Source organism: Astyanax mexicanus, chromosome 11 (assembly GCF_023375975.1).
Source record: "Astyanax mexicanus isolate ESR-SI-001 chromosome 11, AstMex3_surface, whole genome shotgun sequence".
Classification (NCBI taxonomy): domain Eukaryota; kingdom Metazoa; phylum Chordata; class Actinopteri; order Characiformes; family Acestrorhamphidae; genus Astyanax; species Astyanax mexicanus.
In genome coordinates, this window is record NC_064418.1 from 28497647 (window position 1) to 28549420 (window position 51774).

Genomic DNA, 51774 nt, shown 5'->3' on the forward strand with positions numbered 1-51774 from the left:
GTGTGATCTATTTTACAGCTGATCAAAACCCAAAAATCAGTGTCTCAGAAAATTTGAATAGTATATAAGACCAACTGTGACTTTTAGCAGTGTGGGCAGTGATTTTGTACTAAAGTCAAAACATTTGTTTTTAAATGCTATTTTGATGAACACTCCCCAAATCTTTTTTTTTTTTTTTTTAATATTTGCAGAAATAGTACTAAATATTTTTTTTAATACTTTTTATGCTGCATGACTTTATTTCTCTAAAAGTAATTCAGATTACTTGTTGCATGTTCTCAGATTCAGTGGCAGATAGTTCCAGATAAAATATACTATTACAGTCTGAAAGGTATGGATGGATTATTTTATAATACAGACTGAGGATAACAGGCTCCATATCTATAATATAATTTAAAATGCATATTTTGTCATACTGCTCACCCTTTCTTATATTTCATACATTAAATTTGCCTGTTAATACAGTATATACACCATATGTGTGTGTGTGTGTTTTTTAATCTGTGCTTTACATATAAAATACCTTCATATTGTAGTTAATAAAAGAACAATCTCTCTCATGTTCACAGCATTTGGAGTCATTATATGTAGTTCTGCAGAGCTGCCGCTAGGTGGGGGTATAAGCTGCTCTCTGGCGCTTATAGCTGGTCCAGTGTTGGAGGTGAGAGGCAGCCATGTCTAATAAAGGCCAAGATATCGATTTAACAAGAGCCAAACAAAATACCGGCGTGTGGCTGGTAAAGGTTCGTAATATACTCGTGTACAAAGAGATTATTTGTTGGATAATTTAGATTTATTTGATATTTGACGGCTCGTGTAGTTAGTTATTCTAAATACAGCTACAAAAGGCTGTATCTTAAATATAACTACAGTGTGTAATATTTACTTTGGCCTTTTCATCTTTTACAAGGTTCCCAAGTATCTGTCTCAGCAATGGGGGAAAGCAAGCGGACGAGGAGAAGTTGGCAAACTTAAAATAGCTAAGTAATTCCAATCCCCACCATATCATGTCTACTGTACCCTTACCTTAATCACCTTAGAACATTTTTAAAGTCGTTTATCTAATTAGCTTTTGTGTCATTTCTCCTCAAGGAACCAAGGAAAAACAGTGGTAAGGCCTGCTGTTTAAAATAACATGTGGCACATACAATAGCTAAAGCCTGATTGTGTCACATTTTTTACAATTATTTCTGAGCTGTGTCCTGTGTATTTGTTTGTGTAAGTTTGAACGTTTTTTATAAACTGTGTAACTGAATGTTTTTTTCATGTACAAACACTGTAACTGCTATACTGTTTGTACTGAACTCACAGTAATTGTACTTATTTGCTATTTTTTGCACTTCACCTGTCAGACCTTCTGTCAGAAATTCTAATCTTCACTGCTGAAACTGGAATAAAGGCAGATGTTGCCATGTGGGTCAGCCAGACCTCCTTTTGTACCAGTTTTCTCCAGTTTCCAAGAGTCTTTTGAAGGTGTAGGAATACCTCACCATTCTCTGGCTTCATCTGTAATTTCTCTAAACAAAAGACTCCTAATTTTAGGATGTACAGAGCGAATGCACTGTGTGTTGTGTAAATGCTGCAGTAGAGAGTGCAGTAACATGACCTGTTCCAATATTGCTTTACTACACACAAAAGATGAACACAGTGATATTTGAGAAGTGAAATGAATTTTATAGTCTTTACAGAAAGTGTGCAATAATTCCTTACACACACAATTATGCAGGTGCACCCTAACAGAAAAATTACATCAGTATTTAGTAGCTCCTCCTTTTGGATAAATAACAGCATTTAAATGCTTCCTATAGCTCCCAATGAGAGTCTGGCTTCTGGTTGAAGGTATTTTGGACCATTCTTCTTTACAAAACATCTCCAGTTCAGTCAGGTTTGATGAACTGCCTGCTTTAAATCACACCACAGGTTTATTACATTATTTTTTTCAATAATATTCAGGTCTGTGGACTGAGATAACATTGTACCTCTCCATAAATGCGTTAGTAGATTTAGAGCAGTGTTTAGGGTCATTGTCTTGTTGAAGTATCCAGCCCTGGTGCAACTTCAACTTTCTCACTGATTCTTGAACATTGTTCTCATGAATCTGATGATATTGACTGGAATCCTGCGAACCTTTTAAGAACCATCTTGTGTTTCCACTGCTCAAAGGAGTCACTCACTATGTATGTAATTGTGGGCGTAAACAGAAGTCGAGGGACGAGTTTAAAAACACCTTTTGCTGTTGTCCTCAGTGGACCACTGTTGATTCATTTTCATTCATTTAGCTGCTTCTGCTGCTCTTAGCTGTGAATGGAGGTGAGGTTTGTAACCAAATTTGCCCCAGAGACGCTTCAGCGCCTCGCCCTCTGGCCGCTTGCATCACAGGTTTGCTGGTTCCAGACCAGCAAGATTGTGGGGCCAGAACGGAACTGGCTTTTCTGGCCCAGAACCTGTGATTTTGTGGTGGAAACACAAAGAACCGTTCGGGAACCTGTCACCAGCACCGGCACCATGCTGGTAGGAAAGCGTCTTATGACTGTTCTCACCATCCTTCTCCTTTGCTTATCTGAGATTCTTGTTGTTCTCCCACTTCAGGCCTAAACTAGAACTGTGCCTTTGGCCTTCTATTTCCTCACTATGTTCCTCACAGTGGAAACTGACAGCTGAAATCTCTGACATAGCTTTTTTTATCCTTTCCCTAAACCATAATATGAAACAATCTTTGTTTTCAGGTCATTTGAAAGTTGTTTTGAGGCTCCCATCTGACCACTCCTCAGAGAAGATGCAAACCCTTTCTTATAATTGGATTCACTTGTGTATGTAGGTCAAGGGTCAATGAGCTTACCAAACAAACCTAGCTAGTTACTTTTTGTAAATCCTATAAACTTAATTTTACTCCTCAAATATCACTGTGTTCGTCTGCAATATGTTTATATTTAACTGAAATTGCTGATCCGAACAACCAATGATTTTATGAAGGAAAATTGTGAAAATGATCAGGGGTGCCCAAACTTTTTCATACCACTGTATATATAAAAATATAGTTTTAGCTACCTATAAAACATTGTATTCATGAACAAGTGGGTTATATAACACAGCTGAGGTAAACTAAATGGCTTTAAAAAGAGGGAAAAAAATCCAGAGCATGGCTCTAGAGCACTCCAGTTTGCCACATGATGTCACCATTGATTTACAGCGTAGGAGTAGACTATTGAAACAATAATTTAACACGTTATGCTTTGTAAAATGTATTTGAGTGCACTGTAGCACAGACATCCCAAACTAGCTGAATAGCATTTGAAGAAGTTTTTTTTTTTCTTAAATTTTTTTCATTTTTTTTGTTTTTGTTTTAGGTATCGTTCAATCTGAATGAGGAGCTGACCTTGGTTGAGAGTTCTGGGGAGAAGGCCTCATCAGTGCGAGCCCCCCGAGAACATCCCTTCACCATGCAGTCTGTGGGGGGCCAGGTTTTGGCAGTCTTTACTGAGAGCTCCTCAAGTAAGTGTCGAGTTCAAACCTTTTGATAGAAGGAATGTGTTTCAGTCTGTTTTACTGCCAAAAAAAACAGATTTTATTTTATTAATTTTATATATATATATATATATATATATATATTTTTTTTTTTTTACTGTAACAAATAGTACACATAATAATACATAGATATATGACTATATCAGGTTGTAACAGTGTTTGCTTGTTTTCTTTCCCTGATTTTTCTTCATATCCCCCTGATATTACATACCTACCTTGTCAGAGGTGCCTACACAGTAGGTGAATCTTCTTGCTGGTTGGTCTTCTGCTCGTTGGCATTGTATTGAACAGCAGGGGAGCCTTGAAGGCACACTCGCATGTGTCAGAAGGCTGAGGTTCGACACAAAACATTGTTGGCCTCCATTGTTCTCAACTCCAAGGACTCCTAAAGCCTTAGGAATGCATCTCTCCATCTACAGTTTGCTGTTTCTGGTTAAAAGCACTGCTTTAACTTGCACAGAAAAGAAACTCCTTTTAGAAAATTGAACTTGCTTGAACCATTTGTTTACTGCCTAGTCTGTAGGGGATGGGGTTTGACGCAAGCCTGATCACTTCCTTTGTAGCCGGTTTTGTCCCTTTAATGGAAACAGGCGAGTTTGCGTGGTTAATGCACCACACTACGCACCACATTCCTGTTTTTGCTTTGGCAAAAATATCTTGGATATTGTAAAACACTGACGTATTAATGTGGGATTGAGAATTGGCGTGGGTCGCATTTTAAGCTTAAATATTAAATATCCCCATTAGTGCCTGAATTTAACGCCAACGAATTGTTGAATTTCTGTTGTACTTTTCGATGCTTTTGTTCCCATCGCATATGATATTTTTTTTTTTCCCGCTGTCTGCCTCGCTCTTGCAAGCCGCAGGTATTGATTAAGTGGTTGCTAAGCAACAGGTTGGCCACAGAAGTTGGCAATGAATAGAGGCTCTACAGTGCAGTTAAAAGCTTTCTCTGGGCGATGGGGGTGGAAAGGGAGGGGAAAATCTTTTCTAAGCAAGTTATGAATTGAGATAGTTCAAGGTGAAAAGCACTCCATCAAATGCTACAGCGTAAACACTCAGAGTCGCCAAACACTCTAAGAATTTCCCCCCAGAATCTGCAGATAAATGCTGCTTCACTGTAATGGAAGCAAACAGTTTGCCCAAGTTTTCTGGTACAAAATGGAAACTACACTGAAATCTAACGTCGAAAAATATAATCATTTTTTATTGTTGCAATACATGGAGCTCTTCCCTCAGGCTGCGGCACGATTGAATGAATACAATTGACTTAAATGGAGTCGAATGGAGTTAAAGCAGCATAAATGCAGCCTATTTTTCTACTATCGTGCTGATTTAGCCATCACCGTTTTACTGGCTCTGATGCATTAAAGTGGGTTCCATGGAGATGTGAAATGCCATGAATGTTAAATACTATCTCCCTGAAATGGTTGTCTAATAGCATCAGCATTTCTTTGGCAGGAGAAATGTTTCATTACTATGTCACCAGCTTGTACTGTTGCCATGCAGTCTCAGTTTACATAACCCCTTGGCCTCCACGTACTAAGTATTTCTATTTATTATGATCTCCTCTTATCATGTGGGTGTAAAAAGCTGAAACAGATGCTTGATTTAGAGACTTTACTCAAGATGTTGACCCATTGCCTTTCAAGGGCTGGAATACACTTTAAATAATGTTCTCATTTCAGTAAGAGTACATTCACATACACTACATAAACCATTAGTGTTGTCAGTAATCTGATCATCGTTACATGAACTTGGGTAATGAGATAATGGAAAGACTTTTAAGAATTTATAGTAGTAAAGTAGGTCAGTATTAGGATTTTTGCTTAGCAACCAGCCAATAATCTCACAGTGGCATAAACAATATGTAAAACCCAAACTTCACATCATGTTTGCTAAAGTGCCTAACTGCAGTTTGAGAAGATTATTAAAATCATTCTATTTTAGTGTATCGTTCCTAAAGTGATTTGTCGCTGTGGTAAATGCTGCTTGTGTTTCTGGGTACCATGATCTGTTTTCATGCATGCACTGAGAAATCCGAGAATACTTTGGTAAAGTGTATACATGAACTGAAATAACAAATTACCCAATCCCTGGTCATTTGAACACTTTTTACCACCAAAACTGGGAAGCTAAAAAAAAACTTGCATGCTCCCTCCGATACATATGAAGTCAGCCACCTCCTCTTTTCAAACTGCTGCTGATGCATCATCACTGGGCTTGCTGTGCACCCGGAGGAAAGAGCAGTGACCCAGCTTTAACATATTACTTCAACAGCTAACAGACGCCAACAGCGCTGACCAACGTCACGCTAGAAGTAATGAGGGGAGAGAGCGCCATCTACCCACCCTCCAGAGAGAGCAAAGCCAGTTCTGCTTCCTCGGACTCTGGCTGAACCTTTATGGTTTTCTTAAAGGTGTCCTTCTGCTAAAATCCACTTTTTCTTCTTCTTTTGTGAAATACAATAGGTCTCTCTGAATTGTATATGTATGCTGCATATGAAACTGTTCCTCAACCTCCATCGTCTGCATAGCCTCATAGCATTTCCCACCTTGGTTAACAGCGTTAGGAACAGCATGGCAGTTCTTTCCTGTGTTATTTGTGCAAATAACACATCAGTGTTATATGCCTTGCCCTGTAATTTAGAGCTAAGGAACAAATGGTAAGACTTTGTCTATGGAACACCACCAGTGAAGTACAATTCCGATAGTTAGGTGTGTATATTTAGAACAGTTCAGTTTACACTAGTTAAAAATAAAAATCCACCCCAGGGTTTTGTTCCAACTGCTCTCAGTGGATTTTTACTTTATGGATCTAGACTACCCATCTCTGTGTGAGTAACTAGGTTTACATAGGATCTCTGGTGGATTTCATGTTTTATAAAGACTCTTTAAGGCTTGAACTGCACTTAGCAGGGCATCGCACAGGTTGTAAAGCAGAGGTTGGCAATTAAGTTTGGCAGCGGGCCCGATATTTTTCAAGTCATTATGTGGTGGGCCACAAGTAAAATGAAGTGTAGTAGGATGGAGTGCTACAAACAAGTACGGTAGCTCTCCAGTCTAGAGGGTTGTTGAAAAACAGTTCATCTTAAAGTAGGTAAACCCAAAAGAAGGAAAAAAATAAGTAAATAGACACATCGCTCCTCACACGGGATTAAACCTGAGTCGTCAGAGTTGTGGTCCAATACACTACAGCTGCCCCAGCTAGTAAATTGGGACACTGCCAGGAAAACGTTATAAGGAGATTGGGAGCCCAAGAATGAGCGGAAAAACGAAAACGGGCGGACACTAAAGTCGAGCGCAACAGAGAGACAGGGGAGGAATATAAACAAATGCCAGAAAGACGTATTTTATGACATGACGTTACAAAGACATAAAACATTTCTAGATTTTGTCCGTCTCGCTGCCTCGCAGTGCTGTTAGCCAATCAGAGGCAATTTGTTTGCATGTATGAATATTCCCCCCTCCCACTTGTCCACCAGACTAAAGCAGTGTTATTCCAGATCAAGGGAGCACTTTTTTTCACAAAAAAAACAGCTCACATGGCATTCATTCATACTAGAGACCACAACTAGACATTTTAAAACGAATGGAAAAATGATGGAATGAGAACTTTAATCTTTGTTCTAAGAAATCATAATTGTTCCTGTTGTGTACATGATTAATGAAAAAATCTGATAACTTCAGAAATCAGTTTTTAATAGTCATATTATGAATTAAATATAAACGCACTCACTGTTTTTACAGTAAATTGTATACTATGTCTTGCTTGTTTTGTGGTAGTATTAAACGCAACACGTAGATGACAAACTATTTTAAAAGGGTATTTAGTTTTTTTTTTGTCAAAAAAAAAAAGGGTATTTAGTAATTGTAACCGTAGTTGCGATTGAAGCCTAAAAGACTTCCTGACAGATAAAGTCAACATTAAACAGAGTACAAACAAAGAAACTACTCTAACGTGTAACCTGGTAAATTATAATCAATTTCTATTGTTGAAATACACAAAGCTCTTGCTTTAGGCTACAGCGCAAATGATTGGCCTCAATGGAAAAATAGGCTGTATTTATGCTGCCATAATTATCATGCTGTTTTGGGATAAATTAAATTTAATGCCATTGTATACTCTTTTTCTGCCTGTTTTGTGGTTGTAGTAAATGCAACAGGTAGATGACAGGAACTGAATCAAATGGATGTTTTTTAACAGTGGTTGTGGTTGAAGTCTGACAGATTTGCTCATGGATAAATTCAGCATTAAACAGAGTGTGAACTAGGAAACAGGCAGGTGTAAATTTGGGAGGCCATTAAAAGAAGAGGCCAGAGAGAGCGAGCTTTTTCCTTCCTCTGAAGTGAGCAGGCTGTGTGGTTTAAGTGCGTGTGATAAGAGGGCGTTGGTGAATGGAAAGGCCGCAGAGACTTTAATAAGGTGTCAGTGTCAAAAGTGAGATTTGCCGCTTGTTAACAGCACAGGCTCTCTTGCAGTGACAGGTAGGCTGGAGAGTCAACTTACCTTGACTCACGTAGGCGCTTACAGCCTGTTGCTAGGTCAGACCGCAGAGAAAGCTGTATGCAGACACACACGCGCACACGCGCTTCCACATAGCCTTGGAATCACAATACTTATTTAAAAGGCCGGGTATTGAGAACGAGACCCAAGTCATAAATGATGCTGCGCACAGTAACACACATTTTCATCAGTGGCCTTAAATAGAACGTTGCTTTTCAGCTCATACAAAGGAGTCACGTGACCGTGATAATCATCGCTGAAGTTTTTTTTTTCCCTCACAGCAATATGTATTTTTTTTCCTCTCAATTATTCTGTGTTTGGAGAACAGCATGAGCCTGAAGCATGTTTAGAGAGGTAAACATGAGTCACAGTAGCTGATCAGAGACACTGTACCAGCATGTAGCCATTCTTAGTGGCAGCTCTGTGGCTCTGTTCATGCAGGTAGGGATAAAATCTTCCCATCGTGGTACAGTGCTCAGCCGTAAGTGCTTAAAAGTTAAGCTTCTTAACAATATGTTTCTTTAAATAACGTCATAAAACAATCTTTTTTTTTTGATGAGGAAAGTTTGGGACAATTGAAATGTAAATAACCTTTAACTCACTATTTTTGTTCTTGTCATATTTGATCAGTTAATACCAAAAAGGCTGAATAAATAACCATGAGCTTGTGTGACCTTGTCCACAGAGGGTATCCAGTCACACAAAATTATTTTTAATATTTTTTTCACTGAAAAGGTTTTTTTTTTTTTTTTTTTTTTTAAAGTGTACCTGGTCATTCTCAGAAACAACCTACAATTAAATATGAATGTGTGAAACTATAATTAATGTATAAAATGATAAAAGCAGGGGAAGTTATTTAACAGAAGATATACTTAGAACAAAATATAATCCTGCAGTTTTCATTCCATCGCCACATAGTTCAGTCTGATTGATAATGATTCATGATAACTTGCAACTTGCAAAAATGCATAACACAGTAAAAGATTCTGATAATTTTACAATATATGACTTTATTTTTAATTATTATTTATATACCATTTTGCACGACTGGGCTTTAATATAGGTTTGTAGACTTACTGTACTGCTAGGAGTACAAAGAATATAAAACACTACGGCTTTAAATTAAGGCTTTGATTATTATTTGGGTTTACTTTGTCACTTTTATATCTTCACTTCTATGTCTATTATTAAAAACACGAAACTTTATTCACCAACTGTTCTTAAGATGTTTCTAAAGAAATTTGTTAAAATCCACCTAGTTTTGTAGTTCTTACCAAAATTCTGACTTTCACCATTGTTTTCTATTTTGGATTCATTCAATGTATAAGCATAATGGGACTTATTAATATGAAAGAATGACTTCATATAAACTTTCTGACATTTCTTAAACACTAGTTTATAAAAAAAAATAATCTATTAAAGGTATTGGTGAATGAAGCTCTTGGTTCTTCAAGGAACCAAACGTGTTTTTTCTAGGGCATCTTTCAAAGAAGCATTTGAAGCTTGTGTATGTTTTTAGGAGTTGGGTAAGAAGAGCAGCAGTATCTTCAGCTTTCTGGCTGCTGAATCACTGAATGATATTATGGCTAGAACAGTCCGTCTCTGTGACTGCTGCGCTGCAATTAGGTTGAATCACTACAGGCGAGATTCAGGCGTTTTTGGATCACCTTGGTTGGATTTTTTTTTTTTTTTTTTTTTTTACAGCAGGCAGCATTTCATTTGCTTCTGTCTAAAAGTTTCTTCATTAACATCTCTGTGGAACAGCTATGGATTCCACTAAAACCAAGCAGAGCAAGGTTTAACAAGTGTGAAGTGGGTAGTTCGGTTGCTTTTGGAGTGCGTTCCATTATCTTTGAGGGCTTGCGTGTTTCACACCATTCTCTTCTCACCCATCTACCACTGCACATTATTAACGCAGAACACGGATTGTGGTGTCCGTTGCAGTCTCTTTCTTTGTTTTCTACATCTTGTTAACATCACGGCATGTGATCTGTTTAAGATTCTAATGCCTCTGGTGTTAACAGTGCTTAAAAATAATCAGCCTCTCTTGAGCTCTGAACCGTTTGAGAGTTTTGTGAGAATTCCAGCGTCAGTTTGTTTAGTACTGAGGCAAAAGAGAATTATCGTGATAGAAATCTGTCTCAACCATTCATAAAGACCAGGATATTGAATGTAATTCCTCTTCATAAAGGGATAATACACCACAGAATATAGTCATTCTTATCTATAGCAGGGATGGGTATCGCCACTGATTTACCCTGTTCAGGTTCGATTCCAATTCTTGAGGTCCCGATTTAATTCAATATTGATTAATTTAAGTAAATTTCAGTTATAATAAAAATTTTGTTTTAAATATAAAATGTTGAAATTTTACAAGGAACACTCAAACTTGCATTGTTAAAATATTATTGTTTATGTTATGAAGACTTAACATAAGTTTAGCTTAACCGGTGATTTGGCTAACTCGCTAAGCTAACTGTAACTTTACCCAGTCAGGTCTTACTTTCAATTAAGTACAGGTAAAAAAGACATCACTGTAAAACAACTTAAAACAGTGTTAAATGTACTTGTTTTATAAGCACATGCAGCAGTGAGTGGAAATACAGAAGAAAGTCATGCTTAACTGATCACCATGGTCTGAGGTCGGTGCTCGAAAAAAGGATGATTTTGCAAGATAAAATGTGAGACGTTAAAACCAAAAAACTACAAATATATGGGAAAAATTGACTTAATTCTAAGGATAGATCCTGGGTTTATATAAATCGATATCGCATGATTCAATTGAAGATAGAGTTAAATCGAAAAAAAAAAATTAAACACTCTTCTAATCTAATGTAATCTAGTATGTGGATAAAAGTATTGGGGCAGCTGCTCATTCATAGTTTTTTTTTTGGTGTGTGTTACAAGCGTGGTTGCATTACGCTATGTTGAATCCTGGAGGATCAAAACCCCCAACTCTTAAAAAAAAAAAAAATTACTGGATAAAACACTTTTCTACTGCTTCACACCTCAATGCTGGGGCAGCTTTATACCCCTTCAGCTCATGCCTCATGTGAATACAATAGGTTCATGTTTCTCTGCTCCAAAAAGTCCTATTCTATTGTCAATACTTTTCTACAGATACAAGATAATCAGTGTTTTGCACATATTGGTTAACAATGGGTGTAATTTAAAGAGGCTGAGTACATTTAACAGAGTGGTTGTCCACAAACATTTGGACAAGTAGTGTTTAATATGTATTACACTGTGTCTTTCTGAGCAGACTGCAGAGATTTATTCCTGGAAAAATCTCCCAGTAAGATATGATTGAAAAGTCTTAAGAGGCTTCAAATTAGAGTTAATTATAGAGAACTCTTAAACACTGCACATGCATTTCACCCGAGTGTCCTGTCAGCGTTTCCTGGAATGGAGCTTTAATTAAATTTGTTCTGACTCTGTGACTCCATGTCCCACACGTGTTGACGGTACAGCTGGCGATATGGTAAAATATAGTATCACAGCATTTAAAGACATTTTTTACACACATATACACGGGTGTTTTGACACACAAACAGAATGCATCAGCAGTTGCAGATTCTTAAATGTAATTCAAAAACAGTCTCATGCATAGCACAGTGATTTTCATTGATATTCAGATTTTTGCTGCACACCATCTAATTCCTCAAGATTTAAACACTAGGGGTGTTGATGTATCGAAGTATGACAATGTTTAATTTATTTTATTTTTGCATTTATGTCATACCTAATTTTTTACATTATCAAACGAACTTTAATATCAAACAAATATAATAAGCCCTTTTAAATTTTATATTTCTTTATTAGGGAAAGAAAGGGGGGAAAAACTATTGAAATCAATCTAGCTCTTTCGGAAAAAGTGTTGGTCCCCCCATTAAATTAACTGTGATTAATCACACTTTTTGGAAATCTAAGGTAAATTTTACTAGCCACAACCAAGCCTTATTACTAAAAAAACATTGCTGACCAAAAAGTACAGAAAAGGCCATCTCACATTTGCCAAAAAACATTTTGATGCTCCCCCCCAAAAAAGTAGAACTTTTTGAAAGGTTTGTGTCCCATTTCATCTGACGTTAAGCTAACGATTTCAGAAACAGAACATCATACTGAATGTAAAACATGGTGGTGGTAGTGTGATGGGCTGGGGCTGCTTTGCTGCGCATTTATATCGTCAGCTTGTTGAGATGCGTTTTAAAATCATCAGCGTCCTGTCATTACTTTCACCGCGCTCCGCAAATTTATTTGGCTTTGATTTGGCGCCCCCTCTAGTGCAGCGCCTCTATGCGTCGCATAGGCTGCATACCCCCTTTTTGCGCCACTGGTGGCAGACACTGGTTTATTTTGTGTTGTGTTTAAACTCTGACCACTAGAGAACAATGTTGTACTTTGTTGTTAGATCCCACTGCTCTGATTGCATAGTTTTTTTTTTTACTTTGAGAGATTTCCCAAATTTGGACGATTGCAATAAAATGCAGTACGTACTGCATCACAGTATATTGCAATGTATTGACTTGTACCTCCTGTATCGTGAAGTGTATTGCATCGCCAAGTTCTCGCCCATTCACAGCCCTGCTTAACAAGCTTTTTGTGACAGAACGGGGGCATACAGTGCAGTGTTTTCTATGCACTGATTATATTCTTGATATGCTTAAAAAATCATATTGTGAACACAATAAGAAAATTTATCACAATATGATAAAATATCATATGGCCCACCTCTAGTTGACTGGGTGGATTGCAGATTATGCTATCTCTGATTAATTGTGTGTGTGTGTGTGTGTGTGTTTGTGTGTGTGTGTGTGTGTGTGTGTGTGTGTGTGTGTGTGTGTGTGTGTGTGTGTGTGTGTGTGTGTGTGAGTGTGTGGGCAAGGTAAACTAAATAGGCATTCAACAATGATATAATATGATACAGCATACAATTCTGAGACAAATTAAAAAATTCTAAACTCTCTGAAACAAGAGCTACCTGTTGCCTGGATCTACGATTTTGCATTTTGTGAATGGCCTGTGCTTCAGATGTGGGCTGTTGAGTTTCTTTGTATTGATTAAAACGACATGAATGCAAGTGAATTAATGAATTTTACTTACCGTTCAGTTCAGGAACACGATGGCTAGCATTTACTTTATTTGGTAAAAGTGAATGAGCCAGGGTCTGATTTATTCTCGTTTCTCACTCTTTCTGAACAGTCAGAGCTGTAGTTGTGAAACTGGTCTATCGAGGGCATGTGCCATCTCGAATTCACATGTTAGCTTGACCAATTATGATATTGGAGAGGAGCAATATTAGTCATTCCTCCCCTGGAACACTTGATGAGCATCAGCAGGCTTTTGTTGTAATGTAGGAGTCTCGTTCGCTTGGCAGCAAATGGATGTGAGACCAAGCCATGAATATTTGAGCAGATAATGGGCTCTCCATTTGAAATAAATGCGTTCAACCCCCCCACACTCCACCCCACAAGGTGTTAGCTGCCCGCTGCCTGTGGGTTAGAGCTACATCATCAGTCACGGATAAGGGGCTAATAAGCCCCACAGTCTCTCATCAAAAATGAATGACCCTTATCTGCAATTAAAAATGGAACTCGGTTTGATGTTCTCACAACAAACTGTGGGGTTGGGACTGATTCCATTTCCTTGTGTCAAGTAATTATTATGAATCATTAGAGGGAGAAGGGAGCAGGACAGATTATATGGAAGCAGATGGATTGTTTTGTGTGGAGATGCTGTCTGCTCCATTTGTGGGTGTGATCATATGTCCAATGTTGCCTCATTTAAAAATGACTGACTTTGGGTGGTGGCTGAGTTTAGCTTTGTGTATAAAACTGAATCATCAGTGTGGCATTTAGTGTGGCATTTTTCAGTTTTCTTTTTTTTTTAGGTGAATGCTGAATACTGACAGTTTTTAAATTAATACATAAGAGAGATTTCATAAATTTTACTCTTTTCAGTAGCATTATCTCACAGCCTGTATTTCACAAGTTGGAGGGGAAATAAAAGGAGCCACCATAAATGATAGATGAGCCACATGTATCTGTGATGTACAACGTAGATTTTACCTTTACATGTTGCTTACATTTATAGTTAAAGTATTTATAATAAAAAAAAAAGAACTGAAAGCAGAGCACATGTGCCGAATGAAAGGCAAATCTTAATACATCTTAATGGGCTTCACACACTAACATCATCCCTGTTTTAAATTAGGATCAATGCTTGAGGAGATATTTAACAATTATTGAATTGTGGTTCTCTATTTTTAGGTCAGGCAGAATATTGCAAAGACTAATTTAGGGCACAATGTAGTTCCTGTTACAAGCTGCCTTCACTGTTACCAAGGAAATGAGTTGTAGCTGTGTGCACACTGGATTGAATCATGTTTCTTCATTAAAGTACATTACACAATCTTGCTAATGGCTGTTATGATCATTCTCATCACAGATAGACAATTGATCAGGTAATGTAACAAACCTACAGCTTTATGGAAATGTCTTTTAAATAAGTCATGTAGCAGAAGGTAGCTTTTATAATGTTTATTTTGTAAAACATTGACATATTTTACAATAACATTTTACTGTCAGCTTCACTTTTACACAAGACCAGCAATCACAACATTTGCTCCCAGAGGCGAACAGAATTTGCACATGCATTAGGTAGTATTTCAGCCTGTTGCTCAGAAATCACAGTAGTTGTATAAATGCACCTGTTGCCATTTCCACTTATCTGAAGAGATTCTGGGAAGAGGTCAGAGGGTAGAACACTCTGCAGTTCAGAGGCCATGTCCATGTGCTATTCCTCTTCCTTTTAAAAAAGCCAGCTTTTGTTAAAATGAGGGACTATGCATGGTATACCAAAAGAAAACACAATACATAACACCTCTTTTTCACTTGTAAAGGCAGTTGGTAGCTGGAGCTGGAGGAACGCAGAAGCAGTGTTACTTGTGGAATGTCCCTTTTGTGTTCCAGCGCAGGTCCTGTGCAGTATGTGCTGGTGGCAGGGGGACGTCAATATGGGATGGGAGGCAGTGGCAGCGGTGGTGGTGTTGGTGTTGGTAGGTCTCGGCGGGTCATGTGGTTCTCAGCATCAGTCCTGGTTGGGTCACTTGACAAAGTGCAGAGCCTCACACTGCACCACTGATCCCCGGCTGCTGTCCAGGCAGGTGAGCAGCCGGAAGCCTCCTCTCAGTGCCATCATCACCGTCTCCAGCTTGAGCGTCTCCAGCGTGCACAGGAATGTGCTGTCCTCCTTCAGCACCAGCCGGGAGCCCTGCTCTGACTTGATGAAGTGTCGGAACTGGATGACGTTGGACGACACCTCGAACTCCTCGGGGAAGCCGTCCAGCCGGCTTTTTGAGATCTGGACCAGGCGCCCCTTCACCTTCTCGATGAAGCCTGTGTCACTGCAGTAAACCTTGAGGCCCTGGGAGCGCTCGTGGCTGTCTGTCACCTCCAGAAAGGCGGGTTCGCGATGGGTGGCCTGTTGCTGCTCCCAGTCCTGCACGGCTTGGGACAGCTCGCTGAGTCGGTAAAAGTCAGCCTCGCGGCGCAGGAGCGCTACCTCCTTGAAGTCGTCCGGCAGGATGAGCTCACCTGTCCGCAGGAAGTTCAGCACGTGGCGAAAGATGGGGCCATCGCGGTCGATGAAGGTGTTCCCCATAGAGTCGATGTGCTGCACGGGTCTCTTGCCGGTGACCATCTCCTCCAGCAGGGAGCCTGGGTGCTTTGCCAGTGTTTGGCGCTGCGCAGCATACAGGTAGCCCCCCACGTTGATGGTGATTGTGCTCGAGGAAGGCTTCTTAAAGCTCTTGCTGGGCTGCAGCAAGTCCGGATTGATCTGCCTCAGTTCGCTCTCCATCCTTCTGAGATTCCATTCCATGCCGTTCCTCGAGCCCAGCCTGTCTGAGCGCGGGTGGGGGTGGGGGGGGATGTGATGGTGGGGAGGGGTGTGTGTATGTGTGCGGGCGAGTGAACGAATAGGAGCTCAGCTGAGCGGCGCTGGCATTGAGCACGGGAGCACTAAGCACTGCCAGCAGTGCTGGAGCCTTTCACAGCCCTACACACACACACACACACACACACACGAGCGCTCGCACGCTCACAGGAGGAGGAGGAGGAGGGGGCGGAGGAGGTGGAGGAGGGGTGTTAGGGGTGGGCTCGCCTGCGTCAGTGGAAGGGGGCTGGAGAAGGGGAGAGAGAGTGCATCGCTCGCTGCCCTCCACTTTAAAGGCTGGATTTAATCACCTCTCCACTCCAGCATGCTCCTCCGCTTTGCTTCAGCAATTAGCGCCGCTCTGCTCTGGTGAAAGGGCCTCATGAGCAGGGAGACAGCACGTGAGCTCACAGGAGTGGGCCAAATCACTGGGACCCCACTTAATGCACTCTGCCTAAACTGAGCCAGTGGGATGCATTAGTGTTAATGTGAAAAGTCTACACATGTTAAAGTTCTCTCTTGTCAAAATCTTTGCTTCAGAGGTCCATCTGCCACCATTGTGTGGCGTGGTGAGCGTTGGCAGGTTTATTAATAAACGAGAGCCAGAAAGAAGACGGCGAATTGATGGGTTTATGTAAATGACTTGTTTCTCATCTTTCAGAAGGCATGAATGCAGTCAGTGCTTCCCTCCCTTTGAAAGGCTTTAAAAGAGAAAGGCTGCCTTGTCTTTGTGATCTCTGCATCAATCTGTGGTAAGAAGTGACCTAATTACCAGCTGTGGGAGCATGAGTTAAGCCCGAGCTTTTGATTAGTGAGGATATGCTTGTGGTTTGTGCGTAATTGACCGCAGACCATCTCTGAATAACGGTATATAAAGGATAAACACAACACAGTACCGTGTGACCAGTATTAAACTCCCAGGAAAAAAAGACTTGGTATTCTTAATATAGTGCCTTGGGAATGTGGGCTGACAGTGACAGGCAGCCGATGCAGTGTTTCTAAGTGTCTTTGTCTCTGAGGAGACATGCCAGTGTGTACACTGTTGTGCTAATATGGCTTGGGCACTGTTGGTCAGACATCTGAGACATCACGGTGAGCTGTCAGCAATGACAACCTGTCAGTCGTCCAGCGTGATCTGCTTGCCCCAGGCCAGGAGAGCTGAGCTCATTGGTGTCAACATGGTGGCTGTTGTGTATCATCGCCTTATCTCCATTTTTGCTGTTTTTCTTTTTTTTTTTGGACATACTTTTAATCTGGCAGTTGGTTTTTACATTGTGGCAACATTTCCTGAAGAACAAATACAAATTGTTTAGAAAAAACTTTTATTTATCTTATGAACAAAATATAGCTGGGTATAATTTCAGTGGTTTAGCCAATGTTATTGTATTTTAAATACAAAGGGATTTTGTGCTCATTTGTAAATCAGCTGCGTACTCTTGCTTTCTTTACTGCTTTGTGCATCATAAACATTAAAAATTAGTTTTTTGTATATTTAACAGAGAGAATGCAGGAAGAACAGGTATTGTGTGCCTTTAAGCATCTTTACTTAAATTCTGAAAGTGATTTTTTTTGTACATTTTAATAGATGCTGTGGTGCAGTCATCCCATTCTAGTTTTCTAGTGTTTAAAATAAATAATTTTTTTTTTTTTTTTTAATTCAAGAATGGGATTGGAGATCTATCTATGTTACTAAAATGACTGATCCTAAGACCTGATCAGATGATTTTTGACTACAGCCGCTCTGTTTCATACTGCTCTTTCTTTTTTTTTTTTTTTTTATAATTTTACTTCAAAATTTTCCCCATTTTCTCCCCAATTTACACAGCCAATTGCCCAACCCACTCATTAGGACTCTCCCTAGCACTAAAAATGCCCCAACACCAGGAGGATGAAGACTAGCACATGCCTCCTCCGATACAGGTGAAGTCAACCACCGTCTCTTTTCGAACTGCTGCTGATGCAGCATTGCCGAGTAGCATCACAGCGTACTCGGAGGAAAGTGTAGCGACTCGATACATTACATTACATTTCATAACGATACATCAGCTCACAGACGCCCTGTGCTGCAGACATCACCCTTTGGAGTGATGTGAGGAGAGAGCGAGAGAGCGTCATCTACCCACCCGTGAGGGCAAGGCCAATCGTGCTCTCTCAGGGCTCCGGTAGCCAATGGCAAGCTACATGAACAAGATTCGAACCGGCAATCTCCTGATCATAGTGACAGCGCTTAGCCTGCTGACCCACTTGGAGTCATCCTACTCCTCTTTCAACAAGTAGTTCCTTGTTCTATCACTAGATGGAATTATGGCACACACACACACACACACACACGCACACACAACTCTGCAGGATCCCATTCAAGTCTGAAAGCCAGTGTTGTATTGTGCTCCATATTGTAAATCCATTAGTCTGATGGTTTTACTGTATCTGACTAAAACTCACATATTTGTACATTGTATGAAATGTCTCATGGAGGGAACGGAGTAAAATTCTTAGCATTATTTGACTGATCCACAAGTTCAAGATGTTCAGAAATGAGTGATGGCACATTGAACATGTTTGCTGAGTCTAGAGGATCAGATCTTGCACTAAATTATGATTCTTAAATAACAAACCACTTAAAAACCTTGTCCCACGGAATATGACCATTAAACTGAATTCTAGGTCATCTAAATGCACAACCAAAGGGTGACTGTATAATGTGAGCATGGTCTGAAATCTAAAATATTACTAAACTAGTATTACTTCATATTGTGAAAAGTCTGAATAGGAAGATTAAACAATTAATTTTGTTCTGTGTTTATCTGTTTATCAGCTTGCTAACACACAAAATAAGCTAAATCTGACGTTGCCAGCCAGTCACGATTAAGTGTCAGAAGTGTTGAACTTGCTGTGACCTATAGCTAGTGACACTAACACCAACCATTGACCTTCCGATAATTGCTTGATAACATTGCTTCAGAGTCATTCTCATTCATACATGAATACAGGAATCTAAATGATCTGCAGAAAGCACAGTTTTACTTTTAAAGGTCTAGTTCCATCGTTTTTTTTTTCATTCATTTTAAAATGTCTAGTTGTGGTCGCTAGTATGAATGAATGCCATGTGAGCTGTTCTTTGCAAGATGGTCTTCTGTGCAGTGTAGCCACTGACGTAATCTTAGAGTCTGTATAAAAAGCAAAATCTACCGGAGATCCTATGTAAACCTAGTTACTTATACAGAGGTGGGCCCAGGTCCAGAAAGAAAGAAAATCTGTGGATTTTTACTTTTAACTATTGTAATAAGAACTGTTCTAAACATATTCAGCTGCCTGTGGGCGGTCGCAAGCAGAGGTGGGCGAGGCCATGGATACTAATTCACGGGTTGAAGTAGACACAATGCTTTTCCTGATTGACTCGTTTTTCTAAACGTTTTCTTTTATTAGCTACTGCAGCCAATGGAGTTTGAGGATGAGACTCAGAGAAACCTATAGTATTTCACAAAGAACAAGAAAAAGTGGATTTTATGAAGGATGCCTTTAAAAAAAGAATGGTTACAAAGGATTACAGCTGCTGGTATCACTGGCTTTTTAAATTCCATCTTGAGATACAATGTATTGGAATGTGAGCGAAGCCATGTGTAATGGCAGTAGAGCAACACCAAGTTTCCCTGGAATGATTAATATGGCATTCAGCCCAGCTTTTGATTAAATTTTGACGTATGGTGTTCAATATAGCCCTCAAAAGCACTGATTGGTCCATCTCTTACTTTATGATTTATGTTAAATGAGCTTATTTACATTAAATAAGGCAGTGAATAAACTGGCTCATATGTTTGGATGAGTGAATATTCGTGTGTCTATGTACTAAATGTGTCCGTTTTCTTTTTTTATTCACTAGTATGAGAGGCACGTACTGCTTTTTCATTAGACTCATCTACTATCATTTATGTTTAAAATGGCTCTTTTTAGCATCAACATATATCACTGCTGTCTTAGAATTTATTAGCGTTGAATACTTATGAGTAATGGCTCATCAGGATGAATCATATTCGTCTACATCTGTCAAAAGGCACAATTTCTTAACAGCATGAATTTAATCCTGTTATTCAACTGCAGACGGAAATTTTAACTTAACATGGACAAATATGACTGAATACAAATTATTTCATCACTATTGTCATTTTAGTGAGAAAGTACATGTTTCTCACAATGCCAAAAGCCTCTTCCTTAAGTCTTTATTTGGGATTTGGATGATAATTATAGTGCACAGTTATTATGAGCTGTGTCGAGATTTTCTATAAATGGTAAATGCGTTAAATTATTCAGAGTTCGCTGAGGTGTTAGCTACATGATTTTGATCAACAGTTGTCATGGGAAAGTCTTTTAGATCAGACGTTTGCCATTTGGAAACTGCAAATTACAAGTGACCACCATTACATAACAGATGTGGGAGGAGGGGGCGATAAGAGTTCTGATGTGCTGAAAGAGACACAAACTGCCTTCAAAAACTTAGACTGCAGGTAGTCGGAGTAGGGCGGGTCCTTGGTCAGACTGTCCTATGAAGACTTCTTCCCAGGAGCCTTTTGGTCATACTTATGGAGCCATAGCAATAATATGCAGAGCAGGCCCAAAGTTTGGACACACCTTCTCATTCCATGCGTTTTCTTTATTTTGATGACTATTTAGATTGTAGATTCTTACTGAAGGCATCAAAACTATGAATGAACACATGTGGAGTTTTATGTACTGAACAAAAAAAGACCTGGCCTCCACAGTCACCGGACCTGAACCCAATCCAGATGGTTTGGGGTGAGCTGGACCACAGAGTGAAGAAGGCAAAGGACCAACAAGTGCTAAACACCTCTGGGAACTCCTTTCTTCAAGACTGTTGGAAAACCATTTCAGGTGACCACCTCTTAAAGCTCATTGAGAGAATGATGCCAAGAGTGTGCAAAGCAGTAATCAGAGCAAAGGGTGGCTATTTTGAAGAAACTAGAATATATATACAGGTGCTGGTCAACGAATTAGAATAATTTGAAATAGTGCAATCATGAAATTCTTTGAATGCATTTTTTGTGCAGAAAGCAAATCAGGTGTTCACCGCACCTGTCCTACTCGTTAGACTAATCACAGAACTTGTTACCTGGAAAATTTGCTCAGCTGAGCTTTCCAAAAGGCCCATTTAGGCCATTTAACTGTGACACTGTTGTTTTATTGAATTAAAATAATGGAGAAACCGTTTCATTGAATTAGAATAAATGCTCGAATTTTTGTTTTCTGTGAAGAGTGTTCACTGTGCAGTATAAAGTCAGGGTTGAGTAGAATTTCTAAGTTGTAAAATCAATCATGGGTAAGCAGCGTGACCTCTCAACCGGAATAGTGGCTCAAATTCAAGCCCTTCGCCAACAAGGCTTGACCCAAACTAAAATTGCTGAGCAGCTCGGCATCAGCCAGTCTTCTGTCTGCAAAGCTCTCAAGAAAAACTGCAGCAAGCGCACCAACTGTTCCGGCGTCCGAAAAACTTCTGCTCGCGACAACAAGCAGCTGAGAAAGATCGCAGTCAGCAACCGGTTCAAGTCCACTTCCGAGCTCACCGACTTGTGGAACAAGCAGACCGGCGCTGACGTCTCCAGATCAACCACTTACCGTCGTCTGCGCGAACTCGGCTTCAAATCTTGCGTTCCAGCAGTAAAACCGATGCTGAACAAGAAACAAATGGAGAAACGGTTGAAGTGGACCAAAGAACACGGCGAGTGGACTGCTGAAGACTGGCAGAAAGTGGTCTTCAGTGACGAATCACGCTTCTGCATCTCCTTCGGTGACCAAGGTCCTCGTGTCTGGCGTCGTGGTGGCGAAACCTACAACCACGAGTGCGTGAAAAGATCCGGCAAGTTTCCCCAGAGCGTTATGGTCTGGGGATGCATGTCCGCTCGAGGTGTAGGGAAACTCTGCTTCCTCAAGAAGACTGTCAATGCTGCCGTATATCAAGATGTTCTGGAAACGTTCCTGATTCCGACTGTTGAGGAACAGTTCGGCGAAGAAGACTTCATATTTCAACAGGATCTTGCACCGGCTCATGCGGCAAAGTCGACCAAAGATTGGTTCACTAAAAAACAGCTTGAAGTTTTGGCATGGCCGGCCAACTCGCCTGACCTCAATGTCATTGAAAACCTTTGGGCCATCGTCAAGCGGAAAATTTGCGACAGAAAGCCTACTACGCTGGACCAACTGAAGCAGAACATCGCCACTGCCTGGGAAGCTGTGAGTGCGGAAACTTGCGACAAGCTGGTCAAATCGATGCAGCGGAGACTTCAGGCAGTCATACAAGCCAAGGGGGAAGCCACAAAATACTGAGAAAGTGATGATTGTAATTATAATAAAAATTATTCTAATTCAATGAAACGGTTTCTCCATTATTTTAATTCAATAAAACAACAGTGTCACAGTTAAATGGCCTAAATGAGCCTTTTGGAAAGCTCAGCTGAGCAAATTATTTTCCAGGTAACGAGTTCTGTGATTAGTCTAACGAGTAGGACAGGTGCGGTGAACACCTGATTTGCTTTCTGCACAAAAAATGCATTCAAAGAATTTCATGATTGCACTATTTCAAATTATTCTAATTCGTTGACCAGCACCTGTATATATATATTTTTTAGTTATTTCACCCATTTTATTAAGTACATAAAACTCCACGTGTTCATTCATAGTTTTGATGCCTTCAGTGAGAATCTACAATGTAAATAGTCATGTAATATAAAGAAAACACATTAAAAAAGAGAAGACCTTTTGTCCAACCTTTTGGCCTGTACTGTACATAGACACCTCATTACAGGCTGGAGAATAATCCAGAGTTTCCACCATATTGGTGGCTAGCACCAGAGCTCGTTTCTTCATTAAAATATAAAATTAATTAATTAGCACAGTTATTTATAAGCCATACCATATGTCTGTCTTTGCTAAAAAGCATAATGAAAAGTATTTCATCATGAAAGCAGGTATTTATAATGTGTGACAGCATCCTGTATCATAATCATAATGTGAGAGGGCTGCGCGATCTTCTAGAAAAACTGACATTGTTCTGTAATAGTTATTGCAAAAAAATGAAAGGAATTTTCATCAGGTTTATTCAAAAGTCAAAAATCCAACATGTTTCATGATATTCATAATGCCCTTTGTGTGTTCAAAATAGGAGTGTGAAAAACCTTGACATTTACAATATCTTTTTATAAATTGATATGATATGATATCTGGAAAATTTGTCTTGTAAATGTTCTTTTTGTATCAAGCAAGTTGTAGCATGACGTGTTTGATTCAGTTTGCCTTGTGCCTGATACTGTTTTACAGTGCTCGCACTAGCCGTGAAATTACGACTGAAAACAGTGAGAAAACTGTAGAACTCTGTATGGGATTAGAATATGAGAGTGAGAGAGATAAATAAAACGTGTCCTGTAGTGAAACAGGTGATTCAGTACTCCACACAGTTATGAATCCGTTTAAGAAGTAGCATAAGAGCGCTAACTGTGAGGACCTTTACCAACCTGACTGTTTGAGTAGTTTATACACCAGAACACCCCAAGCTTCTCTCACTCACACACACTCTAAAAGAGCTGTTTTTCATACAGCTGTGTTCACTTTCTGATGTTCTGATTTATATATATATATATTTATATATATATATATATTTATATTATATTTATATATATATATATATATATATATATATATATATATATAAATGCTGTATCTGTTTCTAGTGCTGGGTGACCATGTCCGGCTTTATTTTTGAGTTGATTTCTGAGTTGATTCTCTGATGTGAGGTGTGTATCATTTTAATGTGTGTCCTATTGGCTTTTTAAAGCAGCAATATTTATACATTTATACACTTAAGGCTGCTAGCTTGTGCACAGTTTTTGTGGACCAAAACTTACTTACTGTGACTGTCAGTATTTGCATTTTATCCAGACTGTTTTTGAGTAGACATGTGAAGACAACGTTTCATTTTCAAACAATGTTTTTTATTCTCTCCTAAAGTGATGAAGATACTAATTGCGGTGTGTGAATCAATTATTTAGTCAATTCACCCCCCGAGCTCCACGTGAACCTTCTGCTATTGTGAAACTGTGGAATTTGTGCTTTAACAAGTGAATCACTGATGACACAATTCCTAAATCTTTCATTTGGAAATGTGTAGAGGCAGCATGGGGTGATGAGAAGAGGCACAGAGACGCTGTGAAGTGCTGATTATCCGCGGCCGTATGCAGATGAACTGAGACGTCTGGGGATTTGAGCTGCTGTTGTAAGTGGGATGGTGAGAGTGGGGGTTGAGAGAGAGAGTGTGTCCTGTGGATGGCCTCGGATGTTAACGCTGGCGCGTTTTAAGCCTAGGCAGAGCAGAGCGGATGGAAACCTGCGAGGGGGCGGATGATTGACCTCTGACCCTGCCCAGATCTCTACAGCAGTTCGGCAGCCTACAGCCTGCTTGAGCGGCTCACGCCACCCCCAACAGCTCCATTCAGCACGGATGTAAACACCTCTCCTACATAGCTGACGGTTTTAGCGTGATACTGCTTCTGTGATAATACTTATGTAACATTAAAGCAGGAGGAGAAGTCATCACGTGTTACTTTGGGGATCCGTGCAGGAGAGAAGGATCCAGAGCTGAGCTGAGCTGAGCTGAGCGCGGATTCGTACTCCATGCTCTCCGGCACCCCTGAACCCTGTGGAAACCTTCTGAGTAATCGCGATGGAAACGGATGCTTTGGTGAAGTTGTGAAGCGCAAGTGGGTGTATTTATCAAGTCCCTGCAACAAGTGCTCCCGTACTCGTCAGTCAGTAATTGCTAATAATTGAGTGCATTAGCCGAAGCCAGTATTAGATTTTCGTGCTTGGAATTGTGCAGCCTTTTTTAAAGGTTTTCTGCTGGACATAATAAGCAAGGACAGCAGAGAAGCTTCACACTGGTAAACCAAGAAAAAAAAAATCTATATTTTTATATATATAAAATTGTATATATGTTTGTGTGGGCGCAAGTTTTGTGACATGTGGGAAAATACAGAGCATCAGAGGTCAGATAACCATCAACCTTTTTCAGAATATGCCAACAAATGGGAGGTGGCAGACAGCTGAGCAGTGAAATGGATTTCTGTAGAGGGTTCAGCAAAGCTCAGAGGAGTGGGATAAAATTCACCGCTGGCTGGCCAGAGCAAAGTGGTTGGAAAAAAAAAACGCAGCTGAATCACAAGCTGTCAAATGTCAAGTTGAGTTTCGAAAAGGGGTTCTGTGCCAACACTACAATTAAGGGTGCTCAGTTCTGAAAAAGCATTGTATTGCATCGTCCTTTATTGTTGGGTTCTTCTTTGTTAGCTTTGTTGAGTAGCACCATTTATTTTTGGTGAATGTGACTGACGAACACGCAGAGCATTCTGACAAAACCAATCTCTGCCTAAACAGTTCATATTTTTGAGATCTAAACGATTTGCTTCCTACACATTCTTCATTGCTGTCCACACACCACCTGTAGTGCTTGAATGTGTCATCCCTGTTTCCCCAATACAGTCCCACAAGGTCTAAGTGGTATTTAAAGCTGGCTATTGTGTTCTCTATTGTGAGACATCGCCTGAAGGTTTTCACTCCTCAACTTGATCCTTCACTTGCAAAAATCAGCTGCCAGTGTAAATAAATAAGGCTGGACATTTAATCAGAAATTAAGATCAGAATCAGACTCCGGCATTTAGAACCTCTAGCCAATGTAATCTAGTTTATATCAATCATTTTGTTAGTTTTGTACGTTTATTTTTAGATTCTGTTAATAATAAGTGTTCAATCTGGAGATCTTCTTCCCATCTTTCCTTCTCAAAGACTTTGCGAGCTTCCCAACTGTGTACTAATTACGAACACTAACTGCTTTTGAGTATAAAGTATGTAGTATAGATACAGTCCCCTCCAAAAGTATTGGAACAGTGGAATCAATCCTTATATTTTTGCTGTAGACTGAAATCATTTGGGATTGACATAAAAAGAATGAATATGAGACAAAAAAAATTCTGTACATACATTTCTGTGTATTTACATCTGTATCCGATACACCGTTCAGAAGACAGTAACTTCTATTTGAACCCAAGTATTAGAACAGAAAATTTAAATTAAAAAATAAATTAAAGTGAATTAAACTTAATATTTAGTTGCAAATCCTTTGCTTGCAATAACTGCATCACGTCTGTTGCCCACTGACCTATCTAAACCCTTGCTTTCTTTTTTTCTCTGTAAAACTCAGATTTTCACTGGATTGTTTATTATCTAAGATAGGGGAACATCTTGTCCTGATTGGGAGGCATTCTGTTGTGACCTCCTTGTTGGTGGGCTAAATTTGAAATTCTTATTGAGGAAGATGGTGGTGATTTTTCCTCCTGACTAAAGAGTAATGAATTGTTTTTATTTATGTAATATGTGTCTTCATTCTGGGAGTCTGTTAATAAGGACAAACAAATCACTACTGCTATTCTAAAATGGATCATTTTCTCTACACTGGTCACAATATTTGTTTTTGATTTATCATAAAATTTTTATCATACAGACATTTTTGCTGACCTTGATATCATTCAACGTGTTTCCTTGCATGAATACTATATGTATGCACAGTCCATTCTGTGTGTATACAGGCACTATTAAACTATTATTGATTGGAATGATTGTATAGCAAAGCCCTCTATTGTTATCTGTTGGCTTCTGCTGCTTCTGCTTCTTATTATTTTTATTCTTTCAAGATCAGTTACTCACTTTACAAAAAAAAAAAAACTTTGTATAAACTTCTTTTTAATAGGTCTGGCAAATGTCATGGCAGCTATCACTTTCTGTCTTCTACACATTTTAAGATATTAAAGCAATGCTAATATTTTTTTCTGGTCTTAAATCAATTCAGCCTTTTACTTTGTCTGCCTGTATCTATCTATGGATAATCTATCAATCAATCTTTTACGTTTTTTTTTTTAACTTTGCCTATACTGGTATTCACTTTTGACATATTTTATTAAAGGTTCATTATTCTTTAAAAGGATGTGCTGTATTATGCTATATAATCATTATTTTATTAGTGCCATTAAATGGTGTTAAAATGACAATAATATTGCTTAATTGTCTCCAACCCCTCACTTTCTTTGCTTTAAAGATCAGATCGCAGTTGAAGGCATGGTGGTACAACGTGCTGAGTGCCGGCCAGCAGTCCAGGAGAGCTATGTGAAAGTGAAGAAGTGAGTATATGTTCCGGATGACGTTTATCAAATTGATCAACAAGCTTCTGAATATTATTCTATTTAGAAAGGAAAGAAAAGACACTTTTCCCTAATGTAAAGATGCTGCTTACAGACTGCAGATTGAAGAATCAACCAAGCCTGTGCGACTGTCTCAGTGTCTGGAGAAAGCAGTTACCACCAATTACAAACCTGTATCCAACCACTCTTACAATGTAAGTGTGTGTGTGTGTGTATCTGTCTGTCGTCTACACATGCACATAAGCCCTGCGTTACCTCAGCTCTCTGCTCTCTCTATGTGCAGTTGGAATATGAAAAGAAAAAGAAAGAACAAGGGAAGAGAGCCAGGGCTGACAGAGAGAAGGTTCTGGAAATGCTCTTTTCTGCTTTTGAGAAGCATCAGTACTACAACATTAAGAACTTGGTGGAGATCACTAAGCAGCCTGTGGTGAGTTGCACTGTTCATGAATTAACCAGACACACAAAAATTAATCAGATATCAATCTAGTTATCAGTATAATTGAATGAAATATAAATATTTTAATGCTGATTTTGCTTTGGCTTTGATTCCCAGCAGCTTTTCTATCTTTACGCTGGTTGGTGATTAAAAATGGCAACATATATGTACAGTATCTGGAGCTTTACAGCCCACAATGCGCACAAGTATATACCTCCGAGCCTCGCACACCCCACAGCTCTATATTTATAAAGCTACGAACAGGTGCTTGATAGGGGGAGTTTTAAAAGGTGCCTAAACATTGCCAAGTTTTACAAGAGTGGGTGGCATTTTCTGTGTTTTCCTTTTTTTTAATAGAACTTTTGGATTGAATGTATTTTTTTTTTTGTTTACCTGAATATATCTCCATTCCATTTTCTGAGCCACTTATTCAGTGCTGTATTTTCAGACTCGTGTTTTGATTTCAAGAGCGTGAGGGCTTTCCATTTCCAAATCTAATTTAAACTCTCAGTGCGGGAGATGAGTGTGTGGATGGGAAATACAACCTGTAAAGCTACAGCTACAAAAAAAGCACTCCTAGTTTAATGTGTTTTTTTTTTTTTTTTTGGAACCAAAATCTTCTGTAGAGTCATCTGATATGAAAGCATTCTTCACATATTGTTACATTAATTTGATTTTTAATCATAAGCCAGGCTTAGCCGATGCTCTAAAAGACCTTCATTAGCAGATCAGTGATTCTGGCATTAAATTACTCTAACATTCTCTCCAAGAGCTGTAGTGGCATTATCATTTGTTGGCGTAAAACACTGGAGATATGAATAATTTGTGTTGACATCATAATGTGATGCACGCCAGCACTAGAACAAAGTTTGCACTCAGGTAGACTTTGTGTGCCTCTTTGATTGCATTATCATTGGTAAGTGTGCTTGATCTACTCAAGGATGGCGCCTACTTAAATGCTGTCTCGCTTTCTCTTAGTGCTGCAGAAAGTAAATGTCATGAAGTTGTGTGACTCATATATGTACACAGATATATTATGAGACTAATCAGGACTGGAGGAAGATTCAATATTCCAATATTTTACTAACCAAAAACTGTGCTATCTGTAGACATCTAGTGGTCACCATGTTTAATTACAACACATTTCCTCACATACACCAACTAGTGCATAATATTGGGTAAACCCCCTTGTCACATTCATTACTGAGGTACAAGTATAGATACTGGGGTTTAAAAATATTTGCGTAGAAGTTAAAGTATCAACTCTAACATTTTTACTTAAGTAAGAATAAAAGTACTGTTTTTAAAACGACTTAAAGTATGTAAATGGTAAATATACCATTAATAAAAAAGCATTGGATGCACCAGAACACATTTTTTTTGCACTACCCCTCACCAAAACACATTTTTTCTAAAAGCCAAAGTTACTATTATGTTACAATAAAATTTCAGTAGTGACAAATACGTTTCTTTTTGTTAAAGGCATAAAAAAACTGTGATAATTGTAATATCAGAAGTAATAACAATTTTTTATATATATATATTTTGAATGTCAATTTCACACTGAAAAAATAAATTTACAAAGAAAAATCTGGGATGCAGTAGGCTGTGTGTTTTAGCCACAGATATGCCTATTTAAAATGACTATTTTATTACAATGTAAATATATAAAAGAACCTTAGTTGGGACATTTCGCTCAAGTTTTCTTGAGTCTCTGAAACGGATCATCATACTAGGCTACATCTCTTTTTTTCTTTTACAATAAAAAGCCGGCATAAAAACAAGCTGAAATGAAATATAAGTAACAAGGCTATTTCTTTATGTAAGGTGTATAAATTACAGATAATTGTGTGATATTTGTACTTCATTACTTGACACGTCTGCATCCTGATCCTATTTCAGGTTCACCAGTTTGTGTTTTTTTTGTACTGCAAAATATATAATTTCAGCATTGTCATTGCAATGTGCAGTAGTCCACTTGCAGGACTTGCTACAACCTTTTTGCTGCTATAAAAGGATAATCTGATCTGTACTGTTCTCAAATTTCCTGCCAGTAGCAGATTATACCTCCTTAGTATAATTTATTTTACTACAGTATTGGACACACAGACTTTTTTCCCCTATTTTTAATATTGCAATATATAGTTTTCTACCCAGTATTGTACAGGCCTTTTACTGACCACTGCATTCCAGAAACACCCCATAAGACCTGCCAGATATTTTGCAGATGTTCTTACCTAGTTGTCTAGCAATCACAACTTGGGCCTTTTCCAGAGTGTCTCAGACTCCTGCTTTTAACACATTACATTCAAACACTGATTGTTCACTTGCTGCCTAATTTACCCCCCAACATTAAGCGTGTTACTGTAAATGAAGGTTTACAGAAGAATTCATAATATTTACTTTACTAGTCACCAGTTCTTTCGCTAGTTGCTAAGTGGAAAGTTCCACTGGTTGGACTTTTTTTGTTCTGTTTTATTTATACTCAAGGCCTACCTCCAAAGTTTTAAATTAATAGCTTTATATTATTTGTTTATAAGTTTATAAGCATTAGCACCTGTGCTAAGTGGTTAGCATTGCTTTCTTGAATAATCATATTTTGATTATTGTATGAATGGCTTTCAATTTCTAAACTGTCCTAAACTTTTGTAGATCTACCTGAAAGAAATTCTACGTGAGATTGGAGTTTATAATCCCAAAGGGCCTCACAAAAGCACCTGGGAGCTTAAACCGGAATACCGCCATTACAAGGAAGGAGAGGAGGAAGAGGAGGGAAGTGTGGATTAATGTGGTTAAACTTCAGGGGCACACTAATGAAATTCTATAATTTAATTGTTGTTTGACAGTACCTTCATACATGGTGCTTGTTTTGCCTAAAGCTTAGTAGAAGCCAAAATAAATATTTCTTTAATAAGCGATATGGTTTTCTTCTTATTATTTATGAATAAGTACGCAGATACTGTTTATGAAAATGTCTGCAAAAACACTGGGAATCCTAATGTTACAACTTGCCCACAGGCAGGATGAATTGTGTTAGTATTGATTTAGCAGACCTTTTAGTGACTAACACAATTCAGTACAACTCTGTGGAGTAAAGCTGATGGGATTTGGAAATCAACAGACCTGCATAAACATAAATCAGATTAAATCTGATTAGTAAAACAAGGCTGTAAAATGGGGACAATTTTTGTCCATTGAAGGGGGATATTGGAAATAACCACACCCTCACACTCTTATTCTTAATTGTTTTATACATGTATAAAAATTGAGGCTGTCAACGTTTAAGGCTAACGCACGCTATTAATTTAGAATCAGTAACGCGTTACTATTTTTTTAGTTAATTAAGGCACCAAATTTGACCCCTACTTCCGCTGTAATCTGCCCCGCCCCCTCCCGACGCACTGATCAGTTTTCCGGCTGAACGATTGAACTGCGTGTTCTTACAGTGTCCAGCAGTAACACCCCGATTCAGACTCTCTCTCTGCCTCTCTCACAAACACACACACACTTACTTTCCTGCCCTGCTCCTTATCCCTGAAATTTTTATACTCATCAAATTAAGTTTGAATTTAGAAATCTTCAAACTAATTTTACAATCCAATTTATCATGCATTCTTTGTGTGTTGAATTTATCTCCCCTCAAACATACAAATATATACTATTATTTTAATTGACACCACTAATATACATATAACTGCATTTTACATTTCTTACATCCATTCTTTTATTTACATTTAAATATCCACTATACAAAAATGCATCTGAAGAAAAAACTAATGCAAATACTCACAGAACTTTGTTGTGATTAATCAGATTAAATTTCTTAATTGATTGACAGCATTAATATATACATATGTTTACTTAATTTATCTTTATGAACTTTGCTCTCTTTTTTTACTGTTTCACAATGAGACAAGGATTTTGAAATTGTAATTTTTCAGGCATCAGAAAGGTCAGTGTTTTTATTAACAGTGAGCGCTGTGAGGAGGACATGGCCGCTGTTCTGGGACCAATGCATATGAACTTAGAACAAGCTATTGGAGTGAAGTGCTGGGAACCTTTCCTTAGACAGCCAGTGCATGTGTTCTACATGTCCTACAAGTCATCCACAGGGCAGAAGACTTTCCACCCACTCCTTTCTTCCGTTTCACCTTCTTAGAGATTTAAGGACACTTAAGGATTGGGTCATTCTTACCCGATTCTTGAAACCTTATTTGTAAACTTAAAATAATGTGTACTTGTCTAAAATGTGTTAGTGTGTTTTTATGTCCAAAAATAAGAGAAAATTGTCAGTCAACATACTTTCCTCCTTTTTACCAGCAGATGACTTGGGTGCTAAATAAATACCCCAGATATGACCCTTATCATAGTTAATTTAATTTCTAAACTCATTGGGACTGATTTGAAAGTCAATTAACTAAACCGATATGCAGTATCACGTTAGATAAAAATAGTCTGCAGTCCCACAGCACATGACGTCCAGAGAAAATGGTGTCCAGTTGATGGAAACGAAGTTGAATTGTCCACCTGCAAGAATAAATAAAATGCATGTAATGAATGCTGTTAAATATGGAGTCAATAGTGTAATAAATAAATACATAAATATATCCAACTTGTATGCATGTTAAATACCTACACATTTCAATCTCCAAGTCATCACTGAAGATAATTAGGCATTATGGATGCTCTTCATATCATAGCTGGGCAAACCACCTTTCAAGACCAGGAAGGGGGAAATGTTGCATTAAAATGTGGTAACAAAAAAAAAAAGACTTTCTCTGGCTAGTAAACAAGTATGTGCTCGGGTAACACATGCGATGAATCACTGGTCAAAGCCCCTCTTCATATTTAGGTCATCCTCGCACATATGTGCAAATACAATATTTCCAATATACAGCTCTGGAACAAATTAAGAGACCACTTCAGTTTCTGAATCAGTTTCTCTGATTTTGCTATTTATAGGTATGTATTTGAGTAAAATTAACATTGTTTTATTTAATAAACTACAGACAAAATTTCTCCCAAATTCCAAATAAATAGTAGTTTAGAGCATTTATTTGAAGAAAATGAGAAATGGCTGGAAAAAAAATGGAGAGCTTCCAGAGGTCAAATAATGCAAAGAAAATACGTTCATATTCATAAAGTTCAGAAATCAATATTTGGAGAAATGCATCTTGGCATGTTCTCCTCCACCAGTCTTACACACTGCTTTTGGATAACTTTATGCCACTTCTGGTGCAAAAATTCAAGCAGTTCAGTTTGGTTTGGTGGTTTGTGATCATCTTCCTCTTGAATATGTTCTAGAGGTTTTCAATTTGGTAAAATCAAAGAAAATCATTAAGTGGCCTCATTTTTTTTCAGCGCTGTATCTATGCAGGCAAATTTTATACCTCTGGTATAACAAGATGAATCTCCCATATCCACTTCAACCTAGAAAAAAAAAAAAAAAAACAGAGCGGAGTCACTAAGGGCTGTTTTTTCTCTAAGGTAATGCCTACTCATAGAACAAGTATGTGCTCAGGTAATACATGCGATAAATCACTGGTCAAAGCCTCTCTTCATATTTAGGTCATCCTTGCACATATGTGCAAATACAATATTTTCAGTGGATGTATGCAGGCAAGTTTTATACCTCTGTAAATAACTAGATGAATCTCCCATATCCACTTCAACCTAGAAAAAAACAAAAACAGAGCAGAGTCACTAAGGGCTGTTTATTCTCCAAGGTAACGCCTACTGATAGAACAAGTATGTGCTCAGGTAATACATGCTATTAGGTTCATTGGTCATAACCTCAACATAAAGTAGTCATCATAGCACGCATTTCACTCGGCATATTGCAGTGAACTGTTTTTTTTTTAAGTGTTCGCCGTATATACAATGTGGGCACAGCAAATGATTTAATACAACATGAGTCATCTTTTATACCTTACCAAAGCCCATTCTGTGTTACACACACACATTTCCAGATGGCCAGATCTGTTGGCAGTTCGGTATGGCCTGGACATCTTCTCCAAGTTCACGAGACGTGCACAATCATGTAGCCTTTGGATCGCATAGTTTCTGGAAAGAAAGAAATTTCCTGGCAGTCAGTTTACGACTGAAGATACGCTCCACAACAGAACTTGTTTTTTACTCAAAGCCCTCAGCAGACACGGGCATTAGACACACAGTGCATCCATCCTTTATACTGACCGTCTTCAGAAAATAATTCAAATATTTTTATCATCTTAAGTTAACCAGGCATCAAAACAGTAAATAATTTGACCTAAAACCTCCTCTGATTAAGTTGCATGTGTTAAGAAAATTATATTACTATGTGCCAGACTGTACTGTCTAGACTGTACTGTTGCTTGCTGATTGGCTCCTTTGATTAGAAATCTGCAATCAAGTAACTTCTAACCCTTCCATCCCCTGAAAGTGCATTTCATAACTTCAATCAGAGCAAAGTTAGACTACTAAAAATAGATTTTTTCTCAATCCACATTTGATAGAAGGCTAGGGTGTACAATATGAAGAAAAAAAGTGAACTAATGCTATTGGATACCCCTAGATCAAATGTTAAACATTATAGATAAACGATGCTCTATTACTTCCTGTATAATCGCCTTAAACCTATTTTTCAGCACCTGGATTTGCTGGATTAATTTTTCTCCAGGCTAAGAAGTAGTTTAGAGTGTGTGTGTGTGTGTGTGTGTGTGTTCACGGTGGACATCTACCTCAAGCCTAGCAATGTAACGATCTTACTGAAGCTCTTTGAATCTATTTATCATTAAAACTCCTATGCTGAAAACAAAAATATTAAAATTGTTGGCAAGTTCCCACTAAAATTGTGCATAAAGCTTTAAGACAAATAGTTTAATGTACACATCAGTGACTACCTAATTACCCACCTGTCTCAATCATCTCCCAAGACATTCTGTAGAAACAGCCTCTTCACATCCACTGGAAAAGGGCACTGCCATGGAGAGTTCTGTAGAGAAGGAAAAAAAATAATAATAATTCAAGAAAGTACTTTTGTTTGAACTCACACCTGCCAATGAACTGATATGTGCACATATCACATGGCTCTAGCTTGTTTGCATTTGTTCACGTTTAAACATAAATCTATATATCTAAAACTATTTTGGATCTATAGAACTTTTATTTATATAACAGTGTATCTCAACTCTGCTATTAGAAGCAGGGAAAACACTAAAATGTACAAGGCAGTAGACTAGACTGTACTGTTTGCTGATTGGATCTTTTGATTAGAAATCTGCTATCAAGTAACATCAAACCCTTCTGTGCCCTGAAGGCGCATTTCAAAACTGCAATCAGAGCAAAGTCAGAGTACTAAAAATAGATTTTCTGTGATCCACAGTTTACTGATGGCAGGCTAGGGTGTACAATATGGAGAAAAAAAGGAAACTAACACTGATGATTATCCCTAGATTGATGTTAAACTTGATAGATAAAGACTTTGTATTACTTCCTGTATAATACTTGAATTTTTTTCATCTCTTGGCTCGGCTGTACTAATTTTCCCCAGGCTAAAAAGTAGTTTGGTGTGTATATGTTTACTGGGGACCTCTACCTCCAGTCTAGTTACGTAACAATCTTACAGAATCTTTTTGAATCTTTTTATCATTAAAACTTCTATCTGAAAACAAATATTTCAATTACAGCCCTACTACAAACAACCAGGGACAGGGTTTTTACCAACATACTTGTTTTTCATTGGACAGCAATGACAAACATCAGTGACCATATTATTAGCTACCCGTCTCAAACAGCTCCAAAGACATTCTGGAGATTCTGTAGAAACAAAAGCTTCAAATCCACTGGAAAAGGGCACCGAGCTGTGGAGAGTTCTGTAGAGAAGGGAAAAAAAATTAAATCCAGAAAGTGCTTTTGTTTGAGGTAACACCTGCCAATGAATTGATATGTGCTCAGCTAATACATGCATATAAAATAATATTTCATAGGTCATAACCTCAGAAGATAGAAGTCATCATTGCACATATCACATGTCACTAGATTGTTTGCATTTGTTCAGTTTTAACATAATCTGAAGCTTTTCTGGACCTATAGAACATGCATTAAAAAAAAAAAATGTGAGGGTGACTTATAATAGTGTGTCACAACCCAGCTACTCAAGGCCTACTGTCCTGCACATGCGAGTGCTTTTTCTGCATTTACACACCCACTTTAACTGAATAATGGCTTATTAATGAGCTGATAAGGTGGAGCAGGAGTATTAGAAGCAGGGAAAACACTAAAATGCTTTAGAAAAAATAGTTTTTCCTATATACACATCAATGACCACCTAATTACCTACCTGTCTTAGTCACCTCCCAGGACATTTTGGAGATTCTGTAGAAATAATAGCCGCTTTAAAATCGGTGGAAAACAGCACTGAGCCACGGGTAGTTCTGTAGAGAAAAAAATAAAAATAAATATTCCAGAAAGTGCTTTTGTTTGAGCTCATACCTGCCAATGAATTGATATGTGCTCAGCTAATACATGCATATATAATAATATTTCATAGGTCATAACCTCAGAAGATAGAAGTCATCATTGCACATATCACATGTCTTTAGTGTTTTGCATTTGTTCAGTTTTAACATAATCTATTATGCAATTAAGCTATTTTGAATCTATTGACCTTGCATAAAAAGTGAGGGTGCATTACAACAGTGTACCTCAACCCTGGAGTACTTTTTCTGCATTTACACATGCAGTTTACTATAATAATGGTTTAATAATGAACTGATAAGGTGAATCAGGAGTATTAGAAGCAGGGAAACCACTAAAATGTGGCTACAAGGCAGTAGGCCTCCAGGACTAGGTTTAAGAAAGAAGAAGAAGAAGAACTGCACTAAACCAGTTCCCCCAACCCTGGTCGCGTAGTTAAGTGTTTTCTCCACTCCTAACATATCCAATAGTTTATTAGCAATGCATTCCATAGCAGTAGTGGGTGCTGTGTTAAATCTGGTACTACTAGTGAACTAAACACTAGTGAAAAACACGTTTAATCTAAAGTAATTACAAGACCAATACACGCTGCCTCAGTTTGAGATAAACACAATTTACCCAAAACCACGAGGCAATGCTCGAGACCACTAAACTACACATACATCGTTTTTACAGACCTGCAGAACCGTCTCACAGTCTTTATGTATCCAGTCCAGATCTCCCACCTCCTCTGTGTGTCTCTGTGCTCCGCGTGTAGCGCTGCGCTCTTTCTCCATATTAGTACTTTCTACAAACCGCTCAGCCAGCTCCAACAAAAGAAGAAACCACGTGTGCGGCGCATGGTACGGTAGCGCTGCACTTACGTCACCACGTATTCATATTTGGGTTGCCAGGTCTTAAAAAAACTGGGAGTATGACAGATAAAAATGTATAAACTCGTTTTCAGTGCTAACTGTGGTAAAATACCAATAACATTCTATATTTAGATATATTCCATAATTCCATAAAATATATTAAATGTATGTTTAAAGACTTAAAACATTATTTAGCCGTCTTATAATCATCATATATTTGACTAAAACGGATATTTCCATTTTTTTATTTTCATTTTTGGTCTCACAAGGTGTTTTTGTTAATGTATGTTTTTATGTAATAACTTCTTGCCTTTGACTCATTGTTCTTTTGTTTTACGTATTGTTGTTTTAATGTGACCGGGCAGTTTATTTTAAAGCATTTTACTAACCCGTTTTACCTTATATATTGCTTGTGACAATTTTGTATATTTTTTATTTAGATTTTTTTTTTAATCGGTTTGTTTTTTTAAAGATTTGGCAACAGTGCTGCGGTGTATTAGTAGAACAAGCGTGCCCTCTGCTGGATGTAAAATCATGACAGTTTAGATTAAACCTCAAAGGGGAAAAAGACATATAACCAGTTTATCATTTATTATTATTTTCATATTAAAATCAAATAAATATGATAATACAATAATATAAAATAGAAAAATGATTACATTGCTTTTAAATTATGTAATCAAAATGTGGAAATATGTGTAATCAAAATGTGGCTTGTTTGCATGGAGACAAATTTTTAGGGACAATTTCGCTACGGGATTAAATTTCCAACATGATTATTAATTTGCATTTATTATAAATTATAATAACATACTATTTATATTTGTAATCTATATTTATATTTAGCATAGGATTAACACACCAGCGTTTTTTATGTGATAAAATCTATCATTTTGTCATAGCAAAACTGAATTAATACATATCTGCAAATGTTTTTACCCTTTTTTTAATTATTTATATTTTATTTTTATTATTTATTTGATCATTTTATATAACGTTTATTTCATTTAATTGAGTTATTACTTTTTAGTCACCGATAAACATACAGCTTACCACTTAAACATTATAAGTTTCTTTGCTTTTGCCAAATTAAAAACCTCTGGAACATAATCAAGAGGAAGAGGGATAATCACAAGTCATCAAACCAAGCTGAACTGCTTGATTTTTTGCACCAGAAGTGGAATAAAGGGTTTATTTGCATTGTTTGAGGTCTGAAATTCTGCATCTTTTTCGTTATTTCAGCCATTTCTCATTTTCTGCAAATAAATGCTCTAAATGACAATATTTTTATTTGGAATTGGGGAGAAATGTTTAGTTTATAGATTAAAACAACAATGTTCATTTTACTTAAACATATACCTATAAATAGCAAAATCAGAGAAACTGATTCAGAAACGGAAGGTGGTCTAAATTTTTTCCAGAGCTGTATATGTACTGCACTGTTATTTAATTCTCCTCATATTCGCTAGATGGTGCTGTTTAATCAGGAACAGCTGCAGAGAGTGGAGTCTATTAAACGTGGTGAGAACAAAGACTCAAAGCCACAGCCTGATACTGAGACTGTCAGACTCGTTTCTGCAGGCCTGTTCTATTATAGCCTCTGTCTCATTTGTGCAGCGATGATAATGATCACAACAGTGCTGAAACAATTTCCATACCACAGAAAAATGCAAGCCAGGGAAATTGTGCTTTGGGGGAGAGTAGCCCTTACACACATGATTGATGCTGTCCCTTTTTGTCTAATTAGTGGCTAGTCTACATTAAGCCATTTACAACCAATCTCATTCTCCCTCAGGACACTGAGCGTTAAATAGGCCCTATGGTTTTAGAATTCATCTATAGGAATTTGTATGGAAGTCCACGGCTCACTGTGCCAAATGTACACAGCTCGTTTTCTTCAAACAGTGCCAAGAGGATTAGTGCAGCACTTAAAGAGACCAAAACTAGAGAAAGTAATAAAATATTTGACATTACTTTCGTACGTATTTACGGAGCCCGGGAGGGGCCGTGGATAAAAAAAACAATTAAATCGAGTGAACGATGTAGCAGTTCGTGCTCACGTTTTCTTTAATTCGAGTGAACGATTTGCAATTCGTGCTCACGATTTCTTTAATTCGTGCTCACGATTTCTGTAATTCGTGCGCACGATTTCTGTAATTCGAGTGAACGATTTCTGTAATTCCTGCTCACGTTTTTATGCAATAAGACAATAAGCTGGGAGGGAAAGGAGCATTTTCTCTCTTGATCTGTTACAGGGGTGCAGTGATGATAATCAGTTATCTACCTTTATAACCTGCTGATATTAATGCACTAGTGTTACAGTTAGATGTACAGTACAGTGAGCAGATTTTGCCTGGTGGTGGAATCTCTACAGCGCGTGGGGGAGAGCCGTCCGCGGCACGGGTTCCCTGGCCGCGAGCGCAGGTCTTCACGGAGCTTATTTACCAACAATATAGACAAATATAGTCAATTCCAGTCATGATTAAAGGAAACAAACATTACTAATGCAGGATAACTGTGTGTTATTAAAACCAGATCAAAACAAAGTTATAATGCAATGTGGAACTGTTTATAATTTCTTATTTTCAACAATAGTATAACGTAAAGAAGTATAATTATATAAATATACAGCTATAAGACTTAGGTCCAAATGTACACTGTAAAAGTTAATAAAGATAATACAAAATTAATGCAAGGTGTGACAGTTGTCTATGAATGGCTCATATAAGAGCTGCTTTAAATATGTAACACTATATAAAATCAAAATAGCTGGTCTAAAATACTATTAATACAATGTATTAAGATATTTAGTAAATAGGCATTTCATATAATAATTTGGATCAATTTGATAATTTATTCCAATATGTTTCCTAAAATAATTAAGTTTCTATATCTGATGAAATGTCCTGAATATCTGCTTATTCTCAAATCACAGTGTCCTGCCCAGAAACATGCCACAAGCTTCAAATAAAAAAATATAATAATTATAAACTTCTTAAATGTATATTTTCTGAATTATGTGTTTATTTATTATACAAATTATTAAAATATAGATTAAATCTATCATAAAAGTAATAATGATGTAACCAGATTTAAGAAGGTGTGCATTTCCTTGGAGGCTGGCTGAATGTTATTTAGAAATTAATAAACACATTTGCACATTGCATTATAACTTTGTTTTGATCTGGTTTTAATAACACACAGTTGTCCTGCATCAGTAAAATGTTTGTTTCCTTTATTCATGACTGGAATTGACTGTATTTGTCTACATTGTTGGTAAATAAGCTCCGTGAAGACCTGCGCGCGCGGCAGGTGTCTGGCGGCGGGGGAACCGATGCCGCGGACGGCTCTCCCCCACGCGCTGTAGAGATTCCACCACCAGGCAAAATCTGCTCACTGTACTGTACATCTAACTGTAACACTAGTGCATTAATAACAGCAGGTTATAAAGGTAGATAACTGATTATCATTACTGCACCCCTGTAACAGATCAAGAGAGAAAATGCTCCTTTCCCTCCGAGCTTCTTGTCTTATTGCGCATAAAAACGTGAGCACGAATTACAGAAATCGTTCACTCGAATTACAGAAATCGTGCGCACGAATTACAGAAATCGTGAGCACGAATTAAAGAAATCGTGAGCACGAATTGCAAATCGTTCACTCGAATTAAAGAAAACGTGAGCACGAACTGCTACATCGTTCACTCGATTTTATTATTTTTTTTATCCACGGCCCCTCCCGGGCTCCGTACGTATTAGCATTATTAAAAGTATATTTTATGAATGTTCTGAACACTCATTGTCAGAACAATTTTTCCTTATTAAAACCAGACTGTGGAGATGCTGTGCTCAGTCTTGTGTCTGCATTGCTGCTTTGCATGTTTGAAACAGAACTCTGGGATCTTTTAATTGGATGAATAGCAGACTGAGCTTGGAGTAATCACAAACACTGCTCTGGTGCCTGGTGTCTGTTAACAATTTCTCATGTTAACATGAGCTTCTACACATCTTGAGACTGTTTAAATTCAATGAAGCACTAATCCTTCCACTTTTAAATAATATATATATATATATATATATATATATTTTTGACGTGTATAAAATATTCCACTGCATGACAAATTGGATAGATTAAAAACATCTCTTGAAGCTCTGAATTTGAGCTTAATTTTCTGAGTATAAAAGCATGTTTTTCACACCTGTAGTTGGTTACTATGGTTCGGATCAGTTGATGAGTTTGTTTACTTGGAGCATTTTCTCCCTCTGTTTGGTTTGGTTTCACACAGGCACAAACCTAAACACCAAAATGCGCAGCAAAAAAACATGCAAGCACGTTGTCTCCTCTGATTGGTGAGAGCAGTCTTGGTGTGGGAGCAAGAAAGTAACTAAAGCGAGAAGATTCTGTGTTCCAACATGTATATCTGTGCAGCTCAGGTGGAGTAAACGGAGTGTCGTGGCTGCAGGCAGTGAACACAGCACAGACTGCACATGTAAACAGCATGGAGCAGTGGAGACATTGTTTGTTCATAGCTGTCGTAATTAGTGCTATCCCACTAATATATTGGAAAAAGAAAGAAGTATATTTGATTGTTGAGTCGGATAGAGATAAGATCACTTTCTCACCACAAGCGAACCACTCCAAAAAGAAAAAAATATTCGGGTTGGGCGGGGTCAGTGCAGATTAGGGCAGAAGTTGGGGTCAAACTTCGTGTTGTAATCATAGACTGTGTATAGCTGGACAGAGCATCGTCTCTCAAAAATGAAGGCACCACAGGTCGGTCGCCTCCTGTTGTTCGGTTTCAGAAAGCTGTGTAACCCCACCCATCTCTATAGGTTTCAATGGCAAAACAGACAACTTTCAATGACTTTTTTTTTCCCAATATACTGTAATTCTACCTCCTTTATTTAAATGCAATAGCTAGTGTAACCTCTGCTTATATTGTTAAATTTTTATATCCCCACAGAATTTGGTTTTTAAAACTTTATTCAGCTCTATTCAAAAAAGGTGTGGTTATTGTAAAAGGGCTGGTTTTGGGCGGGACCAATAACAGACCGTCAGCTCCGCTCCGCCCCGCTCTGCAGTCTGTGACCATGAGGCAGCCCTCAGGGGCGGGGTTATTTAAATGAGTAGGCTGTCTCAACACAGTCTTTCTTCCTCCTCTGGTCTCTACTGCACAGAATTGGGTTTCAGGATCGCCAACATGGCGGAAGATTTTCATTGAATGAATGGGAACGGCGACATGGTATCCATCTTTTTTTACAATCTCTGGTTGTAATTAATTGCGATTAATATATATATATATATATATATATATATATATATATATATATATATATATATATATATATATATATATATAAATAATAGTGCATAACTGATTCCACTGATTTAATGTTGACAGCCCTAAAATATATATTTATTTTGACAAATTGAGAATTTGACAAATTTTAAAGCAGTTTATAGAACAAAGCTTTGTTCCAAATTTCTTATTTTGGACCCTAGTTAGATGGATTTGGTAAGATCCATCTCCAGGTTACCTGATTTTCCATCACTAGGCACTGCTTCATCGAACCAGGTACTGAGTAATCAATATAAAATAATACTTCCATTTACAGAGCTTCCCATATGATAAGCTTTTAAATACTTTTTAATTTTTTTTTTTTTTTTTTATTAATTTATTTTTTTTTATGTGTTATTTTTTTTGTTTTGTATGCCAGTGATTGTGGGATAGCAGTATGTGAATTGATCATGAATTCTTATCCTAGGGGAACACCCACATCTGTATAAATTGTGAGGTGTTATCTTGTAAGTGGCACTGGGCGGCATGGTCATGGCAAGGCTATGTGAATTCAAGCAATGACTTATTGTGGGACCAGATTGTTGTGTGGGGATTTAGCATTCTCAGTCCACAGTGTCATATGTGTCTTGGAAATACATCATAGAGGGCATTACCACCGCCAGTGGACAGCACAGTGGGGGGTAATGATTTAGAACTGCCCATGCAAACAGACAAGCAACACTGGCAGAAATCACACTCACATTTAATGCAGGACACTCCACACGTATATTCCACAGGTCAGTGCAAGATTCATTAGCTTCTGTGGGACATGGCAAAAGTAATGGGACACAGGACTTGTATTGTGTATATACAGTGTTTGGCTTGTCAGTGTGAGTGTGTGTTTTAATCTAATTCAGCAAGCATGTGTGTGGGCAGATTATTGAACAATAATGGCGTGTCATTTGAAACCACACTACACACACATATCCAGCCCTAAGGAGATAACAGTAAAAGCAAATAATCAAATCCTCAAATTGCTGACATCTTCCTGTTTAACTGCCGAGATCCAATTATCTGCTGCCTCTTGATACTGCGCTTTATTGGGAGAGACAGGCAGTGGTTGAGTTAAAATGAAAATGCTTAAACTCTGCTGTGAAAATGATTGGCTCTCAATTGGTGTTCATTTGCATGTCCTCAGAGATGTGTTGTGTATGCAAATGCGTAACTTAGGGAGGCACGGTGGGTTATATGTGCCCAGCGCAATTAAACCATTCAGACTGGAGATTATCCACACAGTGTGTGCTGTTTACATCACTGTCTTTATAGCTTAGACCCACAGCTTATAGAGCTGCTTTTAAGCATGTGCTGAACATATTAACCTTAGCACAACTGTCAGAGAGCAACAAGTCTTTTAGTGTGTGAAGACACACACACACACACACGTTTCTCTGCAGTCTGCACAATATTAAAGTGACTTTACATTCTGAAATATTAAAGACTTTAAAGATTTACTTTAGAGACGTTTCTGTGTTTATAGGCCGTTTTATGATTCTGTCAGGCAGTATTTATGGAAGTAATTTTGCCGTGTCTAATTGGAACATGAATATTTTAATGCAGAATTTAATTTTAATGAAAAATTTCATTTTAATCTCAGAAGTAGCCTTTCAGCACAATGTGAAAAAATTCTTTAAGTTTTAAAATTCCTATTGATTTACACAGTTTCTGTATTATTTCAGATGAAAAATTTACAGGGACTGATAAAAAGTGTCACGTGTGTTTTTGCTTGAGGGAGAGGATTTACGACAAAAGTGAAGTTTAGTTTTTCTACAGCTGGAACCGATTGTAGATTGAAGGTTTTGAATAGACTCTTATCCACCTGCTTCAGAAATCAATGTTTTATAGCCCTTATTATTATGGAAATCATATGAAAAGCTCTTTCTCTCTTTCTTTCCCTCTTTTTTTCTGGCTCATGCTGCTGCTGCTGCCTCTTCTGCGTACAATAATAGGACATAAATGATTTTCATTGTTTTCACAAGAGCATGTGTGGACAGTAATGATGAGTGATTCATCATTTGGTAGAACAAGAAGAGGCAGCTGAATAAAGCTCTCACTTGTTGTAATGATGAGTGTTGTTTTTACGAGAGTAGGTTAGTTAGGTTATGAAAAGGGTAGATTGTAAAAATACCCATGCTGACATGAAATGGCTTAAACTACCTTTTTATTAATATTTTATTTTTATTCGGATTGTAGATTCTCTTTGATATTGAGGTCTTTATAAATGTTTCCTGGCAAAAATGATACATATAGGTTTTTTATGGCTTTCTGCAGCACATTTGTCCAGAAATGTTGCAGCTGGGCCTCTAGCTCCTGCACACTCATAGGTTGTTGAAGCTGGTGTTCCAACTGGTCCCATAGATAATTGACTGGCAATAAATCTGATGACTGGGAAGATGAAGGAAGTGATGTAAAGTGTTTATGATAATGGTGTAGAATTTCCTGCATATATTGCTGAGCTCTTGCCTGTTCAAAACAAGTTGCACTGACTGTTCTAGCATGTCACTAGCTTTGACTGCCAGACAGGTCGCTAACATTACTCTTATATATTTTGCCGCTAGAGTGCCTGCTGCTTAATTACAACATTACTACAAGATACACAGGTCTAATTTATCCTATGTAATTTTCTTCCTCTTCTTTTCTCTTTTTTAATTAGTGGATTCCTGTTGGATAACTTTGCTTTATTGTAGCTGAAGTTTCATATTTTGCTGGCTGCAGGAATTACAAACCTGGCTAACTGTCAGCAACTAGTGGGAGAGACCCATTGAAGGAGGATTCCGATAACAATGTCTTTATACTTTCCTGAATTAACATCACAGAATTTAAAGGGGTGCTCACACATTGTTTTGTTGCCATATTTTTTGGACTATAAGGTGCACAAGATTTTCTGGTGTATTTTCATACATAAGGCACATTAAGCGACATCAAAGTGTGCAAGAGTGTCACCATGTTTTCCTTTTAATGGGGAAGCTGGGGGAAGCGTCTAAGTAAACAAAACTGTAATTCTTAAAAATATATATAACGAGCATTGGATTTTAATCTACACAGATTTCTCTCCTGGAAACTGTTTATTTGGGTGAGTAAATCGCTTCCATTTATTTACAGTAACCTTAGATTTCCAATATTTTGTCTAAGGGTGAGTTTTCAGGGTAGTTTCTCCAGCACTAAGGTTGGATGCAGCAGCATTAGCATTAGCCGCTAACCGCAATGGAGCGGGACGTAAATGCCATCCGACAGCACTAGACTTAGGAACCCTTAGTGTTCCAGTAACCCAGGGTGCTATCAGCTAGTGGTTCTTCCCATGTAGCTTGTTTTAACACTGCAAGCACCTAGACTACATTTCAATATACTCACCTCTGAACGGCCAAAGAACTAGCGCTAATGCTAATACTGCTGCACCCAACCTTAGTGCTAATGAAACTTCATTGAAATCTCTCTCTTATAAAGCTTTACTTTAGTGTAGTGACTTTACTGCTCCCTTATATAATAGAATTCATACATAAGTGATTCATGCAAATCAACAATTCTTGAATGTAGGTCTTCTGAGAGCTCTTTTTTGTGTGAGGCATGATTCACATCAAGCAATGCTTCTTAAGAACAGCAAACTCAAAACTGGTGTGTGTTTTTTATAGAGCAAGAGCAGCTCATATAATTTCATCACATCCTGTCAATTAGCTCTTAGAAAAGTCATTAGCCTAGGGGTTCACATACTTTTTACACCCTGCACTGTGAAGGTTAACATGTTGTGTTCAATAAAACCATGCAAACATATAATTTTTTGTGTAGTATTGGTTTAAGCAGACTGTGTTTGTCTATTGTTGTGACTTAGATGAAGATCAGAACACATTTAATGACCAAATTCTTGCAGAAATCCAAGTAATCCCAAAGGGTTCACATACTTTTTCCTGCAACAGTATTTGAGTAATGGTAACTGTTTGTGTGTGAATCTAAAGTGCTGGTGCTCTGGTGAGATATCCCTTTCTGCTGGCTCATGGTTAAAGCCTTTAGTCTGTGTGAGCAGTGTTGTGTCTCTGAGACACTCTGCGTAACTGAATGAAACATTGTCTTATTCAGCTGCTGTGAGCAATCCACAGTGATGGAAGCTCTGTGTGTTTCTATTGGCTTCCTCCACTTCACAGATTCTCTTTTCTGAGCGCTTGAGTCACCTTCCTCCACTGGCTTTGCTATACCTCATATTGTTTTAATTCCTCGATGGTTGAGTCATATAGAGCAGTCGGGGCAGGCTCAGGCCACAGTGCCTTTTTTGGGAATGTCATGTGAGGAGGCCGATGCCGTTTTGCCTGAAAATAAAGTCGGAGTTGTCTGGAAGTTGTGGAATGCGTAGCAGGCTCGGGGCCAGCGCTGTGTTTGGAGAGAACTGGGCCGATTAGCAGAGTTCTCAGGGCCACACTAACAGACATGAGGGCTGGTACTGCTGAGCCTGTTCTGTCTCTGTGCCCAGGAGGAACCTGACTCCGTCTACAGTATTCTGCTTCCCTATCCCAGCATTCTCCTCCTACCGGTTTCCATCCTTAAACACATAGTTTCTTATAAAAACTGGAGCACAGGTACATGTTTATTCAGTTTGGAAAATCAGCAATCATAATAGTGTATAGGTGAAGATTGTCTTTCTATTTTCTGCCACTTTAATCTTAATAAACTGTGATTTTAAATTAGACAGAAAAGCATAATATTAAAAAATATATGTATATTGTAAATAAATTATATAATGATATTTGATGAATAAGAGACCACTTAAAAATTATGAGTTTCTGGAATATAATCAAGAGGAAAATGGATGATCACAAGCCATCAAACCAAGCTGAAGTTCTTGAATTTTTGCACCAGGAGTAAAGGCATAAAATTATCCAAAAGCAATGTGTAAGACTGGTGGAGGAGAACATGCCAAGATGCATAAAAACTGTGATTAAAAACCAGTGTTATTCCTGTATGTATGAATATATCTGTATACCTGTATGAGCATGAACTTGTTTTATTTGCATTATTAGAGGTCTGAAAGCTCTGCATTTTTTTTGTTATTTCAGCCATTTCTCATTTTATGCAAATAAACGCTCTACATTACAGTGTTTTAGTTGGAATTTGGGAGAAATGTTGTATGTAGTTTATAGAATAAAACAACAATGTTCATTTTACTCAAACTTATACCTATAAATAGCAAAATCAGAGTAACTGATTCAGCAATTGAAGTGGTTTCTTCATTTTTTTCCAAAGCTGTATTTTTTTGCATTGTAGATTGATACTGAAGTCATCCAAACTATGAAGAAAAACATATGTAATTATTTAGTAAACAAAAAAAGGTTAAACAAACCAGAATATGTTTTATATTTTAGATTCTTTAACATATCACCCTTTGCTTTGATTACAGCTTTGCACATTGTTTAATTTTATGTTTCAGTTAACAGCTGTGCTGAATTTGTCAAGAGTCAATTACTTAGTTACTCATTTCTTGACCTCTTAATGTTTTTGAGAGCATTAGTAGTAAAGTTGTGAAGAGGTATAGTCATGAAGAGTTGGTATACAGTGAGTGCATAGCCCTATTTGAGTAATGTTCTAATTCACATTATGGCAAAAACTTCTCAACTATTGGTAATAAGTAAAGGATAAAAACTTAATGAAGGTCAGTCAATCCGAAATTTTTCAAGAACTTGAAAAAAAAAAAGCATTCTTAAGTGCAGTCGCAAAGACCAGCAAAACATTATGATGAAACTGGCCCTCATCAGTTAAAAAAACAACAGGTAATTCTCTAGCCTCATGCCATTTAGATATCAGTTTCAACCGGATGCATTTTTCCGGCCCAAAAAGAGAACTTGCCTGTGATGAAAAAAGGACAGAAGAAATTATGTGCTTTTGCTGTAGATTGTTTGTGGTGGTTTTTTAAAAATCTGCATGCTTGTAGTTTCTGTAAACAGATCTGATGGCTGTGTTTCTTAGCAGGCAGTAGATTTCATACTGACCCAGTTTTGAGTGTCGGGTGTTACTGTTGCTTGTTTGTTGCTGCTCTCGATCTTTGTTTTCCGATCCTTTGGCAAAAGGTCTGAATTGCTGTCTCTGAAGGAACGTTGTGGTCAGGCTTTTTTTCTCTGCCTCATCCCCAAAGTGATCCTCATATTGTAGCAGTAAAGCCCTTCCAATCGTCTCCCACCCTCTCCAGTACGAGGCTTTACGACTGCGCAGATTACTCCGTTTAGTGCCGTACAGATCCTCCAGCAAATAAAAAGTCACCCATGCAGAAACAGACACTCTCTCTTACCAGCCAATTCCCAGGTGGACCACAATGCTTAATTCCTTTTGTTAATGTTATTCCCTCTGCAGTGGGTGATACATTTGATGAAGTGGTCTTGACTCTGCTCCAAAAGCTCCCCGGGATGCCCTAAGGTTTAATGGAGCATATGCATGCTCTTATCTTTCTTAATTAGTGGGATTCATGCTACGAATGGAGGGCTGCAGAATGACTAACAGAGATGTGACATGATCACAGCAACTCTGGGTGCAATGAAGACAAGCGCATCCTTGAGGCCATTGCTTATCAGTTGTATTTGTACATTTACATTCATGTAAAAATAAATGACACTGCTAAATGTGTGTCATAAAAAAACCCATCCAAATAAGTGGATAAATGCAGAGCTGGAATTCTGGATGCTTATTTAAATTGACTCCTGTTGAAGTCGTAACAGCTGTGAATGTTTGTGTGTGAATGATCTTCCACAGCGTGTTTTTTTTAAAGATGCAAAAATCTACACTTAAATAAATGCATTCAATCGTATGCAACATTTAATGCATTTAATGTGTTTTAATAAACATATAATACAACATTTCTCCCAAATTCCAAATAAAAATAGTGTCATTTAGAGCATTTATTTGCAGAAAATTAGAGCTTTCAGACCTCAAAAAATGCAAAGAAAAAACAAGTTCTTATTCATAAAGTTTTAAGAGTTCAGAAATGAAGTGGTCCTGTAGAGTCCTGTAGAGTCAAGACAATTGAAGAACAGGGTGAAAAGAAGGACTACAATCTGATAGATAATGTGTGTAGAAACAAGGAAGTGAAGAGGCCACTTCAGTTTCTGAATCAGTCTATCTGATTTTGCTATTTATAGGTTTATGTTTGAGTAAAATGAACATTGTTGTTTTATTCTAGAAACTACAGACAACATTTCTCCTAAATTCCAAATAAAAATATTGGCATTTAGAGCATTTATTTGCAGAAAATGAGAAATGGCTAAAATAACAAAAAAGATGCAGAGCTTTCAGACCTCAAATAATGCAAAGAAAACAAGTTCATATTCATAAAGTTTTAAGAGTTCAGAAATCAATATTTGGTGAATTAACCCTGGTTTTAATCATAGTTTTCATGCATTTTGGCATGTTCTCCTCCACCAGTCTTACACACTGCTTTTGGATAACTTTATGCCACTCCTGGTGCAAAAATTCAAGCAGTTCAGTTTGATTTGATGGCTTGTGATCGTCCATCTTCCTCTTGATTATATTCCAAAGTTTTTTTCAATTTGGTAAAATCAAAGAAACTCATCATTTTTAAAGGTCTCCTATTTTTTTCCAGAGCTGTATATATACTGTATATGTTTACTTAATTGGCATTTTATATTCCACAGTATATAACAGAGAATAGGAGAGAGAGAGAGAAAGCACTGGTAAGAGAGAGACAGAAGAGAAAATACTCAAACACTCAAATAAATGCATTCAATCGAATGCAACGTTGCATTTAATGTATTTTAATAAACATAAAATACATGCTTTGGAATTTAAAAAACAATGAAAAAAACTGTAAAAACTGTGCCGTTTCCAATTTTGGATTATTTGACATTGTGCTAGATGAAGGTTTCTGGAACAGTTCGAGGGGTTTGATTGTGAAAAGCCTTTGATGAGATTCGCTGTCCCATCCAATGCCATATGCCAGTGAACGCGTGTGAGGGAGACATAAACACACTAAATAAGTGCAGATTCATGTTACAGCTGCGCAATCTAAAAGATCAAACACAGGGCCTAACAGCAAACTGGCATTGGGGTGGTGCTGCAACAGCTGGGGGTGTAGCTTTGCCAAACCTGGGGGGTATGTGTGTGTGTTTGTGTGTGTGTGTGTGAATCCAAAAAAGTGCATTATGTGCCTCATTCAGGCTACACAACATTGATTACAGCACTCAGACTATTCTTCTACAATAGATTCTGTAGAAAGAGTGAGGAAAAGTGAAGGACTGCATAACATTATGACCCCCTCCTTGTTTCTACACGGAGTATTCCTTTTTTGCAGCTCCACTAAACATAGTTTAAACAACGTATCCACTCTATTAGATACTCATATTTAGATGCTTCACCATGTAGATGTCTGAATCTGCTTTGAATCTGTTGCTGCAAAGTTTGTGTTGGTTATGCACTAGTCTTTTAAGAGCGATCACAGAATGCTGCACACAGGATGCTGTTGGTAGACTATTCTCAGTCGAGCAGTAGGACTCAGGCGTTCAAGAACTCCAGCAGCACTGCTGTGTCTCATATATTCCTGCTAGTGCAACACTCCACCCCCACGCTGCCTGTCTCACTTCAGTGCTGTGGTGGTCCTGTAAAGTCCTGACCATTGAAGAACAGCATGAAAAGAGTTAAAGAAGGGATACAGTCTGAAAGATAATGGGTGCAGAAATAAGGAGTATATATACAGCTCTGGAAAAATGAAAAGTTTGCTATTTATAGGTATATGTTTGAGTAAAATGAACATTGTTTTATTATTCTATAAACTACAGACAATATTTCTCCCAAATTCCAAATAAAAAAAATTGTCATTTAGAGCATTTATTTGCAGAAAATGAGAAATGGCTGAAATAAAAAAAACGATGCAGAGATTGCAAAACAAGTTCAATTATTTATATATAAAGTTCAGAAGAAGAGTTCAGAAATCAATATTTGGTGGAATAACCCTGTTTTTTAATCACAGTTTTAATGCATCTTGGCATGTTCTCCTCCACCAGTCTTACACACTGCTTTTGGATAACTTTATGCCACTCCTGGTGCAAAAATTCAAGCAGTTCAGCTTGGTTTTATGAATTGCGATCATCAATCTTCCTCTGGATTATATTCCAGAGGTTTTCAATTTGGTAAAAATCCAAGGAACTCATCATTTTCAAGTGATCTCTTATTTTTTGCAGAGCTGTATATATACTGTATATGTTTACTTAAGTGACATTGTATATTCCACAGTATAAATCAGAGAATAAGAGAGAGAGAGAGAGAGAGAGAGAGAAAGCACTAGTAAGTGAGAGACAGAACACATGTGGATGCCATATATGAGCTGGGGCCTGGCCCACATCGAGCTGTATCACAGCAGGGCAGTTGCGTGAGAAAGGGAGGGGCCCTGGAGCATGGCAAGGAATGATGTTTTCTCTTAATAAAATCCCTTGTTTTTCGGCGGATAGTGAAAGGACAGGAAACCGGCTCAATTCCAGCCTCATTACCATG

At 37.9% G+C, this 51774-nt stretch overlaps 2 protein-coding genes and 1 long non-coding RNA gene across 3 annotated transcripts; 1 reads left to right on the plus strand and 2 right to left on the minus strand.

The window, feature by feature from the left end:
* Positions 1 to 623: 623 nt before the first annotated feature.
* gtf2f2b (general transcription factor IIF, polypeptide 2b) lies at positions 624 to 30567 on the plus strand. The gene is made up of 8 exons (XM_007251722.4): positions 624 to 743; positions 911 to 984; positions 1093 to 1111; positions 3348 to 3492; positions 27113 to 27194; positions 27310 to 27409; positions 27499 to 27642; positions 30304 to 30567. The coding sequence occupies exons 1-8, from the start codon at positions 675 to 677 to the stop codon at positions 30436 to 30438; spliced, it is 768 nt and encodes a 255-aa protein (XP_007251784.2). The 5' UTR covers positions 624 to 674; the 3' UTR covers positions 30439 to 30567.
* kctd4 (potassium channel tetramerization domain containing 4) lies at positions 14556 to 16041 on the minus strand. Its single transcript, XM_007251720.4, has one exon. It carries the CDS (start codon positions 15910 to 15912, stop codon positions 15136 to 15138), a length of 777 nt encoding a protein of 258 aa, XP_007251782.1. The 5' UTR covers positions 15913 to 16041; the 3' UTR covers positions 14556 to 15135.
* A 1370-nt stretch (positions 30568 to 31937) lies between the features above and the next one.
* LOC103032268 (uncharacterized) lies at positions 31938 to 36939 on the minus strand. Its single transcript, XR_007441165.1, has 9 exons — positions 36786 to 36939; positions 35972 to 36065; positions 35414 to 35504; positions 34545 to 34624; positions 33585 to 33714; positions 33284 to 33324; positions 33042 to 33081; positions 32288 to 32364; positions 31938 to 32178 (listed from the first exon to the last, which is right to left on the minus strand). It is a non-coding gene; the product is annotated as an uncharacterized LOC103032268 (long non-coding RNA).
* Positions 36940 to 51774: the final 14835 nt, after the last annotated feature.

What these genes read in the sequence shown, in the direction of transcription:
- kctd4 (XM_007251720.4), bottom strand. Translation starts at nt 15,912, where the DNA reads ATGGAATGGAATCTCAGAAGGATGGAGAGCGAACTGAGGCAGATCAAT.
- gtf2f2b (XM_007251722.4), top strand. Translation starts at nt 675, where the DNA reads ATGTCTAATAAAGGCCAAGATATCGATTTAACAAGAGCCAAACAAAAT. An exon ending in CCGGCGTGTGGCTGGTAAAG is followed by an intron (nt 744 to 910) that starts GTTCGTAATATA and finishes ATCTTTTACAAG; the next exon opens with GTTCCCAAGTATCTGTCTCA. An exon ending in AGATCACTAAGCAGCCTGTG is followed by an intron (nt 27,643 to 30,303) that starts GTGAGTTGCACT and finishes AAACTTTTGTAG; the next exon opens with ATCTACCTGAAAGAAATTCT.